The 72089-nt window shown below is 37.5% G+C and overlaps 1 long non-coding RNA gene across 1 annotated transcript; it reads left to right on the top strand.

Moving 5' to 3' along the window:
- Positions 1–24294: 24294 nt before the first annotated feature.
- Positions 24295–66593, top strand: LOC120094075 (uncharacterized). The gene is made up of 3 exons (XR_015627043.1): positions 24295–24547; positions 56882–56993; positions 64490–66593. It is a non-coding gene; the product is annotated as an uncharacterized LOC120094075 (long non-coding RNA).
- Positions 66594–72089: the final 5496 nt, after the last annotated feature.

Below are 72089 nucleotides of genomic sequence, written 5' to 3'. Positions count from 1 at the left end.
TATTCCATAGATTTATGCATCTGTTTATGTATAAACACGATGTTGTTGCTGTGGATTTGTTGTAAATCTTTAAATCAGATATGGTAATATACCCAGTGTTGTTCCTTTTGTTCAGAATTAGTTTGGGTATTGTAACTCTACATGAACTTTAGGATTTTTATTAATTAAACAAAGAATATGATTGGGATTTTGTCAGATATATGACCCACAAGCACGGGCAATCTTTTCATTTCCTAGTTTTTTTTCCAACACTTTTATTTTTGCTGTCATAAATTTTTATTGTAGATATCTTTCATTAAGTTACTAGAGAGATCAATGTTTTAAGAGCACGCTTGTTTTTGTATAACTTTAGCACAATATTATGGCAGAGATCTATGTTTTAAGAGCACGCTTGTCTTTGTATAACTTTAGCACAATACTCCGGCAGAGATCTATGTTTTAAGAGCACGCTTGTCTTTGTATAACTTTAGCACAATATTCCGGCAGAGCACGTTACAATCACGAAGATGAAGGTGTTGAGCATCGCAGGGCTGACTTCGAGACAGTGCTCTGTTCCTGTCTCTTTGTGAAATATTCCAATGAAGCGATCTACAGTCTTTACATCTATGTTTCTGCAGCATGATGAAGAAATGAAAGGGGAAACAAAGCATGTTGGCTATGTCAATCTTTCTCTGGACTTTGAAGTAGATTTACATGTAGACCTCACTGCTAATGACTGAAACGCCCTCCAATTCCCGAGGTCAGATGAGCCTAGGAGGTAAGGTGTGGCCTTCATGAATTCTACTGTAGAGGAAGGCAGTGAGACTGGCTGATAGAAACAAAAGATTGTCCTTTACACACAGACATAGTGGAAATTACAAATCTTGAATTTTGATATAAGAAATCTACATGATTTCCCCAAAGACATATGTCTACTGCAAAGTTTACCAGTTCCTTTGATTACTCAAATTAAAGCAGAATAAAGTTCTTGTTATCTAAATAATTATATGACACATACTGTGTACAAACATGATTTAATATTACATTTGATAGAATCAATGTTCATAATTTCCTAGGGATAAGCATTACTAGAGATTATTATTAGAGAAAGGTCTGTAGGTATTTTGTGTGGTTGAGGTACTTGACTGATCCTGTCTCATGCTCTTTTCTTACTGATCCTGATATAGGTGAAATATTGAATGACTCATTTGCTGATAAATTACACTTGTCTAGGAGCCAGAGAGATGGCTCAGCTTATAAATGCACTTTCTGCTAAACTCAAACTGATTTCAGACTCACTTTATAGAAGCAGAAACTGACTTCTTTCCAGTTGTCTTCTGACACTATAGAAAATAGTAACAACCCACTAATAAATAAACAATTGTAAAATTTTTTATTCCTTTTGAGATCCAGCTGTGACTCCAGATCTTCTGCTTCTTCCCTCCCAGAGTGTCCAGATACCCTGACAAGCAGCATGGAAGATGAAGCGAGTCAGAACAGGTGCAATCTGCAGGATCCCAGTCTAGCTGGGAATGGATGTGGGACTGGGAGTAGGGAGAAGGTCTTCTCCAATGATCTTAGAGTTGCAGCTCCTGAGTCAAAGGCCTTCTCCAGAGGTCTTTAATAAAATAGCTCTCTTAGCTGACCTTAGCTTGTGGGCATATCTTTGTTTGGGGTAGGCTTTTAAGCATAAACTTTATTGTGGGTGAACCACAGGTATATGGACCCTGGAGAGTGGGAAGGGAGTTTTTAGTGTAAATGGAAATAATTGGATAGAGTTCTATGAATACCTCATTTGTATGGAGAGGCTTTCGAGGAATTCCAGATGCTTGCTAGGCAGGTTCTTAAATGGGGTCGGGAGGGGGGAGTTGTTGGTTTGCCAAGGTAGAGGGTGTGAAAAGTTGTTATATCCAGATGAGGTCAGAGAAGAGGAAGCCATGCTGGTGAAGGGAGACCTCCACTTTGTTCTGAACTCAGCTGAGATATTTGGTCATTGCAGACTGCAACCTTCATTAGCCAGGTTTGCCCACAAAAGAAGAAGAGACAAGTATGTATGAATAATGAAACTTAGGATAGAGATAAAAATTGGGTAAGTGCCGAAGACCTCATTTATAATTAAATTGGTCCTTATTTATACTGAATCATAAGGAAAAAGCTGTATTTTAAGTCAAGATGGACTTTCCACTTAGGTGGCTATAGAAAGACCAGATGGGAAGGTGAGTAGAATGAAGCAAGGAGATTCTTTGCTAATTTAGACTAATGTGACTTATCCCAAACTGCAGTGTATCTGTTTATTCTCAAAAATTATCAGTATGCTGAGTGTCAGTTGAGAAAATCCAAGCATGGGCATCCAGCTTGATATGGTACCTAACTCCCTTAACCAGAGTTTACTATGCTGACTTTGGAATTTATGACAGGATCATTTAGTGAGCAGCGTGGAAGTAATAATTAAAATGGCTGCATTTATGCCAAATGGAGTACCTGTGCTCTATTTGTGAGTTGAAGTACCATCAAATTAAAAAAAATCATATATATATATATATATATATATCATATATATTCAATTGAGTATAAAGTTCTTATGAGGACATTCTGAATAATTTTATTGGTAAATAAATTGATTGCAAAAATGTCATCTAAATAGAAACAAAAATAAAATGAATTAAATAAGGAAGTCTTGGGAAACAGGGACAACAGAAAATGAACCTGACATTTGTCACTGCCGGTGGTAATCAATGTTCCAAGCTGCTGTCTGATATTCCTTCCTTACGAGTGTGTATGTGTGTGTGTGTGTGTGTGTGTGTGTGTGTGTGTGTGTTAGCATACCAATGTTCTAAGCACAAGGAAATCTCAACTCTAAAGGTTTGCATTCGCAGATTAAATATATTAATGCTTGATAACTACATATAGACATGAAGAAAGAAATGTAACAAAAACCAGAAAAAGACTGTGTTGTGGCTCAAGAACCCATGAGCTAAGGCATAATAGAAATAAGCCAAGACTGGAAAAGCTCTCCAAACCGACAGGACAGGACCATGATCTCACAGGGTATGGAGTTCGTCGTGTTACCATCCTCAAAACAGACACATCAGGCAGCATGCATTATGTAAGTGTTGAAAAAGAGGCAGGCTGGTACAAGCTACAGTAATATATTTGCAACCACATGCTTATTGGTGCTTTATTAACTATTAAAAATAACCAGACCAACCTAATTATGCATAAACATATGAATGGTTAATACAAACCTAAATACTATTTACCTCTAATGGAATCACAGAATTTACAGGGAAATGGATGAGCTTAGGCTATCTAATATTAAATCAAGTTATACAATTTCAGAAAGAAAGGAAAAATATAATATGTTCTCAATCATATATAAAACCTAGTCAATATTTTTTTGTAAACATATGTACATGAGGGTACTATATAACATGAAGTAAAGAGAAAAAGAAAGGCTAAATATAAGGGGACAAGGGAGTACTTCATGTAGATAGTGAGCATGAATTATAAAAGAAGGCATAAAGCTAATTGCTTTTCTAATTCTAACTCTGTCCTGGGTTTTTCATTTTGGCAGGTCGATAAGTACATATGATGGTGAAGGGATACGATGCAATGTGAAACTTCACAGATGGTTCGCATGACCACTGTACCTGTATAGAAGTTCATTGAGCTGCATAGTTGTTGAGTGTGAATTTATATATGTGATTTATGATTATTTCCTACAATAAAGTATGAAATTAAAATTATTAAAGAAGAGTAATAAATCCTAGGACAAGGTGGGAAATAACTGATATCATATTACCTCATGGCTACTCTGTAATTATGAATGACAGTTTTCAGAAGTCAGAAAACATAGAAGAAATATCTGGGCTTCTATGATTAATCTAGAAACATATAATTTAGTAGTTCATGAACTTTCCCATATTCTGTTCTCTAGCAGTCTATTGACTATAACTACTTACCATCTGGGAGTCTATGATCATGTTTTGGATTTAGTACTTTAGTAATAATTTTAAGTATAAAATGATTTGCTGTAATGAGAAAGTTTAACTTTCCTCCAGATAGTCTGATGATGTATTTTAAAAGATCATGATAATTACTTGTCTTTAAAAATTGTTTTCCCCTTTGCCGTGTTATTGTACTATATTTGATTACCACATTCTTTTTCCTCTCAAAAAGCTTTGGGAGTATATCAAGGAATAACCTCTAGTGATCTCGACTTCCTCATTGCTTAGATAGTCACTGTAGTTTGAGTATAATGTACCTCAAAAGGAAGCATTCATTCCAGTTGTCAAAGCTTGTCGTTCTTGAGATGACACATAGCATTGGGATCTGCAGGGTGCCCAGAGCTCAGTGTTTGGAAAGTTAGGGCCCTTGACAAGGCAGAAATGAAAAACATGGAGCCTGTGTTTTAATGATCTGTTTTCATTCTATTCCCTTTGGGAACATTTTAGTTTTAAAACTTTATGACATTCTTTAAGATTCTTTAATGTATGCACAAGTATGCACATGTACACATGCTGTTCTTCATAAAAGACCACAGTTCGGTCTGAGTTATAACATCCTGCCAACTCAAAAGTGGAAAACAGATTTCTAGGTCAAAGTTAACTTTTTGGGCTCTTTTGGACACATCTCTCTTGTCTCTGCTCTTTTATTTTCCCAGCTTTAAGCAATTGGTTTAAAGTTTCAGGAGGAATTGATTCAGGGGAAACAGCCTAAGTGGCTAAGGTGACTCATCTGTCAAGGCAGTATGTGATAATTCAGACCCAACTATTGTACCAGAATAGAAACAAAACCAACCCATCTCAGTCCCTGTCCCCCACTGTGTGTGTGTGTGTGTGTGTGTGTGTGTTTAACCCATTTTTCTATCTATGAATAAGTTCCTATAATAAGAATATGAGCTCATGGGGGAGAAAGCTGGACTCTTTAGAAGTGCTGACAATCCTGAGAGCTCAGGGGAGACCACCACTTCTGCTCACATTCCTGGACCAAGAGGAACCTGCATAGTAACCTCTAGATACAGGAATATAGGAGCAGAAACAAGGACATTCCAGTTTCTGCCTGTGCCCAGAACTGAAACCCAGTAATCAGGAACACTAGCATGCCTGAGAGCAGATGTCAGACCAAATCTGCTCCAAGCGACCCACAGGGAGGCTACAGGACACACAAACTGAGAAGCAGCTCTCTGTTCCCAGATACAGCTGAAAGAAAACTGGTCTACAAGAGTGCTGACACACAGGCTTACAGGAGGGTCCATCCACTGTCAGAGACAGCAAAACAAGCTAACACCAGAGACTACCTGATGGTGAGAGGCAAGCACAGGAATCTAAGCAACAGAAACAAGACTACTTAAAGCAGACACTGGACATCCAAACACACCAGAAAAAAATATTTGGATTTAAAATCACATAACATGACGATGATAGAGGACTTTAAGAAGGACATAAATAATTCCCTTAAAGAAATATAGGACAACACAGGCAAACAAGTAGAGGCCTTAAAGAGGAAACACAAAAATTCATTAAAGCATGACAGGAAAACACAACCAAACAGGTGAAGGAATTGAACAAAACCATCCCGGATATAAAAGTGGAAATAGAAAAAATAAAGAAATCACAAAGGGAGATAAGCATTAAGATAGAAAACCTAGGAAAGAGATCAGGAGTCATAGATGCAAGCATTACAAGCAGAATATAAGAGATTGAGAGAGAATCTCAAAGGCAGATGGTATCATAGAAAACAATAACACAAACTTCAAAAATAATGAAAAATGCGAAAAGCTCCTAACCCAAAACATCCAGGAAATCCAGGACTCAATGAGAAGATCAAACCTAGAAATAACAGGTATAAAAGAGAGAGAAGACTCCCAACTTAAAGGCCAAATAAATATATTCAACAAAATTATAGAAGAAAACTTCTATTACTTAAAGAAAGAAATGTCCATAAACATACTAGAAGCATACAAAAATCCAAACATATTGTACCAGAAAAGAAATTCCTCCCTTCAAATAATAGTCAAAACACCAAATGCACAAAACAAAGAAAGAGTATTAAAACCAGTAACGGAAAAGGGTCAAGTAACATATAAAGGCAGACCTATCAGAATTGTACAAGACTTCTCAACAGAGACTATGAAATCCAGAAGATCCTGGGCAGATGTCATACAGACACTTAGAGAAACGAAATGCCAACCCAGGCTAATATATGCAAAAAACCTCAATTAACATCTAAACAGACCCAAACTCATAAATAAATATAGGCAGTTATTAAAAGTCTCAGAAACAAAAAAAGCCCAAGATCAGTAGTGTTTAATGAAGAATTCTATCAGAATTGCATAGCAGACCTGATATTAATACTGTCCAAACTATTCCACAAAATAGAAACAGGAGCACTACCCAATTTCTTCTGTGAATCCACAATTACTCTTATACCTTAACCACACAAAGACCCAACAAACGAAGAGAACTTCAGACCAATTTCACATATGAAAATCGACACAAAAATACTCAAACATTTTCCTACAAACAGAATCCAAGAACACATCAAAATGATCATCTGTCATGGTCAAATGGGCTTCATCCCAGGGAAGCAAGGATGGTCCAACAAATGGAAATCCATCAACCTAATACACTATGTAAACAAATTCAAAGAAAAAAAAAACAACTTGATAATCTCATGAGATACTCAGAAAGCATTTGACAAAATTAAGCAAATATTCAAGTTAAATGTCTTGGAAAGATGAGGAATTCGAGGCCCATAACTAAACATAGTAAAAGCAATGTAAAGCAAACCAGTAGCCAAGATCAAACTAAATGGAGAGAAACTCGAAGTCCTAGCCAGAGCAATCAGACAGCAAAAGGATGTCAAAAGGATACATATTGGAAAGGAAGAATTCAAAAATCACTATTTGCAGATGATATGACAGTATACTAAATGATCCCCCCCCCCCAAAGCTTCACCAGAGAACTACTAAGCCCGATGGACAACTTCAGCAATGTGGCTGGATATAAAGTTAACTGAAGCAAATCAGTAGCCTTCGTCTACTCAAAGGATAAACAGGCTGAGAAAGAAATTAGGGAGATAACACCCTTCACAATAGTCACAAATAACATAAAATACCTTGATGTGATTCTAACCAAGCAAGGAAATGATCTATATAACAAGAATTTAAATTCTCTGAAGAAAGAAATTGAAGAATATCTCAAAAGATGCAAAGATCTCCAATGCTCATCAATTGGCAGGATTAATATAGTAAAAATGGCCATCTTGCTGAAAGCAATCTACAGAGTAAGTGCAATCCCCAACAAAAATTCCAACTCGATTCTTCATAGAGTTAGAAAGAGCTATCTGCAAATTCATTTGGTACAGCAAAAAACCTAGGATAGTGAAAACTATCCTCAACAATAAAAGAACTCCTGGGGGAATCACCATTCCTGACTTCAAGCAGTATTACAGAGCAACAGTGATAAAAAACAAACAAACAAACAAACAAACAAACAAAAAACCTATATGGTATTGTTATAGAGACAGGCAGGTAGGTCAATGGAATAGAATTTAAGACCCAGAAATGAACTCACACACCTATGGTCATCTGATCTTTGGCAAAAGAGCTAAAACTATCCAGTGGAAAAAAGATAGCATTTTCAACTAATGGTGCTGGTTCAGCTGGAGTTCAGCATGTAGAAGAATGCAAATTGACCTATTTTTATAGTCCTATACAAAGCTTAAGTCCAGGTGAATCAAGGGCCTCCACATAAAACCAGATACACTCAACCTATTAGAAGAAAAAGTGGGGAAGAACCTCAAACACATGGGCCCTGGGGAAAATTTCCTGATTCAATGGCTTATGTTCTAAGATCAAGAATTAAAAAATGGGACTTTATGAAATTCGTAGGCAAATGGTTGGAACTGGAAAATATCATCCTGAGTGAGCTAACCCAATCACAGAAAGACATACATGGTATGCACTCATTGATAAGTGGCTATTAGCCCAAATGCTTGAATTACCCTAGATGCCTAGAACAAATGAAACTCAAGACGGATGATCAAAATGTGAATGCTTCACTCCTTCTTTAAAAGGGGAACAAGAATACCCTTGGCTGGGAAGAGAGAGGCAAAGATTAAAACAGAGACTGAAGGAACACCCATTCAGAGCCTGCCCCACATGTGGCCCATACATATACAGCCACCCAATTAGACAAGATGGATGAAGCAAAGAAGTGCAGACCGACAGGAGCCGGATGTAGATCGCTCCTGAGAGACACAGCCAGAATACAGCAAATACAGAGGCGAATGCTAGCAGCAAACCACTGAACTGAGAATAGGACCCCCGTTGAAGGAATCAGAGAAAGAACTGGAAGAGCTTGAAGGGGCTCGAGACCCCATATGTACAACAATGCCAAGCAACCAGAGCATCCAGGGACTAAGCCACTACCTAAAGACTATACATGGACTGACCCTGGACTCTGACCTCATAGGTAGCAATGAATATCCTAGTAAGAGCACCAGTGGAAGGGGAAGCCCTGGGTCCTGCTAAGACTGAACCCCCAGTGAACTAGACTGGTGGGGGGAGGGCGGCAATGGGGGGAGGGTTGGGAGGGGAACACCCATAAGGAAGGGGTGGGGGGAGGGGGATGTTTGCCCGGATACCGGGAAAGGGAATAACACTCGAAATGTATATAAGAAATACTCAAGTTAATAAAAAAAAACAAAAACAAAAAAAAAACAAAAAAAAACAAATGGGACCTCATAAAACTGCAGGGCGAAGGTCACTGTCATTAGGACAAAATGACAACCAGCACATATCCAAAAAAGGCTAATATCCATTACATACAAAGAACTCAAAAAATTTGACTCCATAGAGACCCTATTAAATAAACCCTATTAAAAATGGGGTACAGAGCTAAACAAAAACTTTTCAGCTGACGAGTATGGAATGGCTGATAAGTACTTAAAGAAGTGTTCAGCATCCTTATTCATCTGGGGAAATTCAAATCAAAACAACTCTGAGATTCGACCTCACACCAGTCAGAAAGGCTACACCTGAGTTTTTGAACTCTGGTGACAACATATAGAGGTGAGGATGTAGAGAAAGAGAAACATTTCTCCATTGTTGGTAGGATTGCAAGCTGGTACAACCACTCAGGAAATCATTCTGGAGGTTCCTCAGAAAATTGGCCCTTGTACTATCTGTGTATCCATCTTTACCACCCCTTGGCATATACCCAGATGATGCTCCAACTTACAACAAGGACACATGCTCCACTATGTTCATAGCCGCCTTATTTATAATAGCGAGAATCTGCAAAGAACCTAGATGCCCTTCAACAGAAGAATGAACACAGATAATGTGGTACATATACTCAATGGAGAACTATTCAACTATCAAAAACAATGACCATGTTTGTGCAAGTGGAAACAGTACTTGCTAATATCATTACTCAATGTGTAGTCAGCATCCAGAGTCCTGCAATACTTGGACATGATTTTGTAAAACATTTCCTTGCGTTAACAATAAGAACTAATAACAGAGTATTTGTTTGAAACATTGAAATCCCCACAATGCATGGAAAGAGAAGCAGGGGCACAGACAGGTCTAGTAGACTCTCTAGCATGAAGGAACATGAAAGATGAGGGATGGTCGATTTGACTAGTCTAGTGCTCAAACTTAAAATCGTATGTACACTGTGTTGCTTCCTGTTCAGGAATGCACAAAGTGAAAGAGAAAACGCTCAGGTGTGGTGCCCACCTTCACTTCCCCACCTTGTCTTCCTCTATCCCTCCCCCCATTTCTTTAGGCTACTAGTCTTTGCCTTCCCTTTTTTCATCCTCTTCCAATATTACTGGCTTTCTATTATTATATCTCTCATTAAAATTTTTCAATCTTTCCTTCTTGTAAATAGTCTTAGAAAAGATGAAGTATGTAAAAACAATATATTCTTGTATATCTCTTTAATGGTTGGGGCAAGTTTTTGGCAATCCACTTTAAACAGTCAACTTGAAGCACAGAAACTCTTTGCTGATTTTGTATTGATTAGTGAATCCCATTGGTTGTTGAATATTATCCTAAGTGAAAAAACTGCAATTAAGGACATTCACATTTCAAACATAATTTTTTGGTGTAGACTTTGTGATTGTAGTTAAGTGCTCAGGCTTTAACTTCTGGGCAAGGGACAGGGGAAAATGTACCAGAGAGATAATTTTTTAAAGGCCAGAATAAGCCACAAAGTTCCATATATTTAAACATGGCAGGTACTGGTTCTTTAACACTTATTTGGCAGTTTTTGTGTTTCCTTAGGCACAAACAATCTTGAGCCTTCAAAAGACCTCTATGGTTAGCTCACTGCATTCTAGGAAGAATTTCATAACTGAATATAAATGATGCAGATTGTGAGCTTTGCTTTATAGTTTTTCATAAGCAAACTGAATTCTATCCTGTGTAGAGGAAAAGAGGTTTATCAGAGGGATACATGCCACTAATATACAGGGGAGGCAGTGATATTTAATATGACGAGAAAACTAGGTTCTCAAAGGATAAAAACTGCAAAGCACATTACATGAATATATAAATACACCAATAAAGCCACAAAGGATTTAAATTAGTTTCATATAAAGCAAAACATTAATTCACTTATTAGTACTCTATCACAAATTCCATTCATCATTCACTTATAATTTTCCTATTGCATTATTATAAAGTTAAATTCTATAACAGTGGAATTACTAGCAGAGGTAAATACTGTACACTTGTTGGGTTGTTATCGAAGCTGAGGAGCCTTGAGGTTGTATTGTGCCCAACTGTATAAAGAAGACACTGTAAAAATAAACATTCCAAAGTACTAATAACTTTTATATTAAGTGTACACTGACTTATGATTTTGACATATTTTTACCAAATGATGACATTTCTTCCACTTGTGTATGGACCATGGATTATTATTTTCATGCAGGATACTCGTGATCTGCCTGTGCTTCTTGCACAGCTGCCTTGTACATGTTTGTAGAAATAAGCAGATGAGCGTAAGATGATATGGATCATAGAGAACAAAATATAGATAACATAGCAAGTAGCTCAAATTTGACCTTTGGATGATTTTGTTCCATTAGCACACACAGTCAGAGATATCCTAGTGACATTATCATCCATATATGATATATACTTTGTTCTAATTCTCTTATGCTTTCTGCTTATGCCAAGAGATTAGCAATTTCTGGCTATTTTTCCTTCTCTACCTATCTCAACCCTTCTGCTTTCTTGTTCTTCTTCACACGTAAGGTATCTTCCTCCTTTTTAATTCATGTTCACAGAGGTAAGACTTATTATACATGATATGTAATAGCCTGTTTAGAGAAGATTTTTCAAACTTATGATAAGAAAGCTTTCAAACATAATTTCATATCAATAATGCACACTCAGATTCCATAAGAAGCAAGACTCTATGTTCTGTTTCTTGGATGGCTACCTTTTATTTCCAAATCCTATGCACTCATGAACTTAAAGAGGAAGCTGAGGAACAAAAATCATAGCTAATTTGAATTTTCATCCAAAAGCAAGTAAATACTTAATAGAAGACATGCAATAGATTTTCACATTTTATTTGTAGAATTATGTAAAGATTTCATGACTGAACCAATCACTACCAAGTGCTAGGGAACAGTCACTGACAGCTTCTCAGGAGCCATCTAAGAAAGGCTAAAGGCATGCAAATACGTTTTCTAGAAATGGCCAACCATTTACATGTGTATGAAGGGTAAGCTCTGAATTGAAGGGATTTTTAACCAAGATGGCTTCTTGCTACTGGTTTCCCTTCCTGTCACTATTGCATAGTCTAATCATTACTTGGTATTAGCCCATCCTACTGGGCAGATTTTCTGTACACCAATGAATATATATATTCTCATTTAACAATGCTGTGTAGAGAATTTGATGATTTCATAATTCCTGATAATCATTTTATAAAATTCCTAAATTTATACACTTAATTTCCAGCTTTCTAAAAAGCTGCAAATAGGGCTCTATAAACCTTCATGAATCACAGGCTAATTTCACTAGTGATAAGAAAGCAGTCTTTGAACAAATTAATGATCAGAGAAATCATTCCTTCTAAGTTAGCTATGAGACCACTACCTGCTAACTAAAGGTCATAAACTGGGAATAGGTAGTTTGTTGTAACACATGGACAGAAATTAGAATATTGGCTGGTTTATGTATTTACAGAACTTCAAAATTGATGAGACACAAAGCAGTTGACTTGTCTCTTGGTAGAACAATGCTAATCTATTACATAAAACTATTGTTTTAAAGTTTCAATAAATGTATGGAGCTAATAACAGGTTAGTCAGGTATTAGTCTTAATGGAAACACATGTAAACATTTCTGCTGTAATTTCTCATCAAGTTGTGACTTGAATTAGTCTTTTAGTTTTCTATGAACCATAGAATGTAAACATGCTTGGAAGAGCATGTGATCAATTCTCCCGAGAAAGTATGAGAGCTATGAAAGCATGAGAAAATAAGATGGGGCCTTTTCTCACTTCAAGCAATAAAAAGGTAGAAGGCTTCTCTTTTTCTGAGCAAAAAGGTTGGAGCTTCTTTTTCATCTAGAATGAGTGAATTTTTCATGTGTTGCACCTTGCTCATTGGCGCTTACTTGTGGAAGCTCCATCTACCAAATGCATATATGCATATGTAAGTATAGCTGTTTACACATAAGTATACATGGACATTTGAGAAGTTGATGATGAGACAGGTAGTCAGACCTGCCCAGTGTGTGTGTGTGTGTGTGTGTGTGTGTGTGTGAATTGCCTGAGGCTCTTGTTGATCAGTGAGTGGCTCTTGAGTAAAAGGAAAAGGAAGATATTAGGGAGGGAGGAGGGGCAAAGGAACTCTGAGAGGGAGAACAGAGAGGAAGGGTCAACATTTGGGATATACATACATACATACATACATACATGCATACATACACACCTATATACATACATACGAGGGGGATAGAGAGGTGGCTCACCAGATAAGAGCACTGACTGCTCTTCCAGAGGTTTTGAACTCACTTACCAACAACTACATGGCTCACAACCATATGTAATAGATTTCAAAGGCTTCCTCTGTTATATCTAAAGACAGCTACAGTGTACTCAAATGCACTAAAGAAAAACCCAGTAAGCTAGTTCCTCTACATTATTTTCTGTTGCTGGACAGTAGGAATTAATTACCAAAAGCTAATGCCTTTTGGTTTTAGAATATCAAACAGTTTAAGAAGGTAAACATTACTAAAAATCAGCAACTTTTGCCTTCACAAAACCAAGTTTTGCCCTTGAAAACTACTGACACGACACCCGCGGATCCCGGCCCGCAGCAGCTCTCTGCCCCCAGACCCTGTGAGAGAGAGACCCAACCGCCTGGTCAGGTGGGCACTCCTGAGGCTGCAGAGCAGAAGAGACCACCAACACTGCTTACCCCTGCCCACATCCCTGGCCCAAGAGGAAACTGTATAAGGCCTCTGGGCTCCCGTGGGGGAGTGCCCAGGAGCGGCAGGACACCTGCCTGAGACACCTCCAGAACCTGAAAGAAACAGACCAGATAAACAGTTCTCTGCACCCAAATCCCATGGGAGGGAGAGCTAAACCTTCAGAGAGGCAGACAAGCCTGGGAAACCAGAAGAGACTGCTCCCTGCACACACATCTCAGACGCCAGAGGAAAAAGCCAAAGACCATCTGGAACCCTGGTGCACTGAAGCTCCCGGAAGGGGCGGCAAAGGTCTTCCTGGTTGCTGCCGCTGCAGAGAGCCCCTGGGCAGCACCCCACGAGCGAACCTGAGCCTCGGGACCACAGGTAAGACCAAATTTTCTGCTGCAAGAAAGCTGCCTGGTGAACTCAAGACACAGGCCCACAGGAACAGCTGAAGACCTGTAGAGAGGAAAAACTACACGCCCGAAAGCAGAACACACTGTCCCCATAACTGACTGAAAGAGAGGAAAACAGGTCTACAGCATCCTGACACACAGGCTTATAGGACAGTCTAGCCACTGTCAGAAATAGCAGAACAAAGTAACACTAGAGATAATCTGATGGCGAGAGGCAAGCGCAGGAACCCAAGCAACAGAAACCAAGACTACATGCCATAATTGGAGCCCAATTCTCCCACCAAAACAAACACGGAATATCCAAACACACCAGAAAAGCAAGATCTAGTTTCAAAATCATATTTGATCATGATGCTGGAGGACTTCAAGAAAGACATGAACACACTTAGGGAAACACAGGAAAACATTAATAAACAAGTAGAAGCCTAGAGAGAGGAATCGCAAAAATCCCTGAAAGGATTCCAGGAAAACACAATCAAACAGTTGAAGGAATTAAAAATGGAAATAGAAGCAATCAAGAAAGAACACATGGAAACAACCCTGGATATAGAAAACCAAAAGAAGAGGAAGGAGCTGTATATACAAGCTTCACCAACAGAATACAAGAGATGGAAGAGAGAATCTCAGGAGCAGAAGATTCCATAGAAATCATTGACTCAACTGTCAAAGATAATGTAAAGCGGAAAAAGCTACTGGTCCAAAACATACAGGAAATCCAGGACTCAATGAGAAGATCAAACCTAAGGATAATAGGTATAGAAGAGATTGAAGACTCCCAGCTCAAAGGACCAGTAAATATCTTCAACAAAATCATAGAAGAAAACTTCCCTAACCTAAAAAAAGAGATACCCATAGACATACAAGAAGCCTACAGAACTCCAAATAGATTGGACCAGAAAAGAAACACCTCCCGTCACATAATTGTCAAAACACCAAACGCACAAAATAAAGAAAGAATATTAAAAGCAGTAAGGGAAAAAGGTCAAGTAACATATAAAGGGAGACCTATCAGAATCACACCAGACTTCTCGCCAGAAACTATGAAGGCAGGAAGATCCTGGACTGATGTCATACAGACCCCAAGAGAACACAAATGCCAGCCCAGGTTACTGTATCCAGCAAAACTCTCAATTAACATTGATGGAGAAACCAAGATATTCCATGACAAAACCAAATTTACACAATATCTTTCTACAAATCCAGCACTACAAAGGATAATAAATGGTAAAGCCCAACATAAGGAGGCAAGCTATACCCTAGAAGAAGCAAGAAACTAATCGTCTTGGCAACAAAACAAAGAGAATGAAAGCACACAAACATAACCTCACATCCAAATATGAATATAACGGGAAGCAATAATCACTATTCCTTAATATCTCTCAATATCAATGGCCTCAACTCCCCAATAAAAAGACATAGATTAACAAACTGGATACGCAACGAGGACCCTGCATTCTGCTGCCTACAGGAAACACACCTCAGAGACAAAGACAGACACTACCTCAGAGTGAAAGGCTGGAAAACAACTTTCCAAGCAAATGGTCAGAAGAAACAAGCTGGAGTAGCCATTCTAATATCAAATAAAATCAATTTTCAACTAAAAGTCATCAAAAAAGATAAGGAAGGATACTTCATATTCATCAAAGGAAAAATCCACCAAGATGAACTCTCAATCCTAAATATCTATGCCCCAAATACAAGGGCACCTACATACGTAAAAGAAACCTTACTAAAGCTCAAAACACACATTGCACCTCACACAATAATAGTGGGAGATTTCAACACCCCACTCTCATCAATGGACAGATCATGGAAACAGAAATTAAACAGTGATGTCGACAGACTAAGAGAAGTCATGAGCCAAATGGACTTAACGGATATTTATAGAACATTCTATCCTAAAGCAAAAGGATATACCTTCTTCTCAGCTCCTCATGGTACTTTCTCCAAAATTGACCATATAATTGGTCAAAAAACGGGCCTCAACAGGTAAAGAAAGATAGAAATAATCCCACCATGGCCTAAAACTAGTCTTCAATAACAATAAGGGAAGAATGCCCACATATACGTGGAAATTGAACAATGCTCTAATCAATGATAACCTGGTCAAGGAAGAAATAAAGAAAGAAATTAAAAACTTTTTAGAATTTAATGAAAATGAAGACACAACATACTCAAACTTATGGGACACAATGAAAGCTGTGCTAAGAGGAAAACTCATAGCGCTGAGTGCCTGCAGAAAGAAACAGGTAAGAGAATATGTCAGCAGCTTGACAGCACACCTAAAAGCTCTAGAACAAAAAGAAGCAAATACACCCAGGAGGAGTAGAAGGCAGGAAATAATCAAACTCAGAGCTGAAATCAACCAAGTAGAAACAAAAAGGACCATAGAAAGAATCAACAGAAACAAAAGTTGGTTCTTTGAGAAAATCAACAAGATAGATAAACCCTTAGCCAGACTAACGAGAGGACACAGAGAGTGCGTCCAAATTAACAAAATCAGAAATGAAAAGGGAGACATAACTACAGATTCAGAGGAAATTCAAAAAATCATCAGATCTTACTATAAAAACCTATATTCAACAAAATTTGAAAATCTTCAGGAAATGGACAATTTCCTAGACAGATACCAGGTATCGAAGTTAAATCAGGAACAGATAAACCAGTTAAAAAACCCCATAACTCCTAAGGAAATAGAAGCAGTCATTGAAGGTCTCCCAACCAAAAAGAGCCCAGGTCCAGACGGGTTTAGTGCAGAATTCTATCAAACCTTCATAGAAGACCTCATACCAATATTATCCAAACTATTCCACAAAATTGAAACAGATGGAGCCCTACCGAATTCCTTCTACGAAGCCACAATTACTCTTATACCTAAACCACACAAAGACACAACAAAGAAAGAGAACTTCAGACCAATTTCCCTTATGAATATCGACGCAAAAATACTCAATAAAATTCTGGCAAACCGAATTCAAGAGCACATCAAAACAATCATCCATCATGATCAAGTAGGCTTCATCCCAGGCATGCAGGGACGGTTTAATATATGGAAAACGATCAACGTGATCCATTATATAAACAAACTGAAAGAACAGAACCACATGATCATTTCATTAGATGCTGAGAAAGCATTTGACAAAATTCAACACCCCTTCATGATAAAAGTCCTGGAAAGAATAGGAATTCAAGGCCCATACCTAAACATAGTAAAAGCCATATACAGCAAACCAGTTGCTAACATTAAACTAAATGGAGAGAAACTTGAAGCAATCCCCATAAGATCAGGGACTAGACAAGGCTGCCCACTCTCTCCCTACTTATTCAATATAGTTCTTGAAGTTCTAGCCAGAGCAATCAGACAACAAAAGGAGATCAAAGGGATACAGATCGGAAAAGAAGTGGTCAAAATATCACTATTTGCAGATGACATGATAGTATATTTAAGTGATCCCAAAAGTTCCACCAGTGAACTACTAAAGCTGATAAACAACTTCAGCAAAGTGGCTGGGTATAAAATTAACTCAAATAAATCAGTTGCCTTCCTCTATACAAAAGAGAAACAAGCCGAGAGAGAAATTAGGGAAACGACACCCTTCATAATAGACCCAAATAATATAAAGTACCTCGGTGTGACTTTAACCAAGCAAGTAAAAGATCTGTACAATAAGAACTTCAAGACACTGAGGAAAGAAATTGAAGAAGACCTCAGAAGATGGAAAGATCTCCCATGCTCATGGATTGGCAGGATTAATATAGTAAAAATGGCCATTTTACCAAAAGCAATCTACAGATTCAATGCAATCCCCATCAAAATACCAATCCAATTCTTCAAAGAGTTAGACAGAACAATTTGCAAATTCATCTGGAATAACAAAAAACCCAGGATAGCTAAAGCTATCCTCAACAATAAAAGGACTTCAGGGGGAATCACTATCCCTGAACTCAAGCAGTATTACAGAGCAATAGTGATAAAAACTGCATGGTATTGGTACAGAGACAGACAGATAGACCAATGGAATAGAATTGAAGACCCAGAAATGAACCCACACACCTATGGTCACTTGATTATTGACAAAGGAGCCAAAACCATCCAATGGAAAAAAGATAGCATTTTCAGCAAATGGTGCTGGTTCAACTGGAGGGCAACATGTAGAAGAATGCAGATCGATCCATGCTTATCACCCTGTACAAAGCTTAAGTCCAAGTGGATCAAGGACCTCCACATCCAACCAGACACACTCAAACTAATAGAAGAAAAACTAGGGAAGCATCTCGAACACATGGGCACTGGAAAAAATTTCCTGAACAAAACACCAATGGCTTATGCTCTAAGATCAAGAATCGACAAATGGGATCTCATAAAACTGCAAAGCTTCTGTAAGGCAAAGGACACTGTGGTTAGGACAAAACGGCAACCAACAGATTGGGACAAGATCTTTACCAATCCTACAACAGATAGAGGCCTTATATCCAAAATATACAAAGAACTCAATAAGTTAGACTGCAGGGAAACAAATAACCCTATTAAAAAATGGGGTTCAGAGCTAAACAAAGAATTCACAGCTGAGGAATGCCGAATGGCTGAGAAACACCTAAAGAAATGTTCAACATCTTTAGTCATAAGGGAAATGCAAATCAAAACAACCCTGAGATTTCACCTCACACCAGTGCGATTGGCTAAGATCAAAAACTCAGGTGACAGCAGATGCTGGCGAGGACGTGGAGAAAGAGGAACACTCCTCCATTGTTGGTGGGATTGCAGACTGGTAAAACCATTCTGGAAATCAGTCTGGAGGTTCCTCAGAAAATTGGACATTGAACTGCCTGAGGATCCAGCTATACCTCTCTTGGGCATATACCCAAAAGATGCCTCAACATATAAAAGAGACACGTGCTCCACTATGTTCATCGCAGCCTTATTTATAATAGCCAGAAAATGGAAAGAACCCAGATGCCCTTCCACAGAGGAATGGATACAGAAAATGTGGTACATCTACACAATGGAATATTACTCAGCTATCAAAAACAAAGAGTTTATGAAATTCGTAGGCAAATGGTTGGAACTGGAAAATACCATCCTGAGTGAGCTAACCCAATCACAGAAAGACATACATGGTATGCACTCATTGATAAGTGGCTATTAGCCCAAATGCTTGAATTACCCTAGATCCCTAGAACAAACGAAACTCAAGACCGATGATCAAAATGTGAATGCTTCACTCCTTCTTTAAATGAGGAAAAAGAATACCCTTGGCAGGGAAGGGAGAGGCAAAGATTAAAACAGAGACTGAAGGAACACCCATTCAGAGCCTGCCCCACATTTGGCCCATACATATACAGCCACCCAATTAGACAAGATGGATGAAGCAAAGAAGTGCAGACCGACAGGAGCCGGATGTAGATCGCTCCTGAGAGACACAGCCAGAATACAGCAAATACAGAGGCGAATGCCAGCAGCAAACCACTGAACTGAGAATAGGTCTCCTATTGAAGGAATCAGAGAAAGAACTGGAAGAGCTTGAAGGGGCTCGAGACCCCAAAAGTACAACAATGCCAAGCAACCAGAGCTTCCCGGGACTAAGCCACTACCTAAAGACTATACATGGACTGACCCTGGACTCTGACCCCATAGGTAGCAATGAATATCCTAGTAAGAGCACCAGTGGAAGGGGAAGCCCTGGGTCCTGCTAAGACTGAACCCCCAGTGAACTAGTCTATGGGGGGAGGGCGGCAATGGGGGGAGGGTTGGGAGGGGAACACCCATAAGGAAGGGGAGGGGGGAGGGGGATGTTTGCCCGGAAACCGGGAAAGGGAATAACATTCGAAATGTATATAAGAAATACTCAAGTTAATAAAAAAAAGAAAAGAAAAGAAAACTACTGACACTATCCATTGCTCTTTTCCTGGTGCTGGACTATCCCAGGAATAGCTTAAAATGTGAAGTCATGCTGTCAAAGAATGCAACCCACCTACTGGGAAGCAACCAGGTTCATGGAGGAGGAAAGATAAATAAGAAATCAGAGTTCTGATAAGAAAATGGAGGTAGACTTGGTTGAGGTTGAATGTTGGGTGAACTACAATTCATTTTTAAAATTAAAACATTTTTCCCAATAAAACCTTTTAATTTTAAATTCAGAATATCATTCATCAGATAAATTAATTTCACAAATTTCTTGAAATAGAAAGCTCCACATTTTACTTTTTAATGAAGTATACTTTTCCACTGTTCTCAATATTTTGTTTTTATCAAACTTATTCATCTATGAATATGTTGGAGTAATTTTTAAGTCATGTACTTAAATATTATTTATGAGCATTTAGAAAATATTTGGTTTAATATATAAAGATACAAATGTAACTAAAATAAATGCAAACACTTTCAAATCCCTATTTCTTCTTCTTATTTTCTGTGTAGTGATATATTTTTTAGAGAGCTAGTGCTTCATTAAATCAGTCTCAATGTAATTTAAATAGTTAAATTTAAGCCAGAACAGTTTGATTTGAGTTTTACATGCTATATTGTATAAAAATGCACAAGATCAAGGATGAATTTGATCAGAACAGCAAGGTACAGATGTGTTAGGATATTTTTTAGCTATTTCATTGGGTTTGTAGTATGAAAGAAGTGTTTGTGAACTCTAAAAGACCAGTCAGGAACTGATCGATGCAATCACACCAGGGTCTTCATTTGAGGTAGCTCAGGTTTACCTCACCACCACCCTACAGGACAGTGCCTGATGGAGGAAAAGCCCTCAATATTTACCAAAGCAGTGTTTTATAGAAAGAAGCAAGCAAGGGGTGATTGTTTATAGCCTGGCAAGCATCTAATTTATACCCTATTGTGGCCTTTAGAATAACTGGCTGGTGCTGGAAGCCAAACTCTAAACTTCTGACTTCTTCCTAATTGGTGGATTTTAGGTAGAGAGGGGCTCATTAGGGGTTAACCTGGAAACACTAGATTTGTTAGAGGGAGATTAACTTGAAGACACAGGACTTGGTGGGGCTAGCCTAGAAACTGGAGCATTCCTCAGGTATTGTTGGGGTAGTAACATGTAACCCTACCTCTAGATACCAGCCTTGAGTTCAGAATTAGGTTAGGTTCTCTAAGTTGGTATCTGAACCCACACATTAGGTATATCAGGTTCTTAAACCTCTACCCCCAACCCCAACCTTTGTTTCAGTCCAGTCTCTTCCAACATTCCAACACTAGGTATGAGAGTAAGACAGTTAGAGAGGATATGGGGTATAGACCTCTTTAGGCTACTTCCTGATGATTAGGGTTCCAAGGGGCAGGTCAGAACTTCATCGTCAGAATATCTAATTTTCTTCTGGTCTCTTTGCTCATAATATCTTGACAAACCACAGCAACCAGGAATAATCAGGCAAGCCAGGACACAAGCAGAGGGAACAGAAGCTGACACAAGTCCTCTCTGGGCTCTTCCATTTACATTCCATCCAGAGTGCCCAAAATTAAACTATTAGCAGTTGGCAAAAATCATGCCACTGCTAGTATACCAGGCAAATCCTAATCACCTTCTGTGTAGCAGCCTCTGATTGAAAACCTAGGATTAAAACAAAACCAAATTCATATACCTGGGCTTTTAAAGAATTCATAATTCTCACCTCACAGAACTGGGAAGAACTTCTCAGACAATGAATTCCAATTCCTTTCTTTTAATACAAATGGAGGATCATAAATTGTATTTACCTCTGTAGCAACTTCCATTTATTTACTATGTCAGCAAGTATGTTCTGAGTACTTTCAGCACAAACATTTAATCTATGCTCTAATGATACAGAGGGGAAAGACAGACAAGTAGGACACAAAAATTATTAAGTTAAGAAAATAATCTATACAGAAATCAAAAGGAGATGCTGGCTGGTAATGCTTGAGACCTTAAGTATAAGAAATGACAGAAGATAAGAAGAAAATGAAATGATTGGCAAATAGAACAAATGCAAATATATAAAAGCCAGTAAAAATAAGATTACAAAAGTCAATGGAATGAATAGTAGCTATAAGCATTTATAACAGAGGAACAGCTAAACTAATATCTGAAACAGAAGCTGGTGGGAAACCAAGAAGGGCAACCTAAAGAGGAGAAGGACTTAATGCATAATAATTATGTGATCTATATTTTTCATATCACCCTAGATTAATCTGTTGAATTAAAGGCTGATGAAAAAAGGTTTCATTGGAAATGAATATGTCAGTAGGTGCTAAAGTAGTTGAGGAAAATGTCATGGTGACTTGAACCATGTTATATCTGTAATATCTGCAAAAATATTGGTAGTTAAGTGTCTTAAAGCAGATTCCGTAAGCATAGTGGTAACTGTGCTTAGCAATCTGGAGATAAAATCAGAATAGTCTTGAGCTTGAGAACATCTAATGTTACATAGCATATTTCAGGTCACTATGAACAATAATAGTAAAGTTCTATTTTTAAAAGCAAAGGTCTGGGTGTAAGTCAGTGTTATAGTGCTTACATAGATCTAAGTACTGACAAAACAAAACAAAACAAAAAACAAAAAAACAAAAAATCCCAAAAAACAAACAAACAAAAAAAACCCAACAACAAAAAACCTGATATTGAGCAAAAGGGATGTTTAACAAGATAAACATTTGCTTAGAATTTTTACTGCTAATTTCAGTGGAGTAGAAAGGTAAAGCCATATTACAGCAGAATAAAGGATGACTTGAGGGTGAGTATGCAGAAATGGTAATTGAAAACTGTAGGAGGAATGACCGGACAGACTGAAAAAGCAGTGGCCATCTCTACATAAATGTCAGGGGTAAAGCAGCCACAGAGGCAACTTCCACATGAGAATCTAATTGAAAACTGCCTGAGAGCCTAAAGATTAGTATTGAAGACAACTAGAACTACTCCTAGGAAGACACACATGCTTCGGACCAATGGAACATGAGTGAAGGATATAAAAGGTGCTCCCCAAGAATTAGTAAATGAGCTCAAGAGCTTGCTACAGCATTCTCGCCTGCTCCTTATGTCTGACTCATTCATTACATGTTACCTCATCCCCAACACCCAAGTGTGAGTACAGTTGGGTGGTGCGCAATCCAGGGTGCAAAGCAGCGTAAGTCAAGATAATAGTAAAGAGAAGATAATAAACTACCAGAAGTGAACTGCTAAATCACAAGAGGGAGATAAACATTACACCATTGTAGTTTGTGACTCTGTTTAAGCCACAGGCTCTAAGGACAATTTCTAGTTAAAGATCATGAACAAATCAGGTATTTCCTCAATATATAAAGGTGAGAGATGTAGTATTCATACTGAAAGAGCTAGAAAAATGAGATAAATAACCAATCAAACAAACAGTACACAGGACCAGCTTACAAAAAGATGGCATGCTTTCAGAAAGATGGCATGGTTCTGTCATATATGAGACATAACTAGTAGCCTATTGGTTAAACCCACTATATTGCTGTCAGATAGAAGAAAGAAAAGACAGTGTGGAACTGTGTCATTAGACAGAAGAATTGGTAAGGTCAAACAGATTAAGGAACCCCAGCAATTCTCGTAATTGACAACAGAAAGTATTTAAATCTGCTCCTGACCAGATTCCTGTCCTGGAACATGTGACCATGACACCCCACTGAGAGGCCCAAGATAGATGGTCATGTAGCAGAGAAACAGAGTTCTCCATGCTAATGAGATATCTAGATGGACCCCAGGATTTAGCGAATAAGCTTCCCTTTCTGTGAAAGGTATTTAATCTCTCAATATTTAATCTCATATGCTTCCTTTTCCACCATGAATAAACAGTTTGGATAAGCAAGGACTGTCTCCTTCACCAAGGACCACAAGCCTTTGTCATAGCAATCCATCCCTAAGTTTCCAACAGAAGACTTCTTCACAATCTTGACTCTCACCCTGAACTAAGCTGGATTTCCCCAACCCATGATCATCTCAGACAACACCCCTCTCAACTCCTAGTGGTTTTCAGTGAGCACCTGGTTGTCCAAGGATTTAAAAAACATCCTCCCCCAGCTCCTGCTGTTTCTTGCCCCTGAGTGGAGTCTATCCTACACTCCAGTTGGTAAAGAGAAACACAGAATCATAAAACCCAAATAATTAGCAAGTGGTAACAATAGACACAATGTCTCTGGGACAGCAATGTTAAAAGAGGTCTGACAGGTGTAAAGTTATCCTGGATCAGTTATCCAGACGGACGTAAAGAGGGACGGTCTCCATAGGTTCGTAGGAACCAGGGACCATTCAAGGTTACCTGTATTTGACTTGCCTAGTAGGGTATTGTCTCCAGAGAATCCTGCCCTTTCCTTACCACAAGACAGGATTCCACTGCTCTAGCAGCTGTGAGAGCTCCTTTTTTGTGAGCTAAACCAATTCAAATGTCCCCCTCATAATGCCCAGTGGGAAACACAGAATCACCTAGGAGACCAGCCTCTGGGCATGTCTGGGAGGGATTATCCAGAAGTGGTTAAGTGAGGTGGGAAAAGCACCTTCCCTCTAGGCAGCACCACTCCAAGAGCCAGCTGGGTTCTCGGGCTTAATAAAAATGATGGAGGCACCACCAGGCATCCATCCCTCTCTGCCTCCTGACTCCAAATGCAGTGCGACACAACGTACGCATGCGCCTGACGCCATGCCTTCCCAGATGTGATGGACTGTACCTCTCACCGGTTTTAGATGACTTTATTCATCAGAGCACACATAAACAAGTGAGTAGTTCTGAAAATGAAATAGAAGATGGCATTATGTTTGAAGAGATGTTATTCAGGAAAGGGGGAAGAGAAGAGAGTGGAAGATCAATGTTTCTGTGTTTAGGCCACTGATATAACTGTAATAGGGTCTCCGGGAAGCTGAGACAAAGGAATAAAAGATTGTGAGTCCAGAAAGAGGCAGAGGCAAGGTGGTTATTAAATACGTTGAGTTTTACAGAAAACTATAGCATATAAAACTGTTAATGCAAATTTATATTCTGCACCTCTGGTGAGATTTGGTAAGCAATTAGGTTCAATATGTAAAGCACTAGTCTTGATATTACTAGTAACACCTACAATGTAGGGAAATTCATATTAAACGCCAAGATCAGACATATTCTCAACTTCTCTATCCTAAAAATGGCCAAACATTAATAAATGGAAATAATGGTTACAGTAAATTCATTTTAATGGGAGAACATTTTTAATAAATGTCCAGTAGCTGACACTGTACAAATTCAAGTACCCCAAACATGTACTGCATCATGGTTTGTAATTCTATGAACCATACTTTTAGTATTTTCTAGTGAAAATAAATAAACTGTATATTCTTTGAACATTACACTGAAATGTAGTAAAACTTCACCATATATCTGATATCTCCTTTCTTCTATGGAATGTTTCCAAAAATGGGGGTGACATTTCACTTTAAACAGAATTTGAAAGTATTGAACAAATTAGGGAAAAATAAGTATATTGAAACAAAATCTAAAGTTTTTGAATAATGATACATCTTTCTGTCTCTTCTGTTTATTGAGGGCAGAAGTAGTTAACATAAAGTGTTTCAATTCTGTAAGATGTCATCAAACTCTTTCAAAGTGGTTATACTAATAATGTAAGAGAGCCCTTGGTCTTCATGTCAGAGTAGAGTTTAGTGTTTAGGATTTAGTGTTAGCATTGTTGTAGGCAGTCAGAGTTCACATGCTGTGCATTCTAACAGATGTACAGTACACCCTTAATTGAATTAAATGTTAACTTTTTCTCATGATATGGAGAAAGCTGCACTTGTCATCTACCCATCTTTTGGAAGCAGGTAACAAGTCATTACCCAGTTTATAAAAGGTAAGCATATATTGTGCTATGAAATAGCATTCATTCCTAGTGACATTTGATTAAAAAAATTAAAGATGGATGCCCATGAAAACACCTGCACTTAACTACCAAAGGCACATTACTTTATAATTACTGACTTGCAAAGAACTTTAATAAGAGCATAAGTAAATTGGGTACTATTATCATCATACAAGGAAATAAATAATCAAGTTAAAGCAAAACAACAAAGCAATTTTAACTGGATAGTACAGAGTGAAAGAAGACAAGTGAAATCAGTTATACACTGTATTCTCACCAAACAAAATTTATTAAAATGAAAAATTAAACAAAACATAAAATTGAGTGGATGCTAGAGACTACTAAAAGTAAGAGAGAAAGAATGAATGCATGCGAGAGCCAGAACGATGAAAGCACACTCAGGTGTGTATCATAATATACCTGTTCAACATGGAGAATATGACTGTAGAAGGAATGTTACCTCTGGACTTAAGTGTTTTTCAAGTGTAAAGACATTATTCAGGAAAACAAGTTTACACCTGAGACAAAGGGATAGACAACTTGGACAGATATGGACTTGTAGGGAAAAGAGTAGGCAGTAACATTTTTATTCATAATTATTTTTCAAATCAATTTGTTTATGCAATTTACATCCAGATCGTGCTCCCCTTGTTCTGCCAGTCCTATCCTAACAAACCCTTCCCATTTCCTCAAAGATGGAAGCCCGCCTTGGGCAACACCCTGCCCTGGGGCATAAAGTCTCAGAAGAACTAAATACGTCTTCCCACTGAGGCCCAACCAGACAGTCCAGCTAAGGGAAGACGACCTGATGGCAGGTAACAGAGTCAGAGACAACCTCCACTCCAATAGTTACGGGATGCACATAAATACCAAACTACATATCCACTCCAAATGTGTAAGGAGTCCAGGTCATGCCCCTGCATGCTACTAGGTTATTGGTTCAGACTCTGCGCTCTTGGGCCAGGGTTAGTTGACTCATGGTGTCTTCCTGTGCTATCTTTGACACCTCTGGTTTACTAAATTCTATCCTCTACTCCTCCATAAGATTCCTAGAGCTTAAACTGATATTTGATTCTGGGTATCTGCATCTGTTTCCATTTGCAGCTGGATGAAACTTCTCAGGTGACAGTTATGTTAGGCTTCTGTCTGCAAGCATAACAGAGTATCATTAATATTGTTAAGGGTTGGCTCTCTTACATGGGATAGGTCAAAACTTGGGTCAGTCATTGGTTGACTGGTCACTCAGTCTCTGCTCCATCTGTATCTCTGTACCTGGCAGACAAGACAAATTTTATGTTGAAGGGTTTGTGTGTAGGTTGATGTCTACGACTGGACTCCTTCCTGGATTACCTTACTTAGGATATTTTCTAGTTTCATCAGTTTGCCTAAAAATTTCATGATGTCTTTGATTTTTTTTATAGCTGAAACACTATCTGTACATTCAATTGCATAAATGAACCACATTTTCTTTACCTATTGAATTTTAAGGATTTCGTAATCTGCAAGATTTATTGGCTATATTTAGCTGAAGTTTTGGCTAGAATTTTTAAGTCTGAACTAGTTTCAGGAATGGTAAGTTGGAAATTAAATAAGAGCATAGACTCTCATATTTCTCTTTTCTTTCTGCTTTTCTACCCTTTTCTCTTAGGTAACAGGAAAAGAGTTGAAAGGAAAAATGCTTATAGAGTAATATGAAAAATTAGATATATGGGAATGGATTATTAAACTTACTCTTAAAGCATATTATAGGTACTGTCTAGCATTAGTAAACTTATTTATATTTTGATGAAGAATTTAAATTATATTTTCTTACAGTGGTGCAGAATTTATATATTGATAGAGGTTTAAGGTTTTCCTTGATATAAACTTTTACATATTGATACAAAATTTAAACTGAATTTTGTTATTTTTACATAGAAATGTGCCTTCACAATCTATTAAATAATAAAAGACTAATTGTTGAGAATAGTTTTTTTCCATTTTTATTAAATTGGGTATTTCTTATTTACATTTCAAATGTTATTCCCCTTACCAGTTTCCAGGCCAAAACCCCCCTAACCCTCCCACTCCCCTTCTATATGGGGGTTCCCCTCCCCATCCTTCCCCCATTACTGCCCTCCCCCCAAGTTCATTGGGGGTCCAGCCTTGGCAGGACCAAGGGCTTCCCCTTCCACTAGTGCTCTTACTATGCTATTCATTGTTACCTATGAATTTGGAGCCCAGGGTCAGTCCATGTATCGTCTTTGGGTAGTGGCTTAGTCCCTGGAAGCTCTGGTTGGTTGGCATTGTTGTTCATATGGGGTCTCAAGTCCCTTCAGTTCTTTCAGTCCTTTTCTGATTCCTGCAACGAGGGTCCCATTCCCAGTTCAGTGGTTTTCTGCTGGCTTTCGCCTATATATTTGCTGTATTCTGGCTGTGTCTCTCAGGAGAGACCTACATCCGGTTCCTGTCAACGTGCACTTCTTTGCTTCATCCATCTTATCTAGTTAGGTGGCTGTACATGTATGGGCCCCATGTGGGGCAGGCTCTGAATGGATGTTCCTTCAGTCTCTCTTCTAAACCTTGCCTCACTATCCCCTCCTGAGGGTATTCTTGTTCCTTTTTAAAGAAGAAGTAAAGCAGAAGAAGTGAAGCATCCACATTTTGGTCATCCTTCTTGAGTTTCATGTGTTCTGGGCATCTAGGGTAATTCAAGCATTTGGGCTAATAGCCACTTATCAGTGAAGGCATATCATGTGTGTTTTTCTGTGATTGGGTCCTTACTCAGGATGATATTTTCCAGTTCCATCCATTTGCCTATGAATTTCATAAAGTCATTGTTTTTGATAGCTGAGTAATATTCCATTGTGTAGATGAAACACATTTTCTGTATCCATTCCTTTTTTGAAGGGCATTTGGGTTCTTTTGAGCTTCTGTAAATAAGGCTGCTATGAATATAGTGGAGCATGTGTCTTTGTTGTATGTTGGGGCATGTTTTGGGTATAGCTGGGTCTTCAGGTAGTTCAATGCCCAATTTTCTGAGGAACTTCCAGAATGATTTCCAGAATGGTTGTACCAGTCTGCAATCCAACCAACAGTGGAGGATTATTCTTCTTTCTCCACATCCTCGCAAGCATCTGCTATCTCCGAAGTTTTTGATTTTAGCCATTCTGACTGGTGTGAGGTGGAATCTCAGGGGTGTTTTGATTTGCATTTCCCTTATGACTAAAGATGTTGAACATTTCTTTAGGTGCTTCTCAGCCATTAAACATTCCTGAGCTGTGAATTCTTTGTTTTGCATTGAACCCCATTTTTTAATAGGGTTATTTGTCTCCCTGTGGTCTAACTTCTTGAGTTCTTTGTATATTTTGGATATAAGGCCTCTATCTGTTGTAGGATTGGTAAAGATCTTTTCCCAATCTGTTGGTTGCCGTTTTGTCCTAACCACAGTGTCCTTTGCCTTACAGAAGCTTTATAGTTTTATGAGATCCCTTTTGTCGATTCTTGATCTTAGAGCATAAGCCATTGGTGTTTTGTTCAGGAAATTTTCTCCAGTGCCCATGTGTTTGAGATTCTTCCCCACTTTTTCTTCTATTAGTTTGTGTGTATCTTGTTTGATGTGGAGGTCCTTGATCCACTTGGACTTAAGCTTTGTACAGGATGATAAGCATGGATCGATCTGCATTCTTGTACATGCTGACCTCCAGTTGAACCAGCACCATTTGCTGAAAATGCTATCTTTTTTCCATTGGATGGTTTTGGCTCCTTTGTCAAAAATCAAGTGACCATGGGTGTGTGGATTCATTTCTGGGTCTTCAATTCTGTTCCATTGGTCTATCTGTCTGTCTCTGTACCAATACCATGCAGTTTTTATCACTATTGCTCTGTAATACTGCTTGAGTTCAGGGATAGTGATTCCCTCGAAGTCCTTTTATTGTTGAGGATAGTTTTAGCTCTCTTGGGTTTTTTGTTATTCCAGATGAATTTGCAAATTGTTCTGTCTAACTCTATGAAGAATTGGCTTGGAATTTTGATGTGGATTGCATTTAATCTGTAGATCATTTTTGGAAAAATAGCCATTTTTACTATAATAATCCTGCCATTCCATGAGCATGGGAGATCTTTCCATCATCTGAGATCTTCCTCAATTTCTTTTTTTCGACACTTGAAGTTCTTATCATACAGATCTTTCTCTTGCTTTGTTAAATTCACATTCTCAAAAATAAAAATTCTTCTGGGGTTATCACTATCCCTGACCTCAAGCTGTATTACAGATCAATAGTGGTAAAGACAGTTTGGTATTGGTGTAGAGGTAGGCAGAGAGGTCAGAGGAGTAGAATTGAAGACTCAGAAATGAACCCACACACTTATGGTCACTTGATCTTTGACAAAGGATCTAAAACCACCCATTGGAAAAAAGATAGCATTTTAAACAAATGCTGCTGGTTCAACTGGAGGTCAGTATGTACAAAAATGCAAATCAACCTATTTTCTTCACCCTGTACAAAGCTTAAAGTGGATCAAGACCCTTCACATCAAGCCAGATACATTTAAACTAATAGAAGGAAAATTGTGAAAGAGCCTTGAACACATAGGCACTGGGGAAAATTTCTTAAACAGAACACCAATGGCTGATGCTCTAAGATCAAGAATCGACAAATAGGACCTCATAAAACTGCAAAACTTCTGTAAGGGAAAGGACACTGTTGTTAGGACAAAATGGCAATAAATTTGGAACGATGTTTACCAATTCTCCATCCAATAGAGAACTAGTATCCAGTGTATACAAAGAACTCAAGAAGTTGGACTCCGAAGGTCCAAATAACGCTATTAAAATGGGGTTAAGAGCTATACAAAGAATTCTCAGCTGAGGAATCTCAAATGGCTGAGAATCACCTAAAGCAATGTTCAACATCCTTAGTCATCAGGGAAATGCAAATAAAAACAACCCTGAGCTTCCACCTCACAGCAGTCAGAATGGCTAAGATCAAAAAGCCAGATGACAACAGATGCTGGAGAGAATCTGGAGAAAGAGGAATACTCCTCCATTGTTGGTGGGATTTCAGACTGGTACAACCACTCTGGAAATCAGTCTGGAGGTTCCTCAGAAAATTTGGATATTGCCCTACCTGAGGAGCTCGCTGTACCACTCCTCAGGATATACTCAAAAGTTGCTTCAACATCCAATATAGACACATGCTCCACTATGTTCATAACAGCCTTATTTATGATAGTCAGAAGGTGAAAAGAACCCATATGCCCTCAGCACAGGAATGGATAGAGAAAACATGGTATATCTACACAACGGAGTACTACTCAGCTATTAAAAAGAATGAGTTTGTGAAATTCATAGGCAAATGGATTGAACTAGAAAATATCCTGCATGAGGTAATGAGGTAACTCAATCTCTCTCTCTCTCTCTCTCTATATATATATATATATATTTCACACACACACACACACACACACACACACACACACACACACACAAAACACACATGGTATGCACTCACTGATAAGTGGATATTAGCCCAGAAGCTCAAATTACCCAAGATGCAATCCAACATGAAGCCCAAGAAGAAGTGCAACCAAAGTGCAGATGCTTCAGTCCTTCTTAAAATTGGGAACAAAAATATTCATAGAAGTAGATATGGAGACAAAGTTTGGAGCAGATACTGAAGGAATGGCCATTCAGAACCTGTCCCATCTGGTGATCTAATCCATATACATACCACCAGCACGTGGAGTTGCTCCAGTTTTGACAAACTAGCAAGTGGGCAAGAAATTCCCTGATTTTATTGAAGACAAAATGCTTTCTGGAAGGGACAAACAGATGCAGGATAGTCAATGGCTAAGTTCTGCCAAGACAGAGTGAGCTACTCCTTCATAATTCCTGATTCACTTAAGGTCTGTCAGATGTTTCTGGGCCAGAATGCTGAAGACAGATATTTCAGTGTTATAAGGAATGTTGAGGACTGTCCACACTATCAGCTGTCTGCAAATTGTGTAAGTTTTGGACACTACACTTTTATTCTTTTTGGATATTCAGGTAATATTTTATTTCTTCTCAAGTCTCTGATGGGGTTGAAGAATAGGGATAGTCTCATAATTTGACGTAAGTTGTTTAGCATTGAAGATGTTCTAGATTTGAAAGGATGGTTTTCAGATGGTAATGCAACTTAAAATCAAACATAATTGATGGACATAATTGAAAACTCTGTAAGTTAGGATAGATGATAGAATATTTTATCTAAATAGTCAAAATGATGGATTGGATATCATCAGTTCACAATTTACATAATTATTATAATGGTTCAATATATATCTAAGAGTAAAGAGTCTTTTTAATTGAACAAAAGGGGGAAGTATAGCTGTTTGTGTTCTAATGTCAATTTTGATCCCCAATAATTGTTTGCACTAGAGGGTCTCCATGTAGATTCTGGGACCCTAAACCCAGTTAATTCTGATTGCTAAATAAAGATGCTGGCCAATAGCTGGGGAGAAGAAAAAGAGAAGCAGGATTTAAGGTTTTGAGCTTGGGACCACAAGGAAGCAGGAGAAATGCCATGCCTTAGGATTGTGAAGGGCAGACCATTATGGGGTAGAGAGCACCTTGGGCTTTGGACCAAGAAAACATGGCCCAAAGGGCTGACTAATTGAAGTTAAAAGCTGACAAGAAGGAAAATAGAAATTGGTTAGTAGTAACTCAGAGTTATTGGTTGGAGGTAGATTCTAGCAGCATGGAGGCTAGGCAGTTGTACAACTATTGTGCTGTTTAAGGCATATCAAAATATACAGGCTGTATATATGTGTCATTCCTCTGGGAACATAAATGGTCTAAGGCAGGAAGGAACCCAGTGACAGGATTTATTTAAAATATTCATACTACAATTCATTCTTTGGTTGAGGGACATCTAGGTTGTTTCCAGTTTCTGGCTCTTATAAATAAAGCTGCTCTGAACATGATTGAGTGAGTGTCCTTGTGGTACAGTGGGACGTCATTTGGGTTTGTGCCCAGAAGTGATGCAGTTTGGTGTTAGGTTAAAACAATTACCAATTCTCTGAGAGATTTCCAAATTGATTTCCAAAGTGATTTTACTAGTTCACATCCTACCAGCAATGGAGTATGTTCCCTTTGTTCAATATCCTCACTAACACATGTCTTATGATTTCAGTATATTACAAATCAAGAAGGAAAATGAATATATATTATATTGACCTTTACATTATAAAGAGAAAATTTAAGTTGGGTAACCTTGCCTGGTCCCTGATTTTAGTGGAATTGTTTAAGTTTCTCTCCATTTAATTTGATGTTGGCTATTGACTTGTTGTATGTCATTTTATGTTTAGGTATACACTTTTTTCTCTGATCTCTCCAAGACTTTTAACATGAAGGAGTATTGGATTTTTCCAAGCCTTTTTCAGCATCTAATAAGATGATCACACTTTTTTCTTTCAGTTTGTTTATATGATGAGTTATATTGATTTATTTTTATATATTGAACTATTCCTGCATCCTTGGGATGAAACCTACTTGATCATTGGGGATGATGTTATTGATGTGTTCTTGGATTCATTTTTGTCAGGATTTTATTGGCTATTTTTGTATCTATGTTCTTAAGCGAAGTTGACCTGAAATTCTCTTTCTCTGTTGAGACTTTGTGTTTTTTAGGTATCAGAGTGACTGTGGCCTGATGTATTGAATTCCACAATGTTCTTTCTGTTTCTGTTTTGTAGAATAATTTGAGGAGTGATGGTATTACCTCTTCCTTGAAAGTTTGGTATGATTATGTGTTCTCAGATTTTTTGGGGGGGGGCGGTTGAGACCCTTTCAATGGCTACCTCTACTTCCTTAGGGGTTATAGGATTGTTTAAACTGCTTATTGGATCTTTATTTAACAATGCTAAGTTGTACCTATCTAGAAAACTATTCATATCAGTTAGATTTGACAGTTTTGTAAAGTACAGGTTTTTGATTTTGGACTTTCTCAGTGTCTGTTGGTTTGTGACTTTTTGTTTCTGATTTTTGTTAATTGGGATATTGTATATAGCCTTTTTGTTAATTTGGCTAAGGATTTGTTTACCTTGTTTTTTCCTCAAAGAATCAGTTCTTGCTTTCATCGATTTTTTGTATTGTTCTCCTTGTTTCTAAGTTATTGATTTCAACCCTGAGTTTGATTATTTCCCACTGTTCATTCCTCCTGGGTGTATTTGCTTCTCTTCTTTTTTAAAATAGATCCTTTAGGTATACTTTTATATTGCTAGTATGAGAACACTCCAAAATCTTTATGAAGGCACATAACTCTATGACCTTTCCACTTAGCACTGCTTTCTTTATGTTCCAGATATTTGGGTACGTTGTGTCTTCATTTATATTGAATTCTATGTAGTCTATACTCTCATTCTTTATTTCTTCCCTTACCAAGTGATCATTGAGTAGAGATTTGTTCAGTTTCCCCGAGTATGTAGGCTTTCTGTTGTTTCCATTGTTATTGAAGTTCAGCTTTAATCCATGGTAGTTGGTTAAGGTACAAGGGGTTATTTCTATTTTCTTCAATCTGTTGATGCTTGCTTTGTGACTGACTATATTCTGACTATATGGTCAATTTTGGAGAAGGTTCTATGAAGTGCCGAGAAGGTATACTCTTTTGGATTGGGGTGCAATTTTCTGTAGTTATCTATTAGGTCCTTTTGATTCATAAAATCTGCAGGTTTCATTATTTCTCTCTTTTGTTTTTTTGTCTTGATGACCTGTCCATTGGTAAAAGTGAGGTGTTGAAGTATCCTGCTATTAATGTGTAGACTTTGATGCGAGATTTAAGCTTTAATAGTATATAATTTATGAATGTGTATGCCTCTGTATTTAATGAATAGTTGTTCAGAATTAAACATCTTGGTGGCATTTTTCTTTGATGAGTAGGAAGATAATTTCTCCATCACTTTTGATTAATTTTGTTGAAAGTCTTTTTATTAAATATTAGAATGGCTACTCAATGTAGATTCTTGGGTTATTTGTTGAAAAACATTTTTATAGTCCTTTTCTCTGAGGTAATATCTGCCTTTATTACTGAGGTGCAATAAAATGATGGATCCTGTTAGCCTTCATCTTTTTTAATGTGATTTGAGTCTATTGATATTGAGAGATCTTAATGACCAGTTGTTAATTCTTGTAATTTTGAGGTTGCTGATTTGTGTGTGTGTGTGTGTGTGTGTGTGCATGTGTGTGTGTGTGTGTGTGTGTGTGTGTGTGCATGTGTGTGTGTTTGTATGTGTCCCTTGTTTTGTTTTAGCTGGGAGGAATTACTTATTTCCAGTGTTTTCTCCGGTATATCTACACTCTTTGCTTTGGAGTTTTCCTTTTAGTATTTTCCATATGGTTGTATTTGTCCATAGATGTTTAAATTTAGCTTTGTATTGAAATACCTTAATTTTCCATGTATTTTTATACAGGTTTTACTGCACATAGTAGTCTGTTGGCATTTGTGGTTTTCTTAGAAGCTGCAAGGTATTTGTCCAGGCCCTTATGGCTTATAGAGTCTCTGGTGAGAAGTTGGTATAGTTCTGATAGGTCTGCCTTTGTATATTACTTGGGTTTTTCTCTTGCAAGTTTTAATCTTCTTTCTTTGTTTCATAGATTTAGAGTTTTGATTATTATATGACAGGAGAATTTTCTTTACTCGTCCAATCTAATTGGGGTTCTGTAAGCTTTTGTTCATTCGTTTGTTTATAGGTATCTCTGTTTTTAGGTTGGAAACAGTTTCTTCTGTGATTTGTTGAAAATATCTTCTGGTCTTCAGAGCTGGGACACTTCACATTCTTTTATTTCTATAATTTTGTATTGGGTCTTTTCATAGTATCCCTTACTTTCTGTATGTTTTGTGTGAGGAATATTTTAGATGTAACATGTATTTGATTTATATTTCAACTTCTTCTACCATATCTTCTATGCCTGAGATTCTTTCTTGTGTCTCTTGTATTGTGTTGTCAATGCTTACATCTGTTGTTCTTGTTCTCTTCCCTAGGTATTCTATCTCTAGGATTCACTATATCTGTTTTCTTTATTGCTTCTACCTCCATTTTCAGGTTTTGTACAGCTTTATTCATTTCCTTCACTTGTTTAATTGTATTTTCCTATATTTGTTTGAAAAATTCATTCCTATCCTTTATAAGGCATCTATCATTTTTATAAGATTGGTTTTAAACTCATTTTTTTATGCTTTGATTTTGTTAGAATATCCAGGGCTTTCTGTAGTAGGATAGCTTTGCTCTGAAGGTGGCAGCTTTCCCTGGCTCTTGATGACTGAATTGTTTAATGAACTTGAGGCATCTGGTTGTCCCTGGATGATTTTGTTAAAGCAGGTATTGGGATGAAGCTGGATAACTTTGATCTTCCTAGTGTAACAGTCCTCCAGTAGGGAGCCTTGGGATGGACAATGGGAATCAGAATGCTGTCCATATATCAGAGCAGCAGGCTGTATTCCAGGGGGCAGGACAGAAAGAGGACTGGGAACAAGAACAGGTTAAATCTGGACGTTCCTGATGTAGCAGGCCTGGTGAAGGTTGGCAGACTGGGAGTCACACAATGCAGCTTGGGAGACCGCACATAGTTCAGGGCAGCAGGGAAGGGAAGGTGTCGGACTGTTCCTGGTACACTAGACCTGGTCGAAGCCAGCAGAGTATTGGCTGGAAAATAGAGCTTGGGAGACGCAAGCACCTCAGGACAGCTGGGCAGTAATTATTTTCACATGAGTAGACTGTGCTATTTATATTACATATAAATAATCTATTCTTAGATAAGATTGTACCCATACTAGTAGTTTCTTTTCTGGTGCTCTGGGAAAAAGAAAACACCACCAGATAACAGCCACCTAAGGGAGAAATAGTTTACTCTGATTTGAAGTTCCAGAAGACCATAGTTCAACATGGTGAGGTAGGTATAGAGGTAGGAGCTGAAGCTACCTTAAGCTTCATCTATAAGCAATAGGCCAAGAGAGAACAACAAGTAGGGTCAGGCTTTAAAACTGCAAAGCTGCCCCCTACAAAATGGTGCTATCTTGTAAAAGTTCCATAATCTCCAGACCAACTGTGGCCATGTTCAAATACATAAGCATGTAAGCACATTTCACACTCAAACTACAGGATGTTTAAATTTACTCTGAGGTTTTCTTCACTGTTATTTTCTGAATCTGACCAACCAGTGAATCTCAAGTGGATAAAACTAAGTTGATATAATACTCTCATATTTTATGGTTGCAATCAGATTTAATTCAGAAACTGGAGAGCAAGGCCTCACCACTAATTTTATTTTTTAAAAAGATTTATTCACTTATTATATATAAGTACACTGTACCTATCTTCAGATACACCAGAAGAGGGCATCGGATCTCTTTTCAGATGGTTGTGAGCCACCATGTGGTTGCTGGGAATTGAACTCAGGACCTCTGGAAGAGCAGTCGGTGCTTTTAACTGCTGAGCCATCTCTCCAGCCCCCCTAATTTTATTTTTTTTATAAGATAAAGTTTGTACTTTTGCTGTAATACAAAAAAAAAACGCAGAATGATGTAGGGCTATTTTTTTCCTCTGCAGCATTGTAGGGATAAAGTTCTTTCCAGCATAAAGGAAATGTCAAAAGTCCACCGCGTCTGAACATACCAGGTACTAAACTCAGCAGGTATGAAATTCACTAAGCACATTGAAGTATTAGGCTCCCTTTGCAGCCAATTTTAGATTGTGTTAAAATAAACAATCAAACCTCATCTCAACAACAATTACACCTTATACATCCTAATCTTATGCTTGGAGTCCCATTTCAAGAAAATTGCTATCAGGGAAATATTACATTTTGAGCGGTTTGTAAAACATAGAATTTCTTCTAAGTGTGTCACAGGGCTGACTGGCTTAGGCTGTTTTTCATAGCACTGCATTGAGCTTTCTATGGTCCTGAGTGACTTTAGCCCCTTCCCCAACCCTTCAGTCCAACTGTCAGCTACAACAAAGTAAGGCTTCTCTGTGATTGTTACTGAATAATTTCATCATCATGGGTTAATCTTACTTGATTTTGATTACTTACATCTGTATTTGCCTTAAGTTTATTATTTCCACAAGGAAAATGGCCTTCTCTATTCATTCATATGGATTGCCAATGTCTGATATTTAATAAACTATTAAGTATTTCTCCAGTAAAAGAAATAAATTCCATTAAAGATGATCTTACAAATTTATTTTTCTTATTTCTATAAAATCTTTAGAAGTTTTTGTCTGAAAATTGTCAGGCACCATCATTATCCAGATAACTACTCTTTACTCTTTCTAGGAACTATGTTACAAAGTTTTGAAAGGTCTTCAAATTATTGTTCACTTACCAGAGTTAAGAGAGGAAATCCCACTGAATAAGTAGTAAGTGTAATTAGTCCATCTATGTCCCGCGCTATCGTCTCGCCAGCAAGAACACGCGGGGACACAGGAATCCTTCTGTAGCCAAAATGTTTATTGAATCTTAAAGAGAGGGTGCCAGGGTGCCAGCATGGCGCGGCTTATATACACCCTAGCGCGGTACATCCACACCTGATTGGTCGCTTACCCATGATCTCATTAGGCATGCCCAGGAGTGGGCAAAGACCTGGCACGAAGGCACTCTTGCACATGCACACACAGTTAACTTCCTGAAAGGAAGTCGGCTGGCGCGGCGGAGGCCAGTGCCATCTTTCAATGGCGAAAGCTATCCCGGCTTTCCACGTGGGGCGCAGTGGAAGCCAGAGCCATCTTGTGGTGGCGAATGTTATTGCGGCTCTCCACACATCTATGTGTCTATTCATTTTGCATACACTACAGTAATCAAAGAAGTTTCTATCTGCTAGACAAATCTTTTGAAAATGCAACTTAGGAAAATATATGCAGTTTGGTTGAATGTCTCAGCTCTCAGAGACTGGTTATTTAAATGTTATTTAATGCTTGTAGTTATTAGTTACAAACTAAAAATTCATCCTGAATGTAAAGATAAAGATTGCCAACTGCCAACATTAATAAAGAAATAAAGTATTAAATATAATTTTAAGGAACTAATACCACAGTAATTATAAACTCAGATTGTTATGGCCCAGTTGATATTTCTATATTTACACAAGGAATTTCATTTTTATGGTTTTATGATTTTTGACAACATTTTGTGTACTTGTTGATAAGAGAAAAAAATTTTAAGTCTGTAAATCACTTGTAGTATTTAAGGCAAAGCATTAGCTTGTATATTTCTTTAAAAGTAAGCTGGTGGCAGGTAAGGAGAGTTGGTTCAAAGATAAAGGTGCTTGCCACAAAGCAGGACAACCTGAGAATCAATTCCAGCAAGCTACCCTCTGACCTTCATTTGTATATATTCTACATAAAATAAGCAAGTATGTTTCTATATGCTTTTATTTATAACCTTTTTAAATTTTATTTTTCTTGGATGTTTTATGTATTTACATGTCAAATGTTATCCGCTTTCCCCAATCTCCCATATCCCAAACCCCTTTTCCCCTGCTCCTATGAGGATGCTCCCAATTCCACCCATTCACTCACTCCTCCAAGCCCTAGAATTTTTCTATATTGGGGAAAGGAGCCTTCACTGAACCAAGGCATTTTTCTCCTCTTGATGCTGGACAATGCATCTACATATGCATTTGGAGATATTGGTCCCTAATGTGTACTCAGTGGTTGGTAGTTTAGTCCCTGGGAGTTCTTGTGGGGTTTGGTTGATTGATATGATAGATCTTTCTAAGGGGTTGCAAACCCCTTCAGCTCCTTCAGTCCTTCCTCTAACTCCTCCACAGGGGTCCCTGTGTGCATTCCAATGGTTACCTGCAAGCATCCTCATCTGTATCAATAAGGCTCTGGAAAAGCCTCTCAGAAGACATCCATATCTGGCTCTTGCCAGCAAGCACTTCTTGGCATCAGCAAGAGTGACTAAGTTTGTTGGCTATGTATGGGATGGATCCCCAGGTAGGGACAGTCTCTGCATTACCTTTTCTTCAGTTCTTGCTCTACTCTTTGTCCTTGTATTTCCTCAGGGAGCATTTTGTTCTCCCTTCTAAGTAGGAAGGAAGTATGCACATTTTCGTCTTCTTTCTTCTTGAACTTCATATGACCCACAAATTTTTTCATAGGTATTCCCAGGTTTTGAGCAAATATCCACTGATCAGTGAGTGCATATCATGTGTGTTCTTAGAGCATAAGCCATTGGTGTTATGTTTAGGAAATGTTCCCCTGTGCCTATGTGTTCGAGGCTCTTTCCCACTTTCTCTTCTATTAGTTTGAGTGTATCTTATTTTATGTGGAGCTCTTTGATGCATTTGGACTTTAGCTTTGTACAAGTAGAAAAGAATGGGTCAATTTGCATTCTTCCACATGCTGATCTACAATTGAACCAGCAATATTTGTTGAGAATATTTGTTGTCTTTTTTCCATTGGATAGTTTTATCTCCTTTGTTAAAGATTAAGTGATCATAGATGCATGGTTTATTTCTTTGTATTCAATTGTATTCCATTGATCTACCTGCCTGCCTCTGTACCAATACCATGTAGTTTTTATCACAATTGCTCTGTAATACAGCTTGAGGTCAGGGATGGTGACTCCCCCAGAAGTTCTTTTGTTGTTGAGAGTGGTTTAGTTATTCTGTTTCTTATTATTATAATTATTCCAAATTATTTTGCAATTTGCTCTTTCTAAGTCAATGAAGAATTGAGTTAGAATTTTTATGGGGATTGAATTAAATTGAATATGTAAATTGCTTTTGGCAAGATGGTCATTTCTTACAACATTAATCCTGCCAATCCATGGACATGGGAGATCTTTCCATTTTCTGAAATCTTCCTCGAGTGCTTCAGAGACTTGAAGTTCTTGTCATACGGATCTTTCACTTGCTTGGTTAGAATCACAGAATTCTTTTTTTAAATTATTTGTGGTTATTGTGAAGGGTTTCATTTCCATAATTTCTTTCTCAGCCTGTGTATTCTTTGAGTAGAGGAAGACTACTAAATTATTTGTGTTAATTTCATATCCAATCACTTTGCTGAAGTTATTCATTAGGTATAGGAGTTCTTTAGTGAAATTTGTGTGGTCATTTAAGAACACTATCATATCATCTGAAAATACTGATATTTTTACTTCTTATTTTCTTATTCGTATCCCTTTGACCTCGTTTGGTTGTCTAATTGCTGTGGCTAGGAATATAGTGAACAGGAAGGGAATGAGTGAGCATCCTTGTCCCAGATTTCAGTGGGATTGCTTCAACGTTTCTTTCCATTTTGTTTTATGTTGGATACTGGTTTGCTGTATATATTGCTTTTACTATATTTATATATAGGCCTTGAATTCCTTGACTTTTCAAGATGTTTAACATCTTGAATTTTGTCAAATGCTTTCTCAGCATCTAATGAGATGATCATGCAGATTTTTCTTTCAGTTTGTTTATATAGTGGATTACATTGATGGATTTCTGCATGTTGAACCATCATTGCATCCTTGGGATGAAGCCTACTTGTTCAGTGTGAAAGATCACTTTGTTGTGTTGTTGGATTCAGTTTGCAAGAATTTTATTGAGTATTTTTGCATTGAAATTCATAAGCAAGATTAGTCTTAAATTCTCTTTCTTTGTAGAATCTTTGTGTGGTTTAGCTATAGGCATAATTTTGGCTTCAATGAATGATTGGGTAGTGTTGCTTCTGTTTCTATTTTGTAGAATAGTTTGCAGAACATTGGTATTATGTCTTCTTTGAAGGTATTATAGAATTCTGCACTAGACCCATCTGGTCCTGGGCATTTTTTCATTGGGAGACTTTTAATGACTGCTTCTATGTTTTTAGGAGTTTTGGACTGATAGTTTATCTGATTCTGATTTAACTTCGGTACATGGTACCTGTCTAGAAAATTATCTATTTCCTCCATATTTACTCGTTGAATACAGGCTTTCATAGTAGGATCTTATGATTTTTTGAATTTCCTCAATTTCTATTGTTATGTCTCCCTTTTCATTTGTGATTTTGTTCATTTGAATACTTACTCAGTGCCCTTGGGTTAGTCTGGCTCAAGGTTTACCTATCTTGTTGATTTTCTCAAAGAATCAGCTCCCGATTTTGATGATTCTTTGTATACTTCATTTTGTTTCTAATTGGTTGATTTCAGCCCTGAGTTTTATTATTTCCTACTGTTTACTCCTCTTGGTTGTATTTGTTTCTTTTTGTTCTAAAGTTTTCAGGTGCGGTGTCAAACTCTTTGTGTATCCTCTCCTCAGATTATTTTTGGTAGAATTCAGAGCTATGAGTTTTCCTCTTAGCACTGTTTTCATTGTATCCCAAAAGTCTGTTTGTTGTACCTTCATTTTCATTAAATTCTAAAACGTCCTTAATTCTTTTATTTCTTCCTTGATCAAGTTGTCATTGAGTAGATCGCTGTTCAACTTCCATCTGTATGTGGGCTTTTTGTTTTCGTTGTTATTGAAGACCAACCTTAGTCCATAGTGATCTGATAGGATGCATGAGATTATTTCTATCTTCTTGAATCTGTTGAGACGTGTTTTGTGACCAATTATAAGCTCAATTTTGGAGATGGTTCCATAAGGGGCTGAGAAGGAGATACAGTCTTTTATTTTAAGAAGAAATGTTCTACAGATATCTTTGAAATCCATTTGGTTCATAACTTTTGTCAGTTTCATTGTGTCTCTGTTTAGTTTCTGTTTCCATGATCTGTCCATTGATGAGAGTGAGGTATTGAAGTCTCCCACTATTATTATGTGAGGTCCAATGTGTGTTTTGAGCTTTAGGAAAGCTTTTTTTAATAAATGTGGGTGTCCTTTCATTTGGAGCATAGTTCATCTTGGTATATTTTTCCTTTGATGTGTATGAAGTATCCTTCCTTATCTCTTTTTGGTAACTTTCAGTTGAAAGTTGATTTTATTTGATATGAGAATGGTTATACCAGCTGTTTCTTGGGACTATTTAGTTGGAAAAATTTTCTAGACTTTTACTTCAGATACTTCTGTGTTTGTCACTGAAGTGTGTTTTCTCTATGCAGCAAAATGCTGGGATCTGTTTACATATCTAGTCTGTTAGTCTATGTCTTTTTATTGGGGGATTGAATCCATTGATGCAATTGATGGTATTAAGGAATAGTGATTGTTGTATTCTGTTATTTTTGTTGTTAGAGGTTTAATTATGTGTGTGTGGCTATCTTCTTTTGGGTTTGTTACAAGAAGATTAGTTTCCTGTTTTTTCTAGCATGTAGTTTTCATTCTTGTGGATATAAAAATAGATAGAGTTTTCTATCTTTTTTTTTCCATAGGGCTGGATTTGTACAAAATATTGTGTAAATTTGCTTCTGTCATGGAATATCTTGGTTTCTCCATCTATGGTAATTGAGAGTTTTGCTGGATATAGTAGCCTGGGTCTGGTGTAATTCTGATAGTTCTGCCTTTATATGTTACTTGACATTTTTTTTCCTTACTGGTTTTAATATTCTTTATTTGCTTTGTGCATTTGGTGTTTTGAGTATTATGTCATGGGAGGAATTTCTTTTCTGGTCCAATCTGTTTAGAGTTTTGTAGGCTTCTTGTATGTTTATGGACATCTCCTTCTTTAGGTAAGGGAAGTTTTCTTCTATAATTTTGTTGAAGATATTTACGGGTCCTTTAAGTTGGGAGTCGTCATTCTCTTATATACCTATTATCTTTAGGTTGGGTCTTTTTATTGTGTTCTGGATTTCCTGGATCTTTTGTGTTAGGAGCTTTTTTCTTTTTTCATTTTCTTTCATTATTTTGTCAATGTTTTTTATGGTATTTTTTACCCCTGAGATTCTCCCTTCAATCTCTTGTATTTTATTGGTGATACTTTTATCTATGACTCCTGATCTCTTTCCTAGGTTTTCTATCTCCAGGGTTGTCTGCTCTCGTGATTTTTTATTGTTTCTAATTCCATTTTTAGGTCCTGGATTTTTTTTTCAATTTTTTTTCATCTGTTTGGTTGTGTTTTCCTGTAACTCTTTAAAGAATTTTTTGTGCTTCCTCTTTAAGAGCTTCTACCTGTTTACCTCTGTTGACCTGTATTTCTTTAAGAGAGTTATTTATATCCTTTTTAAAATCCCTCTATCATCATCATGAGATGTGGTTTTAAATCCAAATCTTGCTTTTCTCGTATATTAGCATATCCAGTATTTGCTGTGGTGGGAAAACTGGGTTCTGAAGATGACAAGTTGTATTGATTTCTGTTGCTTACGTTTTTCTGCTGGCATCCCACTATCTGATTATCTCTGATCTTAGTTGCTCTTGCTGTTGTTGACTAGAGCTTGTCCCTTTTGTGGTTCTGTGAGCCTGTGAGCGGGTAAGCCTGTAGGTCTGGACACAGATGGAGACCTGAAGGGTCCTATCCTAGGCCTCTGCCCTGCAGCTTGCATGTCCCATGCGCTCCTGGCAGGTCTTTCCTTAGACAATTAGTGGAGTGAATGTGGGCTTCCACCTGTGGACTTGGGAGTGTGAGCACTTCTGGCAGACCAGTTCTCTGCAGGCAGGTTTTGGGTCAGAGGGATATGGGAGAGCCCCAGTTTTTAGCTCAGATGGAGACAGGAATGGAGTGTGTTTATTTTTTTTAAAAAAAGAAAGATAATTAAAATTTCTAAACTCAGCATGGCTGCATAGTCTGCTATCCAGTGTTTTGGAACTGACAGATTTTAAAATGGTGGAACTCGCAAAAATCAATGTCCCAAAAGCAAAAGACAGAGAAAAATACAAGAACTCATGAAATGGAAGAGTGAAATATTACTTTCAAAAACATTTAAAACTTTATGTGCATTATTGAAGAAATGACAGAAAACACATTGGCGTCAAATAAAATGTCTTCAAAACTGAGAGGAAGGGAGGTGATAAGGTTATTGTTTGGTGACAGGAAAGGCTTTATGGCTTGAACTGGTAGTCATTTAAATATTCAGAGCTTATCATCCCTTTCCATCTTGTGAGGATATGGTAAGTAGCCATCATTCCTCCACTAGAATGCATGTGGTTACCACTAAGAACGTGCACTACAAGTATATGGTCATGATTATAAACCACCCTCTTTATCTTTTTTGAACATTCTAAATGCATTGTGTTACTAATTTAGAATGATTTCATAATTAAAGTCTGAGAAAATAGTAGCACAGAAGAAATGAGGTGGTTAAAGGAGAATAAAGCATCCTGGGGCTGTCACAGTTTCGGCAATGGCATGCTAATTTAGAGAGTACTGATAGGTCAATCAGTCCTGCTGAAATGTGTTGAAATATTATTTAAAAGTAAAATATGGTAATACTAAAAGTTACATAACTAAATGTCCAATAATGTCATGTACAAATTACCATAAAAACATTGTGTTTGCTAACCAAAAAAATAAATAAATAAAAAATAAAAATAAAAAAGATCAAACAGGATAAACTACTTAGAACAGATGGAGAAGATAAAAATTAGGAGCAAATAAAGATATCCTCCAACTAAATCAAAGGAACATTTCTGTTGTTTGTTCATTCTCTTATTTTTATTATACAGATTATTTTGTTTTATAATCTACCCTGATTATAATAAACCCTCCTTGTTCCAAAAACACAAACAAAATCAAAGAGTTCCCACAGGATTAAATGACAAGATGATGCTGTAGCAAGAGCCCCCTCTCAGAAGGAAAAGTCTCTTTGTGTGGTACCCAAAGCCATAGTGCATAAGAAACAGAAAGGGGATGCTCTAACATGAGAGGAGAACAATCACCTCTTCTTAGCACTCATCTGCCACTTTACACTCCTCACACAGCCTACTCTTCCTGGTTTCGTAACTGCTACTTTATATAGAATGTAGACTTGATGGAGTTTAAAGTTTTTTTCAATGTCATTTGGGTAATATTGTGGATATAGCTTAATTCTTCAATTATCATGAAGAGGAAAAGCTGACCTACATCTTGGTCTCAAAGGTAAATACAGACCTGTTATATGCAATAGATCAACAAATAAAAATGCTTTTATCATGATTGGTTTTAAAGAAATGAAAATAAAAATTGTTGGTATCATTTATTGTCCCAGAGAAAATGTTGAAACTGTGTAAAATTATGTCAGCAAACACATAAAGTTGTAGATATTCTCATAAATCACTAATAAGTTATAATTTGAATATCCCTTGTGAATTTTTTTTTGGCAATATCAAGCATACTTGACTGCTATCTCTCCTTCAGCAGATTGAAGTTTAGCTATTCTGGATATTATCCTGTATATTACAATTCATGAATTGAAAAGATCCTTCATCTTAATTTACAACAAAAATATTTGAGAGGTATTGAAAATTTAGCAAGCAAATACACTGAGTTATGGTTATATAATAGGAAATTGGCCAGTAATATCACAATAGGTGTGTGAAACAACAACGATTGAAGTCAGAAATGTGAGAACACTTTGACACAAGCCTCATTTGTTACAGATGGGTGAGGTCTCTGGATGCCAGTCATAACTGACCTCATCACATGGGTACTGAGACAGGATTACATTTTACTTGTCATAGTTAATTAAGCTTTTCCTTGTATTTATTCACTCCTTGTTTGCATGCTTTATTTGATTTGATTTGCAGAGGTTGCTTTTTAAATTACAATGGCTTTTGAGGGTTTGGGATTTTACTACAAAAGCTAGAAAGAGGCAATTATGTTAAGAAAAATAGAAACATTGATGCTCTTAAATTGTGGCTATATTCATTAAATTCACACAACATCTCATGGCAACAATATCACTAGAATATTCCTGTTCTCCTACAAGTCACATGTATGAGGACTTAGAAGACTTGAATTTGGGAGGGTGATGTGGTGGTGTGAAAGGTATAAAACAATTGTATGCATAAAATCATACTTTATGGAATACATATGTGATATTATCATGAGTAAAGAAAAATGTTGTATATTAAAAAAACCCATGTTCACTAATTTTTAAGCTTGTACAAAGTAAAATCAGACATAAAACCTGGTGGCACTGTTCTCTTAACCAGGGCAGAAATCCATTTCTGAAAACAGCTAAAAATTTTAAACAACCATTCTTTTTATAAATTAAAATTTATAAAGATTATTTACTTTAATTACTTTTTAATAACACCAAGGGAAAGGAAAGAAACTTTTCTCTCAATTCAAAAGTCAAAATGAAACTGAACAAAGCATCTGAGGTACTCATGGCCCATTATAGCTTCTGCATACCTTGTTGTGTCAACACGTTCTTTATTGAACTTAATTGTGGATATTTTAAAATTCATTTTAGCCTTATAAAATATGAGTTTGGCATATATCATTTTAATTCAATGTCATGTGCTAATGTAATCGGAATAACTCTGGTTGTCTATAGATACATGTTTTATATTTTAAGATTTATAGAAAATATATTTTCCATAATGCTTAAATATCATACATATGTTTCTGCTCCCACAGAGAGGAGGAAATTTTAACCCCTGGAAATATATTGCACTGGAAGGGAAAATAGCATTGTAACTGTGATTGCACTCAAGGTTTTAGGAAGTATAGTTTTTCCTGGATAATGTGGTTCAAACCTATGGTAATAACAACATCACTAGAAGAGAAGAATGAAAAGGAAAGTCAGACAGAAATGCTTATGATGATGTAATGAGGGAACAGAGTATTAGGAGGAATGGGCCAAGAGCTGTGCGATGTAGGTTTTCTAGAGGCAAGAAAGGTTGGAGGAATCAAATCTACACTGAGTATTAGAAGAACAAAGTTCCATAATCTCTTTTAGATTTCTTACCTCAAGAAATGTAAACTCATCAGTCATACTATAATAGGTTTTTATTCTATTCTTCCTCAGTATTAAGAAAAGAATGCAAATGTTAATGTACTTTCAGGTCTTTGAATTACAGAAATCAGATAATTTATACTCATTGACATAGCAGTATCAGATTCAAGTTATATTTTTTTAAATAGTACAGTAAGGCAGGAGTGGGTGACAGGGTGAAGGAGCACCTTCATAGAGGCAAAGCAGAGGGGAGTATTCTTTCCAGAATGGGATTACTGGGTACACTATTCACAGGCTCTTAGTTAGACAAACCTCAGTGTACATTCGATCTCTGTGCGTTTGTAAGTTTTGCTTTCTTGGTGTACTCTATCTCACTTGTGAGCCTTAATTTTCACTGTGGGTAAAAAAGAACAATGACATTTTCTCTTTTCAGGTTTCATGCATCATAATAATGGATGTCCAGCACAACAGTAGTTTCATAAATATCAGTACTTATTTTCACAAAGCATTCATATCTGTAATTTGAGCCCACAATTATCCCAAGCTCGACTTCTCAATATCAGGCTATTACTAGAATCTCGTAATATATGTGAATTCCCAAGGCTCACTTCAGGACTCGACTAGACTCTCATTTTTTTGTTTATTGTTTTTGTTTTTGTTTTTTCTACTTTGTTTATCTTTTTTTTACTTTACTATTTTTTAATAGATATACTTCTTTACTTACATTTCTAACATTATTCCCCTTCCAGTTTTCCTGTCCATAAGCCCTCCAGGAACTCCACAGCCATTTTCTGAGCTGGGCAGGCATCTGCTCACATTCATGCATGCCCACTTGCATATATACAGATAATTAAAAGTAAAATTCAGAACTAGCAACGTGACCTAAAAGTGGCTTTGCTACTTTTACAGGAAATGCTACAGGTAGACCCAAAACACTGGCATCTCATGATAATTAGTCATCATGTATATATAAGCCACCTTACCTTTTGGTCTTTAAGAAAAAGAGACTAGATAATCAAAAAAAGGCCTTAGCATAGAAAAAATTTTGATCTAAAATAAATTCAAGTATTTATGAAAGAGGAAATCATACAAGACATTATCCTCACAGCAACATAATCATGGCTTTCTCCTATACACTGTCGACAGTTCTTCATGTTACTAAATGTGTCTTTATCTCAAATCACAATCTCATAAAATGATTTGATAATGTCGATTTGAAGGGAAGTTTAACAGAAATTGTGAAACTTTTTAAATAAAATATTTTACTATTTTTTAATTTTCAAACATATGTATATATGGTGTATTTGTGTGTATATGCATGTTTGCACATATGTGGATGCAGATGTGTTCGGGTGACTGAGAAATAATATCAGTGTAGGGAATTTTCCTTAATCCCATCACATTGAGGTAATGTCTCACCCCTAAAACCCAGAATGTGTGGATAAAGCTAGAGCGGCTCCCAGCCTGCTCTGGGGTCCTCTTGTCTCCATCTGACAGAATGCTGGAATTGCTGGCAGACCCCATAACAGGTGCTGTAGTCACTGAGCTCTCTCCTTAGCTCCTACGTTCTTAAATTTTTAAAGGATAAGATCCCCTCCTACTGTAAACATGCACACTATGTACAAATACATGAATGTGTATGTTCACGTGAGTGTATCCCATGCGTTGTTAACTTTTTAAACTTCTCATTAGTGTGACTCCTTGTACTATAACTCAAACTAGTGCTTAGAAGGCATTGTGAGGGCCCCTGGGCAGCACCCCACGAGCGAACCTGAGCCTCGGGACCACAGGTAAGACCAAATTTTCTGCTGCAAGAAAGCTGCCTGGTGAGCTTGGGACACGGAAGCAGAATTTCTCTAGGAGGCACGGTCTGTGTTTACCGGAAGTCCCACACCCTTGGATCCCGGCCCGCAGCAGCTCTCTGCTCCCAGACCCGGTGAGAGAGAGACCCAACCGCCTGGTCAGGTGGGCACTCCTGAGGCTGCAGAGCGGAAGAGACCACCAACACTGCTCACCCCTGCCCACATCCCTGGCCCAAGAGGAAACTGTATAAGGCCTCTGGGCTCCCGTGGGGGAGGGCCCAGGAGCGGCAGGACTTCTGCGCCTGAGACACCGCCGGAACCTGAAAGAAACAGACCTGATAAACAGTTCTCTGCACCCAAATCCCGTGGGAGGGAGAGCTAAACCTTCAGAGAGGCAGACAAGCCTGGGAAACCAGAAGAGACTGCTCCCTGCACACACATCTCGGACGCCAGAGGAAAAAGCCAAAGACCATCTGGAACCCTGGTGCACTGAAGCTCCCGGAAGGGGCGGCACAGGTCTTCCTGGTTGCTGCCGCTGCAGAGAGGCCCTGGGCAGCACCCCACGAGTGAACCTGAGCCTCGGGACCACAGGTAAGACCAAATTTTCTGCTGCAAGAAAGCTGCCTGGTGAACTCAAGACACAGGCCCACAGGAACAGCTGAAGACCTGTAGAGAGGAAAAACTACACGCCCGAAAGCAGAACACACTGTCCCCATAACTGACTGAAAGAGAGGAAAACAGGTCTACAGCACTCCTGACACACAGGCTTATAGGACAGTCTAGCCACTGTCAGAAATAGCAGAACAAAGTAACACTAGAGATAATCTGATGGCGAGAGGCAAGCGCAGGAACCCAAGCAACAGAAACCAAGACTGCATGCCATCATCGGAGCCCAATTCTCCCGCCAAAACAAACATGGAATATCCAAACACACCAGAAAAGCAAGATCTAGTTTCAAAATCATATTTGATCATGATGCTGGAGGACTTCAAGAAAGACATGAACACACTTAGGGAAACACAGGAAATCATTAATAAACAAGTAGAGGCCTACAGAGAGGAATGGCAAAAATCCCTGAAAGAATTCCAGGAAAACACAATCAAACAGATGAAGGAATTAAAAATGGAAATAGAAGCAATCAAGAAAGAACACATGGAAACAACCCTGGATATAGAAAACCAAAAGAAGAGACAAGGAGCTGTAGATACAAGCTTCACCAACAGAATACAAGAGATGGAAGAGAGAATCTCAGGAGCAGAAGATTCCATAGAAATCATTGACTCAACTGTCAAAGATAATGTAAAGCGGAAAAAGCTACTGGTCAAAAACATACAGGAAATCCAGGACTCAATGAGAAGATCAAACCTAAGGATAATAGGTATAGAAGAGAGTGAAGACTCCCAGCTCAAAGGACCAGTAAATATCTTCAACAAAATCATAGAAGAAAACTTCCCTAACCTAAAAAAAGAGATACCCATAGGCATACAAGAAGCCTACAGAACTCCAAATAGATTGGACCAGAAAAGAAACCCCTCCCGTCACATAATTGTCAAAACACCAAACGCACAAAATAAAGAAAGAATATTAAAAGCAGTAAGGGAAAAAGGTCAAGTAACATATAAAGGGAGACCTATCAGAATCACACCAGACTTCTCGCCAGAAACTATGAAGGCCAGAAGATCCTGGACTGATGTCATACAGACCCTAAGAGAACACAAATGCCAGCCCAGGTTACTGTATCCAGCAAAACTCTCAATTAACATTGATGGAGAAACCAAGATATTCCATGACAAAACCAAATTTACACAATATCTTTCTACAAATCCAGCACTACAAAGGATAATAAATGGTAAAGCCCAACATAAGGAGGCAAGCTATACCCTAGAAGAAGCAAGAAACTAATCGTCTTGGCAACAAAACAAAGAGAATGAAAGCACACAAACATAACCCCACATCCAAATATGAATATAAAGGGAAACAATAATCACTATTCCTTAATATCTCTCAATATCAATGGCCTCAACTCCCCAATAAAAAGACATAGATTAACAAACTGGATACGCAACGAGGACCCTGCATTCTGCTGCCTACAGGAAACACACCTCAGAGACAAAGACAGACACTACCTCAGAGTGAAAGGCTGGAAAACAACTTTCCAAGCAAATGGTCAGAAGAAGCAAGCTGGAGTAGCCATTCTAATATCAAATAAAATCAATTTCCAACTAAAAGTCATCAAAAAAGATAAGGAAGGACACTTCATATTCATCAAAGGAAAAATCCACCAAGATGAACTCTCAATCCTAAATATCTATGCCCCAAATACAAGGGCACCTACATACGTAAAAGAAACCTTACTAAAGCTCAAAACACACATTGCACCTCACACAATAATAGTGGGAGATTTCAACACCCCACTCTCATCAATGGACCGATCATGGAAACAGAAATTAAACAGTGATGTCGACAGACTAAGAGAAGTCATGAGCCAAATGGACTTAACGGATATTTATAGAACATTCTATCCTAAAGCAAAAGGATATACCTTCTTCTCAGCTCCTCATGGTACTTTCTCCAAAATTGACCATATAATTGGTCAAAAAACGGGCCTCAACAGGTACAGAAAGATAGAAATAATCCCATGCTTGCTATCGGACCACCACGGCCTAAAACTGGTCTTCAATAACAATAAGGGAAGAACGCCCACATATACGTGGAAATTGAACAATGCTCTACTCAATGATAACCTGGTCAAGGAAGAAATAAAGAAAGAAATTAAAAACTTTTTAGAATTTAATGAAAATGAAGATACAACATACTCAAACTTATGGGACACAATGAAAGCTGTGCTAAGAGGAAAACTCATAGCGCTGAGTGCCTGCAGAAAGAAACAGGAAAGAGCATATGTCAGCAGCTTGACAGCACACCTAAAAGCTCTAGAACAAAAAGAAGCAAATACACCCAGGAGGAGTAGAAGGCAGGAAATAATCAAACTCAGAGCTGAAATCAACCAAGTAGAAACAAAAAGGACCATAGAAAGAATCAACAGGACCAAAAGTTGGTTCTTTGAGAAAATCAACAAGATAGATAAACCCTTAGCCAGACTAACGAGAGGACACAGAGAGTGCGTCCAAATTAACAAAATCAGAAATGAAAAGGGAGACATAACTACAGATTCAGAGGAAATTCAAAAAATCATCAGATCTTACTATAAAAACCTATATTCAACAAAATTTGAAAATCTTCAGGAAATGGACAATTTCCTAGACAGATACCAGGTATCAAAGTGAAATCAGGAACAGATAAACCAGTTAAACAACCCCATAACTCCTAAGGAAATAGAAGCAGTCATTAAAGGTCTCCCAACCAAAAAGAGCCCAGGTCCAGATGGGTTTAGTGCAGAATTCTATCAAACCTTCATAGAAGACCTCATACCAACATTATCCAAACTATTCCACAAAATTGAAACAGATGGAGCCCTACCGAATTCCTTCTACGAATCTACAATTACTCTTATACCTAAACCACACAAAGACACAACAAAGAAAGAGAACTTCAGACCAATTTCCCTTATGAATATCGACGCAAAAATACTCAATAAAATTCTGGCAAACCGAATTCAAGAGCACATCAAAACAATCATCCACCATGATCAAGTAGGCTTCATCCCAGGCATGCAGGGATGGTTTAATATACGGAAAACCATCAACGTGATCCATTATATAAACAAACTGAAAGAACAGAACCACATGATCATTTCATTAGATGCTGAGAAAGCATTTGACAAAATTCAACACCCCTTCATGATAAAAGTCCTGGAAAGAATAGGAATTCAAGGCCCATACCTAAACATAGTAAAAGCCATATACAGCAAACCAGTTGCTAACATTAAGCTAAATGGAGAGAAACTTGAAGCAATCCCACTAAAATCAGGGACTAGACAAGGCTGCCCACTCTCTCCCTACTTATTCAATATAGTTCTTGAAGTTCTAGCCAGAGCAATCAGACAACAAAAGGAGATCAAAGGGATACAGATCGGAAAAGAAGAGGTCAAAATATCACTATTTGCAGATGATATGATAGTATATTTAAGTGATCCCAAAAGTTCCACCAGAGAACTACTAAAGCTGATAAACAACTTCAGCAAAGTGGCTGGGTATAAAATTAACTCAAATAAATCAGTTGCCTTCCTCTATACAAAAGAGAAACAAGCCGAGAAAGAAATTAGGGAAACGACACCCTTCATAATAGACCCAAATAATATAAAGTACCTCGGTGTGACTTTAACCAAGCAAGTAAAAGATCTGTACAATAAGAACTTCAAGACACTGAAGAAAGAAATTGAAGAAGACCTCAGAAGATGGAAAGATCTCCCATGCTCATGGATTGGCAGGATTAATATAGTAAAAATGGCCATTTTACCAAAAGCAATCTACAGATTCAATGCAATCCCCATCAAAATACCAATCCAATTCTTCAAAGAGTTAGACAGAACAATTTGCAAATTCATCTGGAATAACAAAAAACCCAGGATAGCTAAAGCTATCCTCAACAATAAAAGGACTTCAGGGGGAATCACTATCCCTGAACTCAAGCAGTATTACAGAGCAATAGTGATAAAAACTGCATGGTATTGGTACAGAGACAGACAGATAGACCAATGGAATAGAATTGAAGACCCAGAAATGAACCCACACACCTATGGTCACTTGATTTTTGACAAAGGAGCCAAAACCATCCAATGGAAAAAAGATAGCATTTTCAGCAAATGGTGCTGGTTCAACTGGAGGGCAACATGTAGAAGAATGCAGATCGATCCAGGCTTATCACCCTGTACAAAGCTTAAGTCGAAGTGGATCAAGGACCTCCACATCAAACCAGACACACTCAAACTAATAGAAGAAAAACTAGGGAAGCATCTGGAACACATGGGCACTGGAAAAAATTTCCTAAACAAAACACCAATGGCTTATGCTCTAAGATCAAGAATTGACAAATGGGATCTCATAAAACTGCAAAGCTTCTGTAAGGCAAAGGACACTGTGGTTAGGACAAAACGGCAACCAACAGATTGGGAAAAGATCTTTACCAACCCTACAACAGATAGAGGTCTTATATCCAAAATATACAAAGAACTCAAGAAGTTAGACCGCAGGGAAACAAATAACCCTATTAAAAAATGGGGTTCAGAGCTAAACAAAGAATTCACAGCTGAGGAATGCCGAATGGCTGAGAAACACCTAAAGAAATGTTCAACATCTTTAGTCATAAGGGAAATGCAAATCAAAACAACCCTGAGATTTCACCTCACACCAGTGAGAATGGCTAAGATCAAAAACTCAGGTGACAGCAGATGCTGGCGAGGTTGTGGAGAAAGAGGAACACTCCTCCATTGTTGGTGGGATTGCAGACTGGTAAAACCATTCTGGAAATCAGTCTGGAGGTTCCTCAGAAAATTGGACATTGAACTGCCTGAGGATCCAGCTATACCTCTCTTGGGCATATACCCAAAAGATGCCTCAACATATAAAAGAGACACGTGCTCCACTATGTTCATCGCAGCCTTATTTATAATAGCCAGAAAATGGAAAGAACCCAGATGCCCTTCAACAGAGGAATGGATACAGAAAATGTGGTACATCTACACAATGGAATACTACTCAGCTATCAAAAACAACGAGTTTATGAAATTCGTAGGCAAATGGTTGGAACTGGAAAAAATCATCCTGAGTGAACTAACCCAATCACAGAAAGACATACATGGTATGCACTCATTGATAAGTGGCTATTAGCCCAAATGCTTGAATTACCCTAGATCCCTAGAACAAACGAAACTCAAGACGGATGATCAAAATGTGAATGCTTCACTCCTTCTTTAAATGAGGAAAAAGAATACCCTTGGCAGGGAAGGGAGAGGCAAAGATTAAAACAGAGACTGAAGGAACACCCATTCAGAGCCTGTCCCACATTTGGCCCATACATATACAGCCACCCAATTGGACTAGATGGATGAAGCAAAGAAGTGCAGACCGACAGGAGCCGGATGTAGATCGCTCCTGAGAGACACAGCCAGAATACAGCAAATACAGAGGCGAATGCCAGCAGCAAACCACTGAACTGAGAATAGGTCCCCTATTGAAGGAATCAGAGAAAGAACTGGAAGAGCTTGAAGGGGCTCGAGACCCCAAAAGTACAACAATGCCAAGCAACCAGAGCTTCCAGGGACTAAGCCACTACCTAAAGACTATACATGTACTGACCCTGGACTCTGACCCCATATGTAGCAATGAATATCCTAGTAAGAGCACTAGTGGAAGGGGAAGCCCTGGGTCCTGCTAAGACTGAACCCCCAGTGAACTAGTCTATGGGGGGAGGGCGGCAATGGTGGGAGGGTTGGGAGGGGAACACCCATAAGGAAGGGGAGGGGGGAGGGGGATGTTTGCCCGGAAACCGGGAAAGGGAATAATACTCGAAATGTATATAAGAAATACTCAAGTTAATAAAAAAAAATAAAAAATAAAAAAAAAAAAAGAAGGCATTGTGAGGATGGTGCGGCAATCCTGCTTAAGAACAGTTTTAAAAGTACAATTTTACATAATCACAGGACCCGTGGCAGCTGCTTTAAATTTATTGCTTTCACATTCCAGCAAAACTGAATTGCACAAAATGCTATACACATTTCTACAGAAAATGTTACTTGTCACAGTGGGCTGTTTTCTAACCAATGGGAAAGAATGCCTGAGAGCAGACAGGTCTGAGCAGGTTTAGTTCCTTCTCACAAGTCTTCCTAGGTATTGCTTTCTGATGCCATTTACCAAATAAAACCACAATGCAATGTTTGTTGAAATAAAAATGCAGGCATCTGCATTTGGAGCACTGTGGATAAGTTGCAGATTATGTAATTGTTTTCTAAGTGGCTTGTTTTATGTAAAGGTTTTGCAATTGAAGTTCTGTTGGCATTGTGTAAAATCCTTTTTTTCAAGTCTGTAATTCTATTCTTTATTTTACTTGGGTGATAAGCAGACACACTTTGATTTCAATAAGCATTGCAATGTGATTTTATTTGGTAAGTTGCATCTTTAAATCAACATGCAACAGACAGAAAGTTTGTCGCTTAAACAGAGGAAAAAACATGGCACAGAGGAAATCCAGAATCAAGGTCTTTACAAGGAACTTAAGAATTCCAGAAAAAAATTTTTTAATGAATCAGCTACAACCACAAATTTACTTCATATTTATTCCTTGTCCTGAAAGCATTTCCTTGTTCTCACTGATTTTCAATTTTTATAATATAAAGAAAAGATCCTTTCTTAGCTCTGAATAAGGCACTCTCAAGGGATCAGTTTTAATGAATGCCCCTCTGACCATTTTGTTCTAGTTTTCTACAGGGTGTTACTGAATAGGAGTCCGATTTTTGCCTCCTAGATAATCAGAAACATGATTTCTGTCACTGGAAAATGATGTGAGTGAAGGATGATCCCAGTACTAAGTGTTTAGGATCCAGAAGTCACACATTAGTATCCTGGTTGTTATTAGTGGTGGTGGTGATGGTAGTGGTGATGTTGACAGTGGTGGTGATGGTGGTGGTCTGCTTATTTTTGAGATTGTGATTGAATTACAATGTTTCTTTCTTCCCTGCCTTCCTGCAAATTTTCACTATAATCAAAGGACATTTTTTTTCTTTTTTAGATGGGACTCCAAACAAACCCATGCAACCTCTGAGAAAGAGAACTTGAATCCTGCCGCTCTCCACCAGTCTGCATTGACGTAAGTTTGCTACCTCATCCATTCAATGCTTCAGGTGAGGAAAAGTCTGCTCATATCTTTAGAAACAAGGAAGATAATTACAATATTTCTTATCTGGCTCATTTTAAAATGTAGTCTTTATAGATAGTTTTCTTTGAAAGTTCTTAGTATATTTCCCATCCTGGAAAATTATCTGTAGACACACAAAATTCTATTCTCTCAACAGAGTCCAGTGTTAGAGACTGGAGTGAGTTCTTGCGATGGTAATTGCAGTGATCCTGTGCTTGTGTGATGCAGCAAGCAGAATCTCTGCAGTACAAAAAGCGGCATTAAAAATTGAATCACTTTCCATGGAAAATGTGAGCAAGCATTCTCTTCTCACTCAAGGACTTTACTGCATCAGCATGCTTATTAAATAGCTGTGGGGCTCTTTTTGATAACTATTTGATCAGTCTATAAAAATAATGTTTTCAACAAAAATTAAATTCTGTTCTCTCATATGTGCTTATTGTTGTTAGCATGTTACTTACAAGCATTGAAGTTGCATCTTTAATAGGATATTCATGTATGCATTTCCCCTTGCATGGGGAGTGGTTTCCGTTTTGGGAAAAAGAAACCACAGAAGAAAGAAAGATAAAACATCCTGAATCGTGCAGGATAGCCTCCTTGCTGCTCCCCACTGTTCGTAGTTTCTTCCTCTTCTGAATGACTGAATTATCCTCCAGCTTTCTGCCTCAGCACCTCTGCATCCCAGTCACTGTTTGTCTGCATTTTAACTTTAGCTTACACGTTTCTTCCACTGATTGGTATTTTATGTTATTTATGTATTTCCATGTTCTTGATTCCCCCAAGTTATCAGCAGTAATGTCATTCCCTTCATTGTCATAACCTAGTGCCTCATCCTGCAGATAGCAAGCATATTTGAAGAAACAGATAACCTATTCTAAGTGTGGATAGTGTGTTATATAAACTTGTTGGTAATCCTATGACTACTTTGAAAAAAATTCCCACATTTCTCACTGTACAAAAGTAGAAAATGACATAACAAGGGACCAATGAATGCCTTGTGTGTGCACAGCAGATACAGAACTAAACCTATATATATAAACTCAAACATTGTCATCAGACTTTGCATTCTTCACTATGATTTACCATCTTTGTTGTTTATCAAACATAACCATAAACTCATTAATGGGCTAAACCAACTAATACCAGAGTACCTACCCAATCAATGTTAGCAATCATAAAGGTCTGAGGAGAAGAGAACTTGGCAGGAAAGCTCTTCCCAGGAACAGTGAGTATGATGCTGGGTGGAAGAGAGGGACGTTAACTGCTAATATTATTAAAGTGGAACCCAGCAGAGGGAGCTAAGGAAGAATAGTTAGTATGGAGAATTAGGAAGGGCAATATAGCTCATCAGGCTAATGGAATAGGATAAGTTTAGGATGGAGATATCAATTTGGGATTATTCAAGTGTCAGCATAGGCATCTAAGACAAGACCAACAGCAAGGAAGATCGTTTTGATAAAGCATAAACCTATTATTTCTTAGCTTCAAATCCCTCTGATCTTTGGCCACAAGCAGAAAATTTTTCTCTGCCATGCAAATCCTGCCATTGAGTGACTGATTTCAGATGCCCAAAGTCACAAGTCATTTATTAATTAATGAAAGCAGATTAATTAATCTGGTTAATAGATGAATGCAGAAACCAAAATACCCACTTTTTATTTAATCATCTAAGGTATTTGTAACAGAACTGGGGATTTTAAACTCACACATTCTACTTTGACCAAGATACAAGAATAAGAATTCAAATAATTGTGTGATAAAAATAGAAGTTGAAGCTGTAATGGAATCAAAGGATTGTAAGGATTCTGAGTGGCTAAAACTAAAAACTAAAATGTTTTTGTAGAGTAATAATAAGGCATATTTTAGATTATATTTTTTCAAGTTGTATATTCAAGAATCTGACACTTAGGCTACATCAACACCTGATTCAGCTTGGGAGATTAGCATTACCTACGTACTCATAAGGATTCTGCAACATCTTATAGCATAAAGATACTAAATCTTCTTTATAAGATTAGGGTGGAAAATGACAATATAATCACAATGTTAATAAGTTTTCTACATGCATGCACTCTCAATACATAACCTGAACACCAATGGCTGCTTTGGAGTGTAATCATTCAGTCTAATTATTTGCTCTTTTATTTCATAGGCAATAATAATGCTTGACTTGAATGGAGAAACTTGCACGGTTTTTTTTTTCTTGAATAGTATTGTCAGTTCATTGGAAACATGCAGATCCATCAGTCTGTATCTGTATAAGAAAAGTTCAGAGTCTCTCTCTCTCTCTCTCTCTCCTCTCTCCTTGTTTCTCTTTTTTCTACTCTCTCTCCCTCATTTCACCCTGCCCTCTCTCTATATGTATATATTTATGCACCATGTTCGCACATACCCACAGAGGCACACACTCTGTGGATATGAGCTGCTTGATGTGGTTGCTGGGAACTGAATTCTGGTCCACCTGAGCAAAGAGAGTATTTTTAATCACTGCACCATCTACCCAGCTCTTAGTTCTGCACTTTTAATAAGCATTGTAGATGTTTCATTTGGAGTCACCTCCAAGGAACATCCATTGAAAGATAGTGACTAAGGTATTTTGTAGAAAATTAATTTTAGCAGTGAAAATAGATGCTTTTCTTCAAGAAATTGAGGATAACGGGATAAGAGAATGTCTAAAATTGTGAACTCAAAACTCCTCCTCTGCAAGTGTACACCTTGCCTTCACCACTAATTTCTAAGGTATCTTCTACAATCTGTGCTTCGATCTGTCAACGTGTAACTGACAGCAGTTAGCAAAAGCTCACAGAATGTTGAGGTATGCATGTTGACTAGAAATCACGTACTTTGAAACATGCTTGGGACACAGTAAACTCTCTGGACATTTTATCAATTGTTACTGCTGATATTATCTAAAGAGGCAATAAGATGAAGCATATAGTTTTGTTATGCAGACTTTTTTCCTAAAAGATAGCACACATAAGCCATGAATCCTTTCTTGCACAGGGGTCATGGAAGTGGAGATGTAGCTGGAGACCAACAAAGATGGACACTTGCTGAGAAAAAAGAGATGGTGTCTTCTCAGGCAAAAGGAAAACAAAATGGAATTCAGAATGTATCCCTATTGTCCAAGTCTCTGTGCGCCAAGGACCTGGAAGCAAATGAAAAATTGTTTAACAGAATCGTGCCCACTTTTCTTTGTGGTAATCAGAATACTGTGCCAGGGGAGCTCAGAGTCTGTCTTCTTCCATTTCTGTGAAGCCGTCAGCTTTGGCAGCTGTCATCTTATATTTTATTTTTAAGTCTGAATGGTATCTGACACATGTGATTTTCCTTATACATTTGGTTATAAAGTTTTTAAGTGTATAGTTCTAATTTCTTTTATACTAGTCATGGAGGGTACCAATTCTCTTCTAACTTAACCAAGTTCCATTGACTGCAAGCCCCTCCTTTTTCCTCACTTCTGGAACATCTGGCTTCATCAACTTTTTCTGCTCCATTTCATTTTTTCACTTCTTTTGAAGAATGTTTCCTGTTTCTCACTGGTATGTTTATATCTGTACAAATATTTTAACTAAAAACATCATTATGTCAATAAGCTGAAAGAGTATCTGTACTTATTTGTTTATAGTTTTACCCATAAGTATCTTGATGGGAACACTCCTGATAAGTAAGGCTCTCTCATTTACTTTATTAAAATTCTTCTTTTTTAAGCTAACCCAAAATTTGGCATCTCTGGCACCATTTGTCATGAGGCAAACTTTTAATTTTCTGCTTTCTGAGTTTGCTAGTTTTTAGATTTCATTTTATTTTTATTAACCTGAGTATTTGTCTATGTGAATGTCAGCCACAGGTATTCAAGTGTCCTAGTATACAAGAATAACTCAGCTTCCCTGGATCTGGAATTGCAGGAGCTTGAGTGCTGGCCAATGTAGGTTCTGGAAACCAAACATGGATCTATTGGAAGAGCAGTCATGCTCTTCCACTGAGCCATCCCTCCACCCCTTGCATTCTGTGTTTTTGTTCCTATTCTTTATTTCTTACTGTTTATTTAATGGCTGAACTCACAGCTCCTCTACGGATTTAATTTTGCACTTTGCATCTGGTTTCTCTTTTTACCATTCCTATTCTTTTTTTGTAGTTTCAATAAATTCCTATGTTCTGTGATTCTCCAAACATAGAATTTGTATTATCACACCACTCACCCACAACAAACAAACTCTCACTAAATTCCTCAAGCACATTACTCTGCCTTCTGCTTGAAAAAATCTTTTATTTCTTGCTCCCATTCTACAGTATATTTTTACAGTGAATGTTGACATTTTCTTCATATTAATCAGATTTAATATGCCTCCCAGGTGTCTAATAACCATTTCAAGGTAGTTCCATGAGTATCAGATCTAGACAAAATCCCTGTGTATGAGATATCCTGCTTGAGACCCTGAACAGGAACTGTTGAGAAAGTGTGTGCCAATAATTTTAAATCCATTCACAGACTGTAATGTGACTTTTGGCTCTCAGAGTTGTATATTTTCATTTTCCTGTGAAATTTACACATAGTCCCCAAACCCTTACTACCAGAACCACTGATTCAGACTATAACTTCTTAACTAACATGTTTTATTTCAGCTAATGAACTCTGCTGATTATCTTCATGCAGCTTAGTTTTTTGATCATACCACTGACTCTCTTGACAGTTTTAATTTTAACATTAAAACTTTCTATCAAAATATCTGCAACTTGCATTTGTAGGATAAATACCAATTTATCCATGGCATATTTTTTAAATAATGCCACAAATTCACTTTGACCAGTTAGCAATTTAAGATATAACTGGTTGCCGTTTTAGATAGCCATCAAAGCACAGTATTTGCTTTCTTGACATCTAAAAGCATATAAAAACAACATAACATATAGAAATGAAAAAGCAATCAAAATTTTATGAGATACGAGAGCCAATTTAGCTCTTTATACTTTAAGTCCTATAAATTTATATGTTTTCTTTTAGTGGCTAACTCAAGATACCTGTCTTTAGTTAAGAACACAAGAACTAAGAAGGGTCCTCTTCTTGTCATCTAATCAGCCTGAAGTTTAATTTTGGGTAGAAAGATAGTGCCAATATAGTCAAATGGACAAGTGAGTTCATCACAGCAATGTAGAAGTTCCTAGAAAAATTATAATCAGTCATTTTTATTAGACTCATGTTGCTACCATTAAAATAGTGTCTTCTTCATGGTATCAATGACTGCAGTCTTGTTTTATACTTTTCTTGAGATACAGCCTCATAAAAGCAAGGCTAGTTTCAAGCTCATGACATAGTTAAAGGTGACCTTTGATCTTCTTGCCTCTCAAGTACCATGATTATAGGCTTGTGCCACCACACCCAGGTTTATTGAGTCAAAGCTCTGGCATTCTAGAGATTCTCAAGCAAGACGTTTCCTTTTAATAGTGTGATGTGCTTTCTTCTGAATCCCCTACCATGAGTGCATATTTTCTATCTTATTTTTATTATTTATTTTATGTCCCATATCTGAGACAACATGATGTTACTCACTAGATTATTCATCGAAATTCAGCTGCTTTATCTGTTGGTGCCAGCATAGAGAGTAATAGCTGCTTCCTTCCTTGCCTGGGAAGACACTTAGTAGGAAATGACCATCAAAGAGAACTGAATGCAGAGCGTTGTGATTTAAGTTAGACACTAAGTTCCTTCAAATCACAGCAGAAGAGGTCCACCATGATCCTTGAAATCCCTCCTTTTTTCCTACATTGTCCATTTCCATCGTTCCAGGCTGCCCCCTGCTTTAAAGAATGTGTATGAGGATTTATGACATTATCACAGAAAATATTTCACAGACAATAGCCAGCTTCCATCAAACTGCCTTTAATTTGTCAGTCTGGATGTTCTCATTAAGAATATCCCTTCACACTTCCAGCTGCATAATTTTGAGTCCACTCCTCATATATCAATGACAGCTAAAACCAGCCACTTAATTACACAGCTTGACACCTGATTACGTAAAGACTCTGACTTGTATTCCTGTGGAATTGATCATTTTTGCTAACCTGAGGTGTACTATTTCCACTTGCCATCCCTATCATATAGGCAGATTTACATATCTGACTAAATCTATTCACAATTGATGAGATTTAAGTTAATTATATTTAGTAGAATCTTTAGAATTGCCCATGTACACTGTAGGGCAAGCTAAAAATATTCACATCAAGTTTTCTAAGTTCAAATTTGTTGACCAAAAGACTAAGCCTGTCACTGTAATAACACAAAGCAACTACTGAATTTTAACGAAATATGCTATCAAATGAGTTTGGCATGGTCAATAAACATGCTGCTGAGATTGGGCTGCACAATAGTAGTAAAAGGAGTAAATATATCATGTTAGCTATTTAAAATAATTTTCAGAGAGCAAAATTAAATGTAGAGATTGGCTGATGGAGATGAAATAACTGAAGCTGTACAAGGAATGGCTCCTGCTATAATCACATTTCCATGTTTACAATGTAAACGGAGGAGAAAATTTAAAAAAAAAAAGCACTTGATAAATTCTATACGATGACCTTGGAGTGCATCAGATCTTTTTTTGGGAGAGCTTTGGGTACTAATGGGCAACAGAATGGAGTTCTGTGATGTATCTTATAACTGTTTTTCTCTTGTAGTAACAAATGCTCAGTAAATTACTTCTGCATATTAGTGTTGTTAGGATGTACTTCTTGAACAATTGACTTAGTATAAAATACTCTAGTGAAATGTGCACTCTCTATATACATACCAAATTCATTAAGCATTTTGACAATAAATGGGGTCTATCTGTAAAGCTGTGGTTACTTTGGAAACAGGTAATGGGGCAACCTAAAAGGAGAACCCCCACAAATGCAGGTTGTTAGCATTTTCATTCTTCACTTCTCCTATATTTTACCCAGTTCCCTGGGCTTAGTCTGCTATTAATGTTTGCAGAGTGATGATTCTAAAGTGCTTTGCAGGGCTTCTTTTTCTATCACTACCCCAGCAATTTAAGCTCTAGTAAACACCATCAAGCCTCATTCACTTATTCAAGGACTCATGATTCTAATTGCTGTTCTACAGAATTATATATCGCTTGCACAGAATCACATTGCTTTGCCTTCAGTTCAGTGACAGCTGTAGTGAGTGTTTCTCCAGCTTTTCAGTGTCAGGTGCACACTCTTGCTTCCTGTTTTCTCTTTGTGAGTGTTAATTGGCTGAGTCTCCTGATTCTCCTATTTATGCCAGAACATCTGTATTCTTTAGACTAAGAAGCAACAAGGCACCTGGCTTTTTGTAGCAGATTTTTCTCCTTCATGATTACCTTTGCCTTGCCAACATTCACACTAAAGAAAGAATAGTCTGTTGTCATGGTCCATAGACATTTTAACACAATTCTAGTGAAAGACACACTCCAAAGTTTCAATTGCTTAATAAAGTAGCCCCTTATTTCTCTCCAATTAAAGGTTCAAAACAAGATACCCTGACTACAAGAGGATCTTCAACCAGCATGGAAGATACCCACCTTCATAACATGTGACTATATCAACTTTGGTCTGTTTCTGCTCCAGTTCCTGCATCTCAGTAATCCCAAAGGAAAACAAGCATGAACTACCACCTAAGACAAGTTGTCTGAAGCCATTCATCCTATAACCAAACACAACAATTCTGCTTACATATCATGGGTTGAAATCTATTCCTATACAGATAGGGGGAATGTGGCCCAGCTATGAAGCTCTAAATGGTAGGAAATGGTGGTTGATGATCTGGTTAACAGTCTGCTTTACCAGTTGAAAATTGCATTAAACACTTCAGTTTGTTCAAAGTATAATTTCTCTTTGAGTTCAATTAGGATGTCTCTTACTTTGCTTAGCAGGTGATTGAAACTGGTCCAGGAATGAACTTTCAAGCTGGCCTAGACTTTAGAGGTGAGAGAAAACAGAGATTCCACAGAGGAACAGTGAATTGCCACAGAAAGGAGAAATGAGATGCTAGAGAATATGTCTTGTTTTCAAAGACAGACAATGTGTTTTTGTTAAGTGTATTTTTAATAACAAGAACAGTTAACATAAAGCAAAGTGAAGAATCAGGAATAGTTCACAGAATTATTCTTTCATTTTCTACTCTTTTGTTTTCATTATGATCAGTACCGAGTGGCTACCCAGCAATGAACTCAAATGATGGTTACAGTGAAAGTTGTCAAGTTAAAGCTTGATTTTTAACATTGAAGGGTTAAATCTATGTATATTGGTCTTATCAGCTGTGATCAGAAGTTTGGGTCAATTCATTAAACCATTAAACAAATTCACATTAAGTACATACTGTGAACAGGACACTAATGTACAACTAAATAGAAATTTATTGTTGTGGGGAAGAAAGGGAAAGGGAGGGAAGGAGTGAGGGGAGAGAGGGGTGCTGCATTTGTGCTTAACTATCTTATTAATTTCGAGATTATCAGCAAAAAGACCTATTTAAAAAACAATCTAAAACTGGGAATTTTCTTGTGTTTCTGTGTGTAAATGAACAAGTAGAAAGGAGGAATGGATTCAAGGATCAACACTTACTAATATTTTTAGGACAAAATCTCTTTATATTTCTATCAAATGAATTTACTTTTTGGCATTTTTATTATGACTGTAATAAGCATTTTCCGTTTCATTCTATTAAAATATGACAGAAATGAAATGAAAAAATATAGAGGTGTACATACATGTGTAACGTAATAATGTATACTTTGTATATACACACATGTACACACAGAAGGCTATTTGATATAAATTGTGGACTAATTTGAGTCTTCAAGACTCTTTGAGGATGGCAGTGATGGACATGCTTCTTTCTGTGAAGAAACTTGCATTTCTAGGTGACATGAGTCATTTTGTAAGAAATATGAGTTATTTTTATAATTAATACTTTGGGAATGAGAACTGGACATTCTTTCCTATTGTAGGCATATAGTAGACTAAGAAAGCTATGTTGTCCATGGAGTCATGAATAATCAGTCAACACAGAAATTAGTTTTTGAATTGTTTTTAGTGTGCAAATGTCACTCAAATCAATTTCCCAATACTTAGCTTCCTTCTTTTCTTATCAAAGCATTCTTTTCAAATGTAAAATATATATTTGAAATATGGCATATTTTCCTTAAAAGATTGGGTTGAACCATTAGCTGAACCAATTGGAGCAGGGAGTAATTTTGTAAAGTGTGGGTTAATGACATCACAGAGCTTGCTATTCTTCATTGCCTAAAACTATAGGAAAGGCCTTCTAAAACTGAATAAAGATTTCATGATCAGCAGAGTCAGAAACACCAGCAGCACTTGAATGAGTATTCATTGTATTTTAAGTGCAGTGGGACCGTTTAACATTCTAATAGCTAATCCTTAAGTTAACATTGAAAATAAATATTTTTATTGGATGTTTTTATTTGCATTTCAAGTGTTATTCCCTTTCCTGGTTTCCTGGCCATAAGCCCCCTATCCCATTCCCCTTCCCTTCTTATATAAGTGTGTTCTTCCTCCCCAACCACCAGTTTTATAACTCATTATATACAGAATAAAGCTAAATGACAAGACAAAGAGTCTAAAGTAATTTGTCTAAATCTAAATTGTCTAAACTGTTAGAAATTAACCACATATGATTCTTTACTTTTTGAATACTGAATTTGTTTGTTTATGGTATAAACAATTAACATAAAATCTACCCTTTTAACATAATTTAAGTTGACAGATGAAATCCATTTTCTAAAAATCTCATAAATTGAAAATTTGTAAGGGACAGGAGATAGTCTATTGGGTAAAAGCCCTTGATTTGTAAATATCAAGACTTTAATTTGAACATCAGGAACCACATAAAGCTAGCATGACACAATAACTTGCTTTGTAATTCCAGCATTTCTCTAGTGAGATAGGAGGGGAAGACAGGATAAACTCCCAAAATCACCAGCCAACTGACCAAACATATGGAACAAACAAAAGCAGGAGAGACTGGGTCACATGGTGGAAGATGAGGTCTGACACAATGTTGTTTTGGGTGTCAACAGGTGTGCTATGGTGTGTGAGTCCAAAGACACACATGAAAACACACATACACACATACATATGTACTCATACACACACATACACATACACACACACACTCCCATATTCTCACACATATCACATTTATACACACACACTCAGAAAAAATTCACATACATACAAACACACATACTCATACACACACTTTCACACACACACTCACATCACACACATAGGCTTACTAACACTCACGCAAACATTCACACATACAAAAGAGACAGATTTGAAAAAGTTAAAATGAATATGAAACATGATAAATTGATTCATATTGTAAACTGATCACATAACAAGTAGATTAGAAATGTAAGAAACTTTATAGTTTTACACAGCAGAGAGAAAGTGACACCTAATTATAATCCCAAAACATTTTGTGGGTTTTGGGGGAAGATGTCATAGAGTCATAGAGTTGAAGACTGGACACTCTTTAGCCACACTTGATGCACTCTAAGCTACTCTAAGGCAGTGAGAATCGTTAATGAGAAGTAGAAAGGTAGAAAATATAATCAGAACTGGGGAAGAGGAAATTTTACTAATTTTGTTGAATATGATTCATTGTTTAAAATAGTTGACTTTTATTTTACCAGGTGAGGAGGCACCAGGAAGGAATCATCACAGACACAAATATGCTGTGAAACAAGTGTTTTCTTGGAAACCTTCTACTTTGGCAAGACCTGCAGTAGTCCTATGTAAATCTTGCAGTCTTTGCAAAAGTTTATATTTTATTTAGATTGAATGGTTCTTCTCCAGATCCCCATTATATTTTGTGTATAACTTGACTACTTTAGTCAATCAGCACCAGGTCAGAGCAGCAAACATTTGCCATTGACAGATGGACCTTTAATATATGTTTTAAGACTGAAACAACCCTGTATACGTCTGAGTTAGATCCTCTGCCTATGAGTGTATAGCTTGGTGTTAGAATGGGACTCCTGAGAGTGGGAATGGGAGACTCATGAAATCCTTTTCCTCCATCTGGGTTGCCTCGCCCAGAGTTAGTTAGTATGAGGATGTATGTAATTTTATTGGTCTCTCTCTCTCTCTCTCTCTCTCTCTCTCTCTCTCTCTCTCTCTCTAGCTGAGGAGTGGATTTAGAGGATAGAGAAGTGGAGGGAGGAAATGGTAGGAGTGAGTAGAAGTAGGAGAAACTAGGATTGGGTATATATAAGAGAAGAAGAAAAGAAAAATGCATTCATTTTCAGCAAAATTATATGGATCTGAATAATGTTCTAAACTCATGTCTTATTTATTTATCTATGCTTTCACTCAGTCAAAACAACAAAGACATAGTAGACTGTATGTACTTGGTCACTGGGGATTCTATTTTAATTGAAATATATATTTTTAGCAATAGAGAGTCTTTCTCTGTCATCTAGGCTGACCTTTGAACTTCCGAACCTGCTGCATTGGTTATTGAGTGCTCAAAGAAGGAGCTCTGTGCCACCAAGAGTGTTGGAATGTGGTACCTTCATATCTAATGTATTCAAGATAGTGGGAACCATAAGTACAGCCATTCAAACAATATTTAAAGTCTTCATGATGTTGTAGAAAGATGTGATGTGTTGTTTCTGTTTTGCTTTTGGTGCTGCGATGAAACTATGAATAAATACAACTTTAGGAGAAAATTTATTTCAGCTTGTAGTTCTTGGTTCCAGTCACCATTGAAGGTAAATCAGAGAAACGGGAGCTTGAGATATCAAGCTCAGAGTCAAAACCAGGAAAAAGTGCCCATCCTGTCTGCTTTGGCCAGATTTTCCTAGTATTGCACTGTTCAAGGACTTTACTTAAAATGGTTATATTTGCATTCTGCAACCTTCCACTTTAATTTACAATTGAGAGAGATTGTCATGTCACAGACATACACAGAGACCAGTCTAATCTAGGAAACACCTCACTGAACCTGTCTTCTCAGGAGATTCTAGGTTATGTCAGGTAATAGGTGAAAAATTAAATGAAAAACAAAAGCATATGTGCCAATAACAGTAGTTTATAGTTCTACAATTATCTTACATACTTCAACTGGAATTATGTGCTCTTCTTTTAAGAATAAAAACATATAGGTTTTATCACTTTTGATTGTCATTACATTGTCATTTTGTCAAGTTTGACACAATGGTTTCTTTTGCCAGGAAAGATGTCCTTTTTACAGGAAAAATAAAGTAAAAAAAACATGGCGGAGGCAGTGTGTGCTGATATCATCTTCCATGGCTTCCAGCACACATCTCAGAATGTACCTCCTGGCTAAGCTAAGCACTGCAGGGCACAGTGCCAACTCTTGCTCGTTAAACTCCCCAAGCTTTGCCGACATATTTTAGTGTTTTCACTGTTGAAACTTTTGCAATACCATGATGAGGAATCCACTCTCTAGAACAGAAGATCGCATCCTTGAGATGACTTCTGTTTCCCCAGCTAATATAGTTTTAGTATGAATTATATTTTATTGTTCTGTCTGATTTCTGACACAGGAATGTTGAGGACCTAGAAACTGTTTAAACAAATGGCAGCTGATAATACTGGATTACAATATGTTTATTTATCTGGCAGTGAATTTTCAGCTATTTGTAATACTCGGCAATTTTATAATGAACTGAAGACCACCAGTTTAACCATTTAATAATAGATCAGACACTGGATTTATTCATGTTCTTTGAATACTAAATTGCTGACAGCAAGCAATTCTACTGATTGAAATAACAGATATTTATATTCTTACAGAGAATAAATGTATCAATGACAAATGAAACTAGCAGGGAATCTTACCTAAGTAAAAGGATTACTCAATTAAAAATATTTTACTTAAAATAGTTGAGTAAATGTTAAGGTGTTAACCTGGCAAATATGAGACCCTGAGTTCAGTTGTCAGATTCCATGGAAAAAGCTGTACATAGCCATCTTGGATAGACAGCTGCATCCCTGAAACCTGTCATCTAGTCTAGACTACTCAGGTAGTTCCTGGTTATGGAGAACTCCATGTAAGGCAAAAAAGGTATGAGGAAGGACACTTGTTATGCTCTGGCTTACCCACACATTTACACACTTGTGCATGCACTCTACACACGTGTATGCACCTGCATATGCATGAGCATCTCACACAAACTGTCCATATGGCTTGGCTTGCTCAGCCTGCTTTCTTATGGAATCCAGGACCATGAATGAGTTCAGAGGTGGTACTACCCACAGTGTGCTGGACCCACCGATATCAATCACTAAGAAAGTGCTTTACAGGCTGGCCCGAAGCCAGATTTTATGGATTCATTTTCTTAATGGAGTCTTCCTCCTCGTACTCCAGTTTGTATCAAGTTGCCATAAATCTAGCCAGCAAACACACACACACACACACACACACACACACACACACACGAAATATACTTCCCTCAGCATCCTTCCTACCACTTATCTAAAAAAATAGTATGAACATATCAAAATTTCTTAGTGTTCCATGAATAGAGCATCTTCCATGGATTTTTTTATTGCTCAAAGCTTAATCATTTGCCATATCAACATATCCTTCATGCTTGACTGGACAAGCAGACACTAAAACCACTCTCATATTTTTGGGGGTGGGGGGTCTGGGCTCACAAACTATAAAACATGTATGTTGTCAAATCATTTGCAAAATTACATAAGAGATGCATCAGAGTACAAAATGTCTAAAATTGTGTCATTAGCTTTAAAATGGAGTTCTAAAGTTTTAAAAGCCTCTTAACTTCAGGGAACAATGACTCAGACATGTGATGTATTAATTAGTCTGTCTCCTAGAGTGATATCTTTACCTTTTTCATGTCCATTTTTCTTTGGCCATTTCCTTTAACCAGGTCTTCAGGTGAGTTTATACCTGTATGTATGTATTATAGACTTTGAGGCATATGTTCAGGTGACATAAAAGCTATATGTAAGAATAATACATGAAACCCTGAAAGTCCTTTAAGGCAAATGCAAAAAAAAGCTTGCATTAGACAAGGTTCTTTGTTGGAATCACATTGTAAGCATAAAGGAAGTTTATAAATACAGGAATTGAGGGAGAACAAATAATGAGTGAAAGAATGGGAACAGCTGGAGAACCAGGACAGATGCAGATTTCTCTCTCCCCCTCATCCTCCTATTCTCCTGCCTCCAGCTCCCTTTCCCTTTTATTCACCTACCCTCCCTTTCCCTCTCTCTCCTCCCTTCTCTCCCCCTCTCCTCCCCCTCCCCTTCCTTTCTCTCGTCTTCCTCTCTCCACTGTACTCTTCTTTTGCTGGGGCATCATTGTCACTCTGACCAAGACAGTACTTAGTAGTTGTAACCCATCATTTTCCTTTTACTAATTAAGCACAGATGTATTTAGTTCTACCTACTGCATATATATGGTCCATGTTTCCTTTTGGCTCTATATGATATTCTCCTCTTCCTTCAGATGATCAACTATCATTTATTCAGAAACCAATTAAAACTTTACCTCCTTCAAAGACTCTTTACTGATCACTTGAGACCTGTATTCTTAGTGATGTACTCATAGTATTACATGTCTCAGGCTCTGCTCATATTTGTTACATGGATGACATTGGACTTGTTTTTACCTCTCTATACTGGCACAACATTCTATGACACTCAAGTAGTGGACAATTGATTGCTGGGTCCTGTGCTAAAAACCTGTGATCTCAGATACTTAATAAGCTGAGGGATGATGACCACAAGTTCCAGACCTTGCTATCCTAGAAAGTAAGTTCAGAGTTAGATTATGTAACTCAGTAATAAAACATGCCTCTTTCATATGACTCAAAAAACTTGGGTCTATAACTAAGTAATAAAGGATTGCTGGCCAGCTCAAAGTCATAAGTTTAGTTCCCAGAGCTGAACAAAAAATAGTAGATGATGACTAGATATAAGTCACTCAATAGTCTCCCTTCTCATGTTCATAAAACAAAACAAAACAAACAAAAGCAAAAACAAAGAAAAAACCTCAAACGTTCATATAATTCAGTACATTGGTATTTATTGGAAAATTGGT

The sequence above is a fragment of the Rattus norvegicus genome, chromosome 8, assembly GCF_021556685.1.
Source record: "Rattus norvegicus strain SHRSP/BbbUtx chromosome 8, alternate assembly SHRSP_T2T, whole genome shotgun sequence".
Classification (NCBI taxonomy): Eukaryota; Metazoa; Chordata; class Mammalia; order Rodentia; family Muridae; genus Rattus; species Rattus norvegicus.
Note: the sequence above shows the minus strand (reverse complement) of the source record. Positions and strands in the feature narration are given on the sequence as shown.